Source organism: Salvelinus fontinalis, chromosome 31 (genome assembly GCF_029448725.1).
Source record: "Salvelinus fontinalis isolate EN_2023a chromosome 31, ASM2944872v1, whole genome shotgun sequence".
NCBI classification, from domain to species: domain Eukaryota; kingdom Metazoa; phylum Chordata; class Actinopteri; order Salmoniformes; family Salmonidae; genus Salvelinus; species Salvelinus fontinalis.
In genome coordinates this window covers 8,490,437-8,557,017 of record NC_074695.1, presented here as the reverse complement: position 1 = coordinate 8,557,017, position 66,581 = coordinate 8,490,437, and the positions used below count along the sequence as shown (strand labels likewise).

The 66,581-nt window shown below is 42.4% G+C and overlaps 6 protein-coding genes across 8 annotated transcripts; 1 reads left to right on the top strand and 5 right to left on the bottom strand.

Moving 5' to 3' along the window:
• Positions 1-10,412: 10,412 nt before the first annotated feature.
• Positions 10,413-19,294, bottom strand: fam50a (family with sequence similarity 50 member A). Its single transcript, XM_055891190.1, has 13 exons — positions 18,968-19,294; positions 18,717-18,801; positions 18,503-18,602; positions 18,216-18,355; positions 18,039-18,115; positions 12,758-12,824; positions 12,515-12,576; positions 12,297-12,373; positions 11,926-11,980; positions 11,785-11,833; positions 11,598-11,668; positions 11,356-11,466; positions 10,413-10,807 (listed from the first exon to the last, which is right to left on the bottom strand). The coding sequence occupies exons 1-13, from the start codon at positions 19,076-19,078 to the stop codon at positions 10,799-10,801; spliced, it is 1,014 nt and encodes a 337-aa protein (XP_055747165.1). The 5' UTR covers positions 19,079-19,294; the 3' UTR covers positions 10,413-10,798.
• A 62-nt stretch (positions 19,295-19,356) lies between these two features.
• LOC129829488 (transmembrane emp24 domain-containing protein 4-like) lies at positions 19,357-21,843 on the top strand. Its single transcript, XM_055891194.1, has 5 exons — positions 19,357-19,556; positions 19,882-19,982; positions 20,129-20,254; positions 20,371-20,517; positions 20,693-21,843. Exons 1-5 carry the CDS (start codon positions 19,418-19,420, stop codon positions 20,840-20,842), a joined length of 663 nt encoding a protein of 220 aa, XP_055747169.1. The 5' UTR covers positions 19,357-19,417; the 3' UTR covers positions 20,843-21,843.
• A 131-nt stretch (positions 21,844-21,974) lies between these two features.
• Positions 21,975-33,605, bottom strand: plpbp (pyridoxal phosphate binding protein). Its single transcript, XM_055891191.1, has 8 exons — positions 33,478-33,605; positions 30,497-30,604; positions 30,350-30,385; positions 30,175-30,250; positions 29,763-29,903; positions 23,336-23,478; positions 23,116-23,214; positions 21,975-22,955 (listed from the first exon to the last, which is right to left on the bottom strand). Exons 1-8 carry the CDS (start codon positions 33,565-33,567, stop codon positions 22,800-22,802), a joined length of 849 nt encoding a protein of 282 aa, XP_055747166.1. The 5' UTR covers positions 33,568-33,605; the 3' UTR covers positions 21,975-22,799.
• A 317-nt stretch (positions 33,606-33,922) lies between these two features.
• LOC129829489 (small nuclear ribonucleoprotein G-like) lies at positions 33,923-39,627 on the bottom strand. Of its 2 annotated transcripts, none has more exons than XM_055891195.1 (4): positions 39,518-39,627; positions 34,778-34,800; positions 34,290-34,414; positions 33,923-34,151 (listed from the first exon to the last, which is right to left on the bottom strand). In XM_055891195.1, the coding sequence occupies exons 1-4, from the start codon at positions 39,547-39,549 to the stop codon at positions 34,101-34,103; spliced, it is 231 nt and encodes a 76-aa protein (XP_055747170.1). In that variant the 5' UTR covers positions 39,550-39,627; the 3' UTR covers positions 33,923-34,100. The 2 variants fall into 2 exon arrangements, with proteins under 2 accessions (XP_055747170.1, XP_055747171.1); XM_055891196.1 differs by lacking the exon at positions 39,518-39,627 and adding an exon at positions 38,308-38,837.
• A 180-nt stretch (positions 39,628-39,807) lies between these two features.
• On the bottom strand, positions 39,808-43,121 carry LOC129829485 (zinc finger protein 768-like). Its single transcript, XM_055891189.1, has 2 exons — positions 42,951-43,121; positions 39,808-42,400 (listed from the first exon to the last, which is right to left on the bottom strand). Exon 2 carries the CDS (start codon positions 42,383-42,385, stop codon positions 40,883-40,885), a length of 1,503 nt encoding a protein of 500 aa, XP_055747164.1. The 5' UTR covers positions 42,386-42,400; positions 42,951-43,121; the 3' UTR covers positions 39,808-40,882.
• Positions 43,122-45,360: 2,239 nt separating this feature from the next.
• LOC129829483 (TBC1 domain family member 22B-like) lies at positions 45,361-63,550 on the bottom strand. 2 transcript variants are annotated; one of them, XM_055891187.1, is made up of 13 exons: positions 63,467-63,550; positions 61,242-61,298; positions 60,152-60,519; positions 59,818-59,985; positions 58,405-58,475; positions 57,800-57,928; positions 57,134-57,199; positions 51,653-51,767; positions 50,775-50,881; positions 50,536-50,611; positions 50,293-50,420; positions 50,049-50,144; positions 45,361-49,774 (listed from the first exon to the last, which is right to left on the bottom strand). In XM_055891187.1, the coding sequence occupies exons 1-13, from the start codon at positions 63,520-63,522 to the stop codon at positions 49,646-49,648; spliced, it is 1,566 nt and encodes a 521-aa protein (XP_055747162.1). In that variant the 5' UTR covers positions 63,523-63,550; the 3' UTR covers positions 45,361-49,645. The 2 variants fall into 2 exon arrangements, with proteins under 2 accessions (XP_055747162.1, XP_055747163.1); XM_055891188.1 differs by lacking the exon at positions 61,242-61,298 and having other exon boundaries at positions 63,467-63,547.
• Positions 63,551-66,581: the final 3,031 nt, after the last annotated feature.

Below are 66,581 nucleotides of genomic sequence, written 5' to 3'. Positions count from 1 at the left end.
TACGCATCCATCCAGAGCATCCCAAACATGCTCAATAAGGTGACATGTCTGGTGAGTACGCAGGCCATAGGAGAAGTGGGACATTTTCAGCTTCCAGGAATTGTGTACAGATCCTTGCGACATGGGGCTGTGCATTATCATGCTGAAACATGATGTGATGTCGGTGGATGAATGGTACGGTATGTGCATTCAAATTTACATAGATAAAATGCAATTGTGTTCGTTGTCCTTAGCTTATGCCTGTCCATACCATAACCCCACTGCCACCATAGGGCACTCTCTTCAGCAAACCACTCGCCCACACAACGCCATACACGTGGTCTGCGGTTGTGAGGCCGCTTAGTGTACTGCCAAATTCTATAAAACAATGTTGGAGGTGCCTTATGTTAGAGAAATTAACATTAAATTCTCTGGCAACAGCTCTGGTGGACATTCCTGCAATCATCATGTCAATTGCATGCTCCCTCAACTTGAGACATCTGTGGTATTGTGTTGTGACAAAATTGCAAATTTTAGTGGCCTTTTATTGTCCCCAGCACAAAGTGCACATATGTAATGACCATGCTGTTTAAACAGCTTCTTGATATGCCACACCTGGTGGATGGATTATCTTGGCAAAGGATAAATGCTCACTAACAGGAACGTAAACAAATTTGTACACAGATATAAGCTTTTTGTGCATATGGAAAATGTCTGAGATCTTTTATTTTAGCTCATGAAACATTGGACCAACACTTTACATATTGCGTTTATATTTTTGTTCAGTGTACATCATTGGTTTGAACATACAAGTATTTGTGTAAACTTTCTAAATAAATCCTGGTATATGTATTTTCCCTAGGTAGTTGCATTGCTGTGCAAAATGTTTCCAAAGTTTAGTTTATCTTTGCAGGTGGGACTCTTATTTTGAGAAATAAAATACACGTTTGTGCTGCCAGCATAATATCCTGCTGCTAGCAGAATGGAGATGTGAAAACCTATTCAGCTGGCAAACTCAATTGACTGGGAAAGCCAATCAAAATCCAGTTTCTGAATCCGCAGCATTCTTTATAAAATAAAATTAAGGAATAAAATCAAATGTAGCTTTTTGCGAAGAAAAGTTATATTCATTTGATTGCTACTTTTTTTCTGGATTGAAGGAATTGTCTGTCAAATTAGTTTATATTCTATCTTTAGTTTATAATCCTAACCGGAAGATAGACAGACCGTCAATAAACAGGTTAACAGCGACCACTAGCGGCTGTTCAGGCTAGCTAAATAAATAAATATTACCAATATCATTATATAGCACGTACAACACACAATACAATAAAATACATCTGGATTTTGTATTTATTAAATTAAATGTAAGATCACATATCATACACCAATTTGCTTCACAATCAGAATTTACTCATCCCATTATTTCTATCTCTACTTTGCACATTCTTCCACTGCAAATCTACCATTCCAGTGTTTTACTTGCTATATTGTATTTACTTTGCCACCATGGCCTTTTTTTTGCCTTTACCTCCCTTATCTCACCTCATTTGCTCACATTGTATATAGACTTATTTTTCTACTGTATTATTGACTGTATGTTTGTTTTACTCCATGTGTAACTCTGTGTTGTTGTATGTGTCAAACTGCTTTGCTTTATCTTGGCCAGGTTGCAATTGTAAATGAGAACTTGTTCTCAACTTGCCTACATGGTTAAATAAAGGTGAAATAAATAAAAATAAATAAATCCTATTATAGCCTGTTTCAACATCTCAAAAATAATGTTAAATCTGTTGGCCAGGGTGTGGAGATCAATCTGTGGGCCGGGATGTAGAGATCAATCTGTTGGCCGGGGTGTGGAGATCAATCTGTTGGCCGGGGTGTGGAGATCAATCTGTGGGCCGGGGTGTGGAGATCAATCTGTCGGCAGTGTAGCGATCTGAACATACTGTACAGCCTGAGGTATTTTCTTGAGAGATATGTTAATGTGGTAATTTATTTACAACAATATTTACATGCCAAAATCATCTCATAAAAATGTATAGAATTCAACATTTTTTTACTCCAGTTTTCTGGTATCCTCTGAGACTAGTGAATTTAAAATTATCCACCATAGCCCAATGGCCAACCCTTATCACAGCACATATAACACACCAAAAATATAGTCCATTTAACATATAAAAACAAGGCCATTTTTAAAGCTTATTTTGTCTCACCAGTCACAGAATAGTTCCCCTATCGAGGACCACTTTGGAAACAGTTGTTTTAATTCATACTTTTAAGTGCTATCCTCTGGGAATACATATATACATACATATTGTTGTATATGTTTTTTTTTTACACAAAATAAATTCAATTCAACAGTCCCGGTCGTAATAAATCAATGGCCACTGAGTTTGCAGAGCCCAACTGGGAGGATGACACTCATTACGCCTATGTCCCAGTTTGTCCCGTGTGGCTCTTAGCTGGTAGAGCAAGGCACTGGCAACACCAGGGTTGTGGGTTCAGTCCCCACAGTGGACCAGTACAAAAAATATATGCACTCACTACTGTAAATCACTCTGGATAAGAGTGTCAGCTAAATGACAAAACATGTAAATATTTTTCTTGCTCTTTTACTTCCCCCTTCATCAGATCAACACTCCTGCTGTACATTCGGTAGGCGTGGCATGATCAATATGGGTGTGATCATTTAAAATGACATGCAGCGTGGCATACGCAATCGCCGTTTGGGGACACAATGTTCTTCAACTAGTCGTACCGTTTCCATTGAATTTACTGGATAATGGTTCATTGTAAATAAACGGTCAAATCAAATAAAACGTTGTCATAGTGGAAGCAAACAGTGTTAGTGAACAATGTTCCTGTGTTGCATTTATGTCCAACAGCATGCGGTACTGTAGTATGAGGAAGATTTACTGTGTGTGGAGAACATTTTTGCTGCGGTAGAATTGATCCCACAAGTCAGGAACTGGCAAGGCCATCAAAGCGACAGCATACTGGGCCCTCAGGGCTAGCAGGGAGAAGGTGTCTGACTGGTACACCTACAGTACAACACCAGTAAACACTGTTAGACGACGTGGGAATCTTGAAAAGACAACACTTGTTTTTATTGGCCCAATAACTTCAAATCATTCTTACTCTAAATAGTATTCACTTTACAATAGTTGTCCTTTGTCACCTTTGAGTGAACATAGTGTATACCACTTATGTAAGAAACTGGTGAGGTTTACTTTTATAAAAATAGGGTCATGTAAGCATGGTGTCCAATCCTTTTGGGCATGTGAGGCAGAGAGAGATATTGCTGTGAAAGAGAAAGAGCTGACAGGCGATATGAGATCCACCCACGACCTGGAACCCTTTGAATCCTCTGAGGAAGGAGATCCCTGGAAGGACAAGGCCGGGACGGAGACCTGGAATCCTCTGAGGAAAGAGATCCCTGGAAGGACAAGGCCTGGACGGAGACCTGGAATCCTCTGAGGAAGGAGATCCCTGGAAGGACAAGGCCGGGACGGAGACCTGGAATCCTCTGAGGAAGGAGATCCCTGGAAGGACAAGGCCGGGACGGAGACCTGGAATCCTCTGAGGAAGGAGATCCCTGGAAGGACAAGGCCGGGACGGAGACCTGGAATCCTCTGAGGACGGAGATCCCTGGAAGGACAAGGCCGGGACAGAGACCTGGAATCCTCTGAGGAAGGAGATCCCTGGAAGGACAAGGTCTGAACGGAGACCTGGAATCCTCTGAGGAAGGAGATCCCTGGAAGGACAAGGTCTGAACGGAGACCTGGAATCCTCTGAGGAAGGAGATCCCTAGAAGGACAAGGCCTGGACAGAGACCTGGAATCCTCTGAGGAAGGAGATCCCTGGAAGGACAAGGCCTGGACAGAGACCTGGAATCCTCTGAGGAAGGAGATCCCTGGAAGGACAAGGCCGGGACGGAGACTTGGAATCCTCTGAGGAAGGAGATCCCTGGAAGGACAAGGCCGGGACGGAGACCTGGAATCCTCTGAATCCTCTGAGGAAGGAGATCCCTGGAAGGACAAGGCCTGGACGGAGACCTGGAATCCTCTGAGGAAGGAGATCCCTGGAAGGACAAGGCCGGGACAGAGACCTGGAATCCTCTGAGGAAGGAGATCCCTGGAAGGACAAGGCCTGGACAGAGACCTGGAATCCTCTGAGGAAGGAGATCCCTGGAAGGACAAGGCCGGAAAAGACTGAACATGTTAAAGGGGCAGTGCAGTTAAAAACGTGATAACACACTGAAATTTATGATAATAACCTTTTTGTGTAACAGCTGTTTGAAAAAAAAAACTGAAATTTTTGCCTGCTCGGGTGGGATGGAACTTTTGGCCCACATCATGATGTCAATGTGATCTGATTATAATAGACCAATGACTGTTCATCTGGACAAGGGGGTGGGGCTCTAGACCATCCTATCAGCCAATCAGGTCTGTGTATGTAAATATATTCAAATTTGTTTCCTAACGCCCACACGATCAGACTGAGCATTTCAAGGGCCAGGGGAGGCTCAGGGAAATAAATTATTTCAAATATATTTTTTAAGAAGTGAAGTGAAATAATGTGACAGTGAAATGAAGTGAAATGACAACATTGAACCATCATATTTGTGTATTGAAGATCTGATCATGAAGGTTTGCTGTTTTGAATTTGGTCAAGTTTGTGTGGAAGAGTTGAAAAAATGATTGTTATCCATCAATAATGACAAGCCACCAGGTATAGACAACCTAGATAGAAACTATTGAGAATGGTAGCAGACTGTACTGCCATCCCTGTCTGCTAGATCTTTAAGCAAAGCCTAAAGGAGTGTGTTTCCACTGGCGTGGAAGGTAAAGTCATTCCACTGCCTTAAAATTAGTAAAGTACCCTTTGCTGTCTGTAACAGCCACCCAATCAGTTTGCTGCCTGTTCTTAGTAAACTGATGGAGAAAATTGTGCTTGAACAAATACAGTGTTATTTTTCAAAGACGGACTTTCAGCATGCAAATAGGGACGGGAACTCAACTTGTACGGCACTGACTCAGATGACTGATGATTGGTTAAAATAAACGGATAATAAGACAATAGTTGGAACTACAGTATATTGTTAGATTTTAGTGCAGCCTTTCTTGTTATTGAAAAAAAAGCTCACTTGCCATCGCATGGTTGGAGAGTTACTTGTCCAATAGAACTCAGATCCATCTTCAAATGGAGGTTTCTCTAACGTCAGACATGTACAGTGCAGTTGCTTTGGGCCGTTACTCTTTATTTTTACAAATTACTTGGCACTTGTCTTACAAGAAGAGAAAAGGACTACGTATGCTGATGATTGCACGCTGCACATCAGCAACTACAGCCAGGGAGCTCACTTATTCTCTCAGGAAGGACTTACAGTCGGTATCAGAATGGGTCATGAACAGAAAAACTACGGGTCTTAATTACATTTAAAACCAAAAGCATTGTATTTGGTTCAAAGCATTCTCTTAGACCCAAACCTCAACTAGAGTGGTGTATAAAGGGTGTGACTATTGAATAAGTTGAAGAAGCTGAACTTCTAGTAGAACATTGGATGGTAAGTAATCATGGTCAATTCATATTGTCAAAGTTGTTGTGAAGATAGGGAGAGGTGTGTATATATATACACACACACACACACACACACACACACACACACACACACACACACACACACACACACACACACACACCACACACCCTCCCTATCCCTATCAAATCAAATTGTATTAGTCACATGTGCCGAATACAACAGATGTAGACCTTACAGTGAAATGCTTACTTACAAGCCCCTAACCAACAATGCAGTTAAAAAAATAAGAATAAGAAATAAAAATAACAAGTAGTTAAAGTGCAGCAGTAAAATAACAATAGCGAGACTACATAAAGGGGGTACCGGTACAGAGTCAATGTGCGGGGGCACCGGTTAGTCGAGGTAATTGAGGTAATATGTACATGTAGGTAGAGTTATTAAAGTTACTATGCATAGATAACACAGAGTAGCAGTGGCATAAGAGGGGAGGGGCAATGCAAATAGTCTGGGTATCCATTTGATTAGATGTTCAGGAGTCTTATGGCTTGGGGTTAGAAGCTGTTTAGAAGCCTCTTGGACCTTGACATGGCGCTCCGGTACCACTTGCCATGTGGTAGCAGAGAGAACAGTCTATGACTAGACAATTTGTAGGGCCTTCCTCTGACACCGCCTGGTATAGAGGTCCTGGATGGCAGGAAGCTTGGCCCCAGTGATGCACTGTGCCGTACCCACTACCTCTGTAGTGCCTTGCGGTCGGAGGCCGAGCAGTTGCCATACCAGGCAGTGATGCAACCAGTCAGGATGCTCTCAATGGTGCAGCTGTAGAACCTTTTGAGGATCTGAGGACCCATGCCAAATCTTCTAAGGGGGAATAGGTTTTGTCGTGCCCTCTTTGCGACTGCATCAGTGTGCTTGGACCATGTTAGTTTGTTGGTGATGTGGACACCAAGAAACTTGAAGCTCTTAACCTGCTCCACTACAGCCCGTCAATGACAATGGGGGTGTGCTTGGTCCTCCTTTTCTGTAGTTCACAATCATCTCCTTTGTCTTGATCACGTTGAGGGAGAGGTTGTTGTCCTGGCACCACACGTCCAGGTCTCTGACCTCCTCCCTATAGGCTATCTTGTTGTTGTCGGTGATCAGGCCTACCACGGTTGTGTCATTGGCAAACTTAATGATGGTGTTGGAGTCATGCCTGGCCGTGCAGTCATGAGTGAACAGGAAGTACAGGAGGGGACTGAGCACGCACTCCTGAGGGGCCAACACAACACGGATGTGTTGTTACCTACCCTTACCACCTGGGGGCGGCCCGTCAGGAAGTCCAGGATCCAGTTGCAGAGGGAGGTGTTTAGTCCCAGGGTCCTTAGCTGAGTGATGAGCTTTGAGGGCGCTATGGTGTTGAACACTGAGCTGTTGTCAATGAATAGCATTCTCACATCAGTGTTATTTTTGTCCAGGTGGGAAGGGCAGTGTAGAGTGCAATAGAAATGGCATCATCTGTGGATCTGTTAGGGCGGTATGCAAATTGGAGTGGGTCTAGGGTTTCTGGGATAATGGTGTTGATGTGAGCCATGACCAGCCTTTCAAAGGGCGTCATGGCTACAGACGTGACTGCTACGAGTCGGTAGTCATTTAGGCAGGTTACCTTAGTGTTCTTGGGCACAGGGACTATGGTGGTCTGCTTAAAACATGTTGGTATTACAGACTCGGACAGGGAGAGGTTGAAAAGGTCAGTGAAGACACTTGCCAGTTGGTCAGCGCATGCTCGCGGTACACGTCCTGGTAATCCGTCTGGCCCTGCGGCTTTGTGAATGTTGACCTATTTAAAGGTCTTACTCACATCGGCTGTGGAGAGCGTGATCACACAGTCTTTCGGAACAGTTGGTGCTCTCATGCATGTTTCAGGGTTATTTGTCTCGAAGCAAGCATAGAAGTAGTTTAGCTCGTCTGGTAGTACAGTACTTTGTTGAAGCACCTTTGTCACCGATTACAGCCTCGAGTCTTCTTGGGTATGACGCTACAAGCTTGGCACCTGTATTTAGGGAGGTTCTCCCATTCTTTGCAGATCATCTCAAGCTCTGTCAGGCTGGATGGGGAGCGTTGCAACACAGCAATTTTTTTTAAAGGAAAGAGAAAAGGGGAGACCTAGTCAGTTGTACAACTGAATGCCTTCAACTGAAATGTGTATTCCACATATTTTCAGGTCTGTTTGATCGGGTTCAAGTCCGGACTCTGGTAGGGTCACTCAAGGACATTCAGAGACCCGAAGCTACTCCTGCATCGTCTTGGCTGTGTGCTTAGGGTTGTTGGCCTGTTGGAAGGTAAACCTTCGCTCCAGTCTGAGGTCCTGAGCGCTCTGGAGCAGGATCTCTCTGTACTTTGCGCCATTCATATTTCACTCGATCCTGATTTGTCTCCAAGCCTCTGCCACTGAAAAACATCCCCACAGCATGATGCTGCCACCACTATGCTTCACCGTAGGGATGGTGCCAGGTTTCCTCCAGACGTGATGCTTGGCATTCAGGCCAAAGAGTTCAATCTCGGTTTCATCAGACCAGAGAATCTTGCTTCTCATGGTCTGAGAGTCCTTTAGGTGCCTTTTGGCAAACTCCAACCGGGCTGTCATGTGCCTCTTACTGAGGAGTGGATTACATCTGGCCACTACCATAAAGGCCTGATTGGTTGAGTGCTGCAGAGATGGTTGTCCTTCTAGGAAGGTTCTCCTATCTCCACAGAGGAGCTCTGTCAATACTATCTGTCAACATCAATGCATGTATTGAACAAAATCGGATTTATGGCAATACAGTACCTTCCATCCCTCTACACCTTTTCATTCTATGAATTCATATTCTATTTTCAGTGAAATCACATTATCTAAAAGTTTTAGTGGGTTTTGTGAACTTTAAACAACCAATTTGGTTGTAATGACCACTACATTGGTTCTACAGTATATGATTGATAATTCAAAGAAACGGTTTGTATCTTGTTTGCCCTTACCAAACTGGCTGGGTTGCCAGGAGACAATGATAGTGTCATATGTAGGATTCTGATCAGCTACGAACTCAACAGTCACATCTTGTGGAGCGCGGACATAATGCTGGCACACATCTGTCCACCCAGAAAGAAAAAAACATGGCCACTGAACACAACCTGGGGGAAATTATGCTAAGAATAGGATTATTGTAATGATTCAAATGAACACACAGCTTTAAAACACAGCGCTAAAATGGCCATGGTAGACATGCAAGGATATTGTATAGTAAATTTAAAAATAATTGGTGACAGGCACTTCAGTCTATGACACCTTGACCTATTCAGAGGTAAATTCTTAACATTCTTCAAAATCTTAAAACAAACATCACAAGTGAAAAGACAGAACGTAACACTTAAGTTGTTTTTGGTTCGATCTTCAGACATAACAGACAACGGCTCATTCTTGTCTCACTTATGTGCAACACACTGCCTTATGCAGTGACACATACTTGTTTGTGAAACCATACCATTGTAGAATATACCTTCAAGGTCTGTAGGGTGAAACTGTTTATTCTGACACGCACTTACTGTACCTCCAAAGAGGAAATGGGTTCCTCCAACATCTCGGTTGATTCTGCAGTATTCACAGCCTGGACCCCCCATAAGATGGTGCATGAGAGGACAGGATATACATAAATGACTTGATTTGGGCAGAGAAAGGAGCAGAGTAAAATAATGTACGGCCAGTAATGCAGTACATTTTCATTTAGCGCCACAATAAATCAACTCCAAGGAGAGATTAGATATTTTTCCTAAAACAACTTCTATCACAAGAGAGTATGTATAGGTATATAGGCGTAATGGAACTAACGATGTATGTGACAGTGAATATGTAAACAGAGGTGGAGGGGCCCAACGGTCTAAATCTTTCCTTTACGTTCGGTTATCTGGAAGTCACTGATAACCATAGGGCGGCGCACAATTGGCCCAGCATCATCCGGGGTAGGCCGTCATAGAAAATAAGAATTTGTTCTTAACTGACTTGCCTAGTTAAATAAAAGGTTAAATTCATAAATACAAATAAATACTCTAAGAGGGAACAAAACACAGCTGGAGTAAATGACAAAACATTAACAGCCCGAGGCAAAGGCCTTCAACTGTCAGCTAGGTAGTATAGTAGGTAGATTAATGGCCCCCATCATGCCCACTATCATTGCACGCTTTGGATAAAATGTCTGCTAAATGGCATAGTGTTACTTCCTAAGAGGGGAGAAATGACCACATGAGGGTAAAAACGGCCCACTTCCAATCACTGTCATACTCTAAATCAACTCTACAATGAATCACTGTACTACTCTAAATCAACTCTACAATGAATCACTGTCCTACTCTAAATCAACTCTACAATGAATCACTGTACTACTCTAAATCAACTCTACAATGAATCACTGTACTACTCTAAATCAACACTACAATGAATCATTCAAAAAAATCCTTCACTTATCCAGGTTTTTTAATCCTGCATGTCCATCCTTCGCCGGTCGCAATTGCCTTGGTAATATTTCAACATTTTCCAAAACCTGAAAATGTCTATTGAAATGCTTATGATAAAAAACCTGCCATATAAGTGTATAGCGCCAGAAATAGAAGCATTTCTTTAGCATTTCACCTGACAAGTATACTTTTCCAGAGGACCTGGAAACAGTGAAGCTTCCAAAATATTGGCCAAAGTTACAATCAAGTCAACAAGCCCGATTCTTATTCTATGTGCAGGGATGGGCAACTGGCGGCCAGCAGGCCCCTCTTTTGTAGCTCAAACGGCAAGTTGACAACATTGTTCCATTTCTTCAATTATCTCCAACAGCCGAGTTTTACAATAGTAATGGAGGTGCCAAACAAACCACATTCAGGACACTTATTACAATAAAAATGTTGTTTTTAATAATATAAATTAGTAAAGTTGATCGAATTTAATTAACACAGTGAACAGCGTCCAAGTGTAGGTTTGTTTTGTAATTTTTTTTAAAGAAGAAATATTTGGGATCACACATTTTCATAGAAATTAAAGCAGTAATATTTCTTAAACAGAATTGTTATGGTAAAGAAATCACTACGGTTAAGTTAGGCAACAACACTTTGGGGAAAAAATAAAAAAAAGTTTGAGGAATAACAATGAAGAGAAACCTAATGATTTAAAGTGAATATAGTTTATCAATCTGAAAGTAAAATGCTTCTGACAATACATTAATAATAAAACATGGGAAAAAATGTGTGTCCAGAAAGATCCTGAAGACAATATTTTCACCGGATCTGAAAAACAAGAAATAAAAAATACAATTTAATTTACGTTGCAACATCTGCATGTTATGATAAACCTCTCAACTTCATATCCATTCTTTACCTAATAATACAAGTTTTGGGCTATAATGAATAAATTGTTGATAATAGGCCTATATTTGCTATTTCCTACATGTTTTATGAACTAACTAACAGCTGAAAGTGAACAGGCCCATGCATGCCGCTCTGTAAGCACCGACACTCACACAGCGTCATGTGGAGCATACTTAAGAAACAATCCTGTTCGTTTCGGCCCAAAAGATGGAAAAGGGTATAAATCATAAGCCATTATATGCACGATGATCTATCCAGCCAATGATGCTACATTCTTTTGCTGTTTCATTTGTACACCGTGACGTGTGATTGGCCACAGCAGGGAATAATGTGGAGGAACACATTACATCACACTCTACATAAACCTAGAATACCAATCAGATCGTTTGATAAAACTATAAGGAAAGCAATTATAATATTCCTACGTAGATATTGGTAGTGTGATAAGGTTATAGATAACCACTCACGGTGTATTTGTCCCATTTCTTCTCCGGGTCGTAGGGCTCCCAGCGGCTAGCAGGGAAGATGTGCTTGTTCTTCTCATACCAGCACCTCAGCACCACTTTACCTGCGTGAGACTACGACACACCAAGGACACTCGTTGTTGTAAACGCTGCTGCACTGGCAAATAACTTGGATTCAAAAAATAAATCAAAGTATCAAAACACACTTGGAAATTGAATATTAAAAACAATACGGATCTCCTCACCTCGTCTTTTTCAACAGTGGCGTCGTTCACCAGCCGAATGTCATCGTGGACATCAAAGCTGAAGAGTGGACCTGTAGTGGAATAAAGTATTAAAAAATATATATATAATGCCATCAGTGAAGTTATATAAATGTTTAAATATAACGTCAATTTTTTTAGATGAACTTTGAAGTTACCACTGGCTCACCAGATTTGCCTCGAGCTTTTGTCACAATGAAGTCATAGAAACTGTGATGCTAGAACAGAAAACAGAGATAATTGTTCAGTTTAATATGAAGAGGAGATGTAAAATTTAGAATAGTTCAGATTGATGTACAGCAGCACTCACATGTGGGATGATCAGATCCTCTTTGATGTACATCAGCTGCTCGACACCAGCAGCCCTACAAAGACCCCCCAACCTTTTACAACCTTCCTTCATAAAGAATAACATTAAAGGGAAATCCTATAATGTCAGTGCCAATGGGCACCTAGGGTGTATTCATTAGACGAAGAACGTAGCAAACAGTTGCAAAACGTTTTTACAATGGAAACCGTTTACTCCAAAACAGAAAAAGCTTTGAGATGAAAACGCAAGTTTTTAATTGGACAAATTCAGGTAGGGTCCCGCCCCGTTTCATTTCGTTTGCTTCTGTTTTCTAGTAAATACACCCGCCTAGATAAAACCAAAGCCACCACTTCAGTCACATCTACTCTTACCTCAGCTCACTGAAATCTTTCCTCAAGACCTCCAGTGCTTTCTGAAGGAACTGCTGCATGGTATTTCCCTTCTTCATCTGTAGTAAACACACAACAATGCACCCTGATACATGCTATAGTATACAGGTATATCTAATGCGACCAAAGTTAAATGTATGGCTCCATTTGCTTTCCGGCAGCACATCCATTGCTAAGCAACCGGTTCTCTCTTACTGTACCTTGACAGTCTTACGATGCCCCGATCCATCCCAGTAGGAGAACGTGATCTCAATTTCTTCACCTGCACGGAAGATGTGTCATTATCATGGTATTATCAATAAGTATCATTATCATGGCATGATTGTAACTAGCAGGGTAGTGAACTATTCATTTAAGCTCATCATTACCGTAGGGACCAATATAAAATGAGCGCTGGATGTAATCGTCATGTGTGATTGTCGTGTGAAATCAATCTCGCTTACTCTTGATCTTTTCCTGTTTTCCCTCCCACTCCTGGCGCAGCTCCTCTCGAAGCCGATTCTCCTCCTCCTGAACTCTCAATAATAAACACATTTTAAGCTTGGGTTCTGTGTGTGTGTACACACACACACATATATATACATATATATATAAGACATTTATATAGTGTATACCCTGGGCTCTGTGTGTGTGTGTGTATATAACCGTCCAAAAATTTGGGGTCGCTTAGAAATGTCCTTGTTTTTGAAAGAATATCAATTTTTTTGTCCATTAAAATAACATCTGATTGATCAGAAATACAGTGTAGACATTGTTAATGTTGCAAATAGGCAGAGTTGCAAAGAAAAATCTATATCTCAGACTGGCCAATAAAAATAAAAGATTAAGATGGGCAAAAGAACACAGACACTGGACAGAGGAACTCTGCCTAGAAGGCCAGCATCCCGGAGTCGCCTCTTCACTGTTGACGTTGAGACTGGTGTTTTGCGGGTACTATTTAATGAAGCTGCCAGTCGAGGACTTGTGAGGCGTCTGTTTCTCAAACTAGACACTCTTATGTACTTGTCCTCTTGCTCAGTTGTGCACTGGGGCCTCCCACACTTCTTTCTATTCTGGTTAGAGCCAGTTTGTGCTGTTCTGTGAATATTACACAGCGTTGTACGAGATCTTCAGTTTCTAGGCAATTTTTCGCATGGAATAGCCTTCATTTCTCAGAACAAGAATAGACTGATGAATTTCAGAAGAAAGTTATTTGTTTCTGGCCATTTTGAGCATGTAAATGAATCCACAAATGCTGATGCTCCAGATACTCAACTAGTCTAAAGAAGGACCGTTTTATAGCTTCTTTAAAATCAGAACAACAGTTTTCAGCTGTCCATTAAAAAAAAATCTGCGGTTTCCAGCTACAATAGTCATTTACAACATTAACAATGTCTACACTGTATTTCTGATAAATTTGATGTTATTTTGACGGACACATTTTTTGTGTGCTTTTCTTTCAAAAACAAGGACATTTCTAAGTGACCCCAAACTTTTGAACGGTTGTGTGTGTATATATATATATATGCATGTATATATGCCCACACACACACAACATTTATATAGTGTAGGCCCTGGGCTCTGTGTGTGTATAAAGGCACATTTATATAGTGTATGCCCTGGGCTCTGTGTGTGTATGAAGGCACATTTATATAGTGTAGGCCCTGGGCTCTGTGTGTGTATAAAGGCACATTTATATAGTGTATGCCCTGGGCTCTGTGTGTGTGTATAAAGGCACATTTATATAGTGTATGCCCTGGGCTCTGTGTGTGTATAAAGGCACATTTATATAGTGTATGCCCTGGGCTCTGTGTGTGTATAAAGGCACATTTATATAGTGTATGCCCTGGGCTCTGTGTGTGTATGAAGGCACATTTATATAGTGTAGGCCCTGGGCTCTGTGTGTGTGTATAAAGGCACATTTATATAGTGTATGCCCTGGGCTCTGTGTGTGTATAAAGGCACATTTATATAGTGTACACCCTGTGCATAATACTGGACAGGAGTCAAAGGGGTAGGAATGGGCAGATTTCTCCACCCCCTTCTCCGGCCGTTGTATTGGGCAGATCAATGGTGAGAAATTACTCAGTCCTTGGAGCAAAAAGGAAATTGAGGCTATCATAGCTGAAGATTGGATTTTAAAGAACTGATTGGGTCTCTGCTTGACACCAACAAACGCCCCCATAATATCTGGCCATCTGACCAAATCGTGGCACTGAACTTTTCAACCCATCATAACTGGCTACGAGACTATTGCAGCTCTGTGGGTGTAACATTTATTGACAATGATAATACCTTCTGGAAACAAAGCTTGTTTTATAAAGGAGGATGGGATCCCCCCCCAAATCATTTGGGTTCCTGGATCCTTTCACAGCATCATAAGGCTGCGTTGAGACAATGATTTATCAATGACCCAGGTCCAGCTCAATTAATCCCTACCGTTGTGTCTCTGAGTTGTCATAACGCCTTAGCATATGTACATTATCCCAGGGGCGTTGGAAGACACAATGTAAGTTACCTCATTTATGTCCCTCTAACTGCCATGAATGCATCTGCTGATCCTACAGCTATTGTATGCAGTAATCATCTGCCTATGAACCAGAGTTATACTGTTAGCACTGAGGCGGTGTGCCCTAGGAGGAAGTCCACTGTGTGCAGCTCACCCTGCAATGACAGAAATAACATGAGCTAATCTACTTGGGCTAAGCTTCCCAGTAAAGCAATGAAAACAAGCAAGCATCCCAGAAAAGTGCTCAAAATATGTAGCTTAAGAAACAAGGTTCATGAAATTATTAATTTGCTAGTAACAAAATACATTCATATTCTGACAATCTCTGAAACTCACTTAGATTATACCTTTGATGATACAGTGGTAGCAATACAAGGTTATAACAGAAATGCCGGTGGTGGAGGTGTTGACCCTTTATATCCATAACCTCATTCCTGTAAAGCTTAGAGAGGATCTCACGTTAAATACTGTTGAAGTAATACAACTACAGGTTCATCTGCCTCACCTAAAGACCATTCTGGTGGGAAGCTGCTATAGACCAAGTGCTAACAGTCAGTATCTGGACAACATGTTTGAAATGCATGTGATATCAACAGAGAGGTATATTTTCTGGGATAAATTTTTTTTTATCCATTATTTTACCAGGTAAGTTGACTGAGAACACATTCTCATTCGCAGCAACGACCTGGGGAATAGTTACAGGGGAGAGGAGGGGGATGAATGAGCCAATTGTAAACTGGGGATTATTAGGTGACCATGGTGGTTGAGGGCCAGATTGGGAATTTAGCCAGGACACCGGGGTTAACACCCCTACTCTTACGATAAGTGCCATGGGATCTTTAATGACCTCAGAGAGTCAGGACACCCGTTTAACGTCCCATCCGAAAGACCGCACCTTACACAGAGCATTGTCCCCAATCACTGCCCTGGGGCATTGGGATCTTTGTTTAGACCAGAGGAAAGAGTGCCTCCTACTGGCCCTCCAACACCACTTCCAGCAGCATCTGTTCTCCCATCCAGGGACTGACCAGGACCAACCCTGCTTAGCTTCAGAAGCAAGCCAGCAGTGGTATGCAGGGTGGTATGCTGCTGGCAAAATACATGCCAGCAACAAACACTGACACTACACATCCACGTATAACTGATCAAATTATTAAAAGACAAGCATTGTCATTTTTTTTATTCTGTAAAGCAAGTGTGGAAGAGGTGAAAAAAGCATCGTTGTCTATCAACAATGACAAGCCACCGGGGTCTGACAACTTGGATGGAAAATTACTGAGGATAATAGTGAACGATATTGTCACTCCTATTTGCCATATCTTCAATTTAAGCCTACCAGAGAGCGTGTGCCCTCAGGGCTGGAGGAAAGCTAAAGTAATTCCACTACCCAAGAATTGTAAAGCCCCCTCTACTGGCTCAAATAGCTGACTAATCAGCCTGCTACCAGCCCTAAGTAAACTTTTGGGGAAAAAATGGTGTTTGACCAGATACAATGCTATTTTACAGTAAAAAAAATGACAGCGTTTTAGCACGCTTATAGGAAAGGACATTCAACAAGCACTTACACAAATGACTGATGATTGGCTGAGAGAAAATGTGGCGTTTGACAATCAATAGTCTGCTGATGGAAAAACATATGCGTTATAGCTTTAGACACCTTGCTATACTGTGGATGTGTTTTTAATGGAAGCCTCTCCAACATTGTCCAGGTAGAATCAGGAATTCCCCAGGGCAGCTGTTTAGGCACCTTACTTTTCCAATATTACCAATGACACGCCACTGGCCTTGAGTAAAGCCAGTGTGTCTATGTATATTTCCACATTTTGTTAGGTTACAGCCTTATTATAAAATGAATTAAATTGTTTCCCCCCCTAATCAATCTACACACAATACCCCATAATTATCAAGCAAAAACAGGCTAATAAATATTTTTTTAACTGTATTTAAAAATAAACGGACATATCACATTTCCATAAGTATTCAGACCCTTTACTCGGTGCTTTGTTGAAGAACCTTTGGCAGCGATTACAGCCTCAAGTCTTCTTGAGCATGACGCTACAAGCTTGACACATGTATTTGAAGAGTTTCTCCCATTCTTATACTGCAGATCATCTCCTGCTCTGTCAGGTTGGATGGGGAGCATCGCTGCAAAGCTATTTTCAAGTCTCCCCAGAGATGTTTGATCGGGTTCAAGTCCGGGCTCTGGCTGGGCCACACAAGGACATACAGAGACTTCTCCCAAAGCCACTCCTGTGTTGTCATGGCTGTGTGCTTAGGGTCGTTGGCCTGTTGAAACTGAACCTTCGCCACAGTCTGAGCGCTCTGGAGCAGGTTTTCATCAATGATCCCTCTGTACTTTGCTCTGTTCATCTTTCCCTTAATCCTGACTAGTCTCCCAGTCCCTGCCACTGAATAACATCCCCACAACACAATGCTGCCAAACCCATGCTTCACCGTAGGGATGGTGCCAGGTTTCCTCCAGACGTGACACTTGGTATTCAGACCAGAGTTCAATCTTGGTTTCATCAGAGCAGAGAATCTTGTTTCGCATGGTCTGAGAGTCCTTTTACTGAGGAGTGGCTTCCGTCTGGCCACTCTAACATAAAGGCCTGATTGGTGGAGTGCTGCAGAGATGGTTGTCCTTCTGGAAGGTTCCCCCATCTCCACAGAGGATCTCTGGAGCTCTGTCAGGGTGACCATCGGGTTCTTGGTCATCTCCCTTGAGTGCTCAGTTTGGCCAGGCAGCCAGCTCTAGTCTTGGTGGTTCCAAACTTATTTTATTTAAGAATGATGGAGGCCACTGTGTTCTTGGGGACCTTCAATGATGCAGTAATTTTTTGTTACCTTTCCCCAGATCTGTGCCTCGACACGATCCTGACTCGGACCTCCATGGACAATTCCTTTGACCTCGTTGCTTGGTTTTTGCTCTGACATGAACTCTCTACCGTGGAACTTTATATAGACCGGTGTGTGCCTTTCCAAATCATGTCCAATCAATTGAATTTACCACAGGTGGACTCCAATCAAGTTGGAAAAAATGTATTTAATAAATTGTAGAATAAGGCTGTGACTAAACTGCTTGGAGTACCCTGGATTTTAAACTGCCTTGGCAGCAGCAAATAGGGATCATTAATAAATACAAATACTCTTGCTTTATATGCAGGCGAGATTTCAATGTAAGAGAGGTTTGATATGGAGAAAATAAGTGTGACTGGTTGTATATGCATAAGGCTCACCTCTCTGTCCCGGTCCGGCAGGAAACTGGTGTCCACATCTGGGTTCTTCCCTAGCTTCTTCTTCTTAGCGGGGAAATCTTTGGAAGATAAAAGTCAGTATTCACTGATTGTTCTTAGACAATAATATACATAAGTATTGTGGCCATAATAAATCTGTTGTTTATAAACACCACTCACAGTCCTCTTCCTCCTCCTCTTCCTCCTCCTCCTCAGTCTCCTCTTTCTCCTCCTCTTCATCTTCAGGATTGAAGGATAAACTGGCAATCTTTCTCTTCTGCTCTTCCTTTCTTTTCTTTTCCTTCTGCTTCTCCAGCTTTCTGAGGGTAGACAGAAAGAGAGCAAAGATGAGACACTGACAATAGCTTTGAGAGATCATAACAAACAAAAAAGTGGCGGGGAATCAAGTAACTCTGGGAATACAGTAACTCTGGGAATACAGTAACTCTGGGAATACAGTAACTCACAGCATCAACTCCTTTGATTGCTCCTTCTTGGCCAGTTGCTTTTCTCGTTCTTTCACAAGAGCCTCCTGCCTGGCCTTCATATCATTGAGTGTCACCAGACCTGACAAGGGAAGACAGTATTGCAGTAAGATTGTGTTCTTCACAATTATGTATTCAAACATTCATCATTAAAAAAGGCAAGTCTGACATGGAAAAAGCCCCATAATATACTTACCAACAGTGCTGGATTTGAGCTCTGCTTCCACCGCATCATAATGAGCTGAGAACTTCTTGTCTATGTTGGACTTGACCATGTTGTCCTGTAAGAGATATTCAGATAGTAAGAGGGGAACACATGGCTAGGAACGTTAAGGCTACTCCTGTAAACAGTCTAGCGCAAAGGCTATAGATTGCTCGTTTGATATATTTTAGTAACTACATGGAAGTGAATAAGCAATACTATTACTTAGCTAACAAGTGACTGACCTGAGCAATTTTCTCCTTTAGCTGTGAAAGTTGTTCTCTTTCCTTTTCACGCTTTTTTATCAGCTGCATGGCTCTTCCAGCCTCGCTTGCTGCACCTTTGTACTGCGCCATGCCTATATCTTTCGAGAATCAAACAGCAATAAGAATCTGGAAAAAGTAGCTAAACGCTACAGCCACAGACAACTTGTCTAAACAACAACTACTCACTGTTTTTATAACAGTGTATAGCGAAACGTTATTGTAGCTAGATGCTGAAATGTCCTCGCATCATAACAAACAAGACGGAAAATGGTCTCGGTGAAGTGCATTCTGGGTAGTTTGCGAATCAGTAAAAAAGCCCGTGCAACCACTTCCGGCGGGGTTTCAATCGTTTCAAAATAAAAGTAAAGTAGCAGTTGGTTGCATTTACTACACTGACCCTGCTGCAGGGGACGACAAAGCTGATTTGACATGATGCTCACTGCACCTGGCGCTGGAATTATCATATTATTTGCTTGGCTCTCTCCAAGTAACGCTCTCTATTTTCACATTGGAGAGACGGAGAAAAAATGCTTTATAGAGGAAATTCCAGATGAGACTATGGTTATTGGTAAATTATTATTTTAACGTTAGATAACGTTAAAGCTGGTTAACTCGTCAGCTGCGTCTGGCTCATAGGCTATTTTGATTAATCCAGTCAGTTAGTGTATGCATGTCTTTCATTTCCTGACAGATGTAGATAGATTTGATGGATAAAAAAATATATAATGGGTCTTAATTAATAAATAAATATTTTTTTTTGCTGGCTAACTACAAAAGATGAGAAGATTATACAGTATGTGACTGGGATTAGCTAACGTGTTATTTGATATGGAATATGCCCTTTATCGAGGATGGGAGGAATAGCCTTTCATCTGGCATCTCTCTATTATCAGGGAAATACAGGACCCAGCTGTGGGACAAGCAGATGGGATCCTTCCTCCAAGCCACCCCTGGCCTTGGAATGCATGTGGAAATCAAAGATCCGGATACTAAGGTCAGTCAAACAATGAGAAGTTTAGATACAAGGTTACCACACTCAAAGTGTACAGTCATTACAGTTTGTGTATGTATCTCCATACACACAATGCCTCCACGTATGTTTCATCGGTATGTCTCTCTCTCTCCAACCCTCTATTCTAGATCATTCTGTCTCGTCAGTATGGGTCAGATGGACGGTTCACCTTTACTTCCCATACACCAGGCGAGCACCAGATCTGCCTGCACTCCAACTCCACCAAGATGGCCCTTTTCGCTGGCGGCAAACTGGTATGAATGGGATGATGTTGTTCTGGACATTTTCTTCTCACAAAAAAATAAAATAACTTTCGTATAGCAGTAAATCTGCAGATGGTCTGGCATTCTAACCTTGTCTTCCGTCTTAGAGAGTCCACCTGGATATTCAGGTTGGTGAACATACCAACAACTACCCCGAAATCGCAGCAAAAGACAAGCTCACAGAGCTGCAATTAAGAGCTCGACAATTACTGGACCAAGTAGAACAAATCCAGAAAGAGCAGAACTATCAGCAGGTGGGTTGAAAGAGAACATCTACATTTTGAGTTGAGTAAGCCACAACCATAGGGGATAATAAATATTGACATTTATTTTATCCTGTATAATGTCACATACAAAGCTGTTGTGGAATCCACGTCTTACCCTTGTCTTTTAACGATCTAGTGACTGTCTGTGTATCTCTTTTAACAGTATCGTGAGGAGCGGTTCCGCATGACGAGTGAGAGCACCAATCAGCATGTGCTTTGGTGGTCTATAGCTCAGACACTTATCCTCATCGTCACTGGCATCTGGCAGCTCAAGCACCTCAAGAGCTTCTTCGAGGCCAAGAAGTTGGTGTAATGCTCACAGGACATCACTGATTGAGTTCAAGACAGGAGTGACAACCATACAGACAACCATACAGAGTTGACTGGCAGAAAGAGACGCTTAAACCTGGGAAGAAAATTGAGAATATCCAGTGTGTTATGTATTGTCCATTATTAATTATTCTGTGACTTTAATTATTGTGATCAGTAAGCAAGCATCTGTGTCCATTTCCTTGTATTTTGTCCCCACTTTTGTATTGTTTTATATCAACTTTGTTGGACTGCACATAAGGAGTGGCAAATGTACCTTCCAATTTTGTTTCACTTTGTTTTGTAGATTTATCTTTCTGCATACTTTTGGTTTAAACAGGTAGCCAGCCTAGTGGTTAGAGCGTTGGGCCAGTAACCGAAAGGTTGCTGGATCGAATCCCCGAGCTGACAATCTGCCCCCGAGCAAGGCAGTTAACCCACTGTTCCCCGTGAGCCAAAGACGTGATGTAGATTATGGCAGCCCCCCCACACCTCTCTGACTCAGAGGGGTTGGGTTAAATGTGGAAGACCCATTCCAGTTGACCAGCTGACTAGTTATCCCCCTTTCCTTTCGATTATTGTGATTTAGTCTGATAACATAATTACAGCAGAGAGCTAATAATAGTTTTATCTCAATGACTAACCTGTTCACAAACCACACACATCCTTAACTTCTTTTGAAGAGCAGTATCATTCCAGGAAACGGGGTATTATTAATTTTTAGAGGATGGTCCAAGCAGCACCATTTTTTCCTTTTTCTTCCAAAGACCAACATATCTTTGAATCAGGTGCAGATTACATTTGAATGTTATGAAATGAAGGCCTATGATAAAATACCCTCAAGTTATTCCAAACTGATCTAGATATCAGTAAGATGTGCATAATATTTTGATAAACACAGTAGTATGATGAGATATAAATTCAACGACTTCATAATTACAAATTAAGGTTTTTACTTTTGGTTGGCTGTCATTTCTATGTATGCAATAAAACATGTAAAAGTAATTGGTTATCATGAGATTCTTTGTTTATGTAAAATTACTGTACATTTCCTGCATAGGAAAAACACAAAACCATGTTATTTTCTACAATTCTTTTGCTTGTCACCTTCTGCAGTATCAATTTAATCCTGTATCTCATTTTAAGTGAATGTTTTCCAATGTTTATTTGCAGTTCCCTTAGTTATGGATTTAGTTTTTACATTGATAACTAAAGCATTATTGAACCATAACTATAAGAAAATCATAGCAGAACGAAACTATTTCTTCTTTGCATAGGTTAAATCTTTCAGTGCACCAACACATAACTCAGACCAAAATAATCACTGATATCACAAATAATACTAGTGTAAACATATTGAATGAGTGAATCTACCTGCAGTTTTGTAATTGTGTTTATCAAGAATTAAAAAAAAAAAGTTAAGTATTTGACAACACCATACAGAATTGAATTAACTCACAATACCATCCATCATAAAGGGGGGGGGGGGGGTTATGTTTATTAAATCACAAGTATTTTGCCAGAAAAATAGGACATTTTACTATGTAAGATACCCAATCACTGGGATATTCAAAACGGTCAAAAGTTCAGCATAGTAATTATCAAAACATTAGATATAAACTCCATCTCTGCTTGACTCTCTGAATGATCGATATTTATGTTATCGTGTTAAACGGTATCTATTGAATCTAGGGTTGGCACAAGATCGAGATGTGAGCTATAGCTTCTTATATCCAACATCATCAACTGAGTAATGAGAATCTATGCCTTATGTGAGTAGTTTAAAAATCTCCGTTTGTAATGTCAACTTGAAGATTGAATTCCGTCCAAAAATGCTCAAATGAATGGGCTCCGTAGAAATGAATTGAAAATCTAGATCAACCAAAGACATTTTCCCCCAGTTAATTCTCCTAAAATACTGAATTCCTTTACAGCCTGTGTGAGTGTAGGAAGGAGACACATCACTGTTCTGTCACAGTGAGACGATCCATTTTCTTAGCTGCTTCTTCTGTCGGAACCTTTGACTTTTTCTCTGGACTGGGAGTGGGAGTGTTGGGATAATCCCTATTACCGAAAATAGTACTACCAACTCGCACGTTGGTTGAACCCACCTCAATCTAAAGGAGGAAATGGAAAAGAATACCTCAGAAGGGTATAATTTATACAAACAGCATGCGCATTCGAGTCGTAATGGGTAGCTAAATCAATATCTGATAATTCAATATGTTAAGAAACTATTGTATTAGAAATTAAGAAGGCTGAGACAGTGGAACTTACCGCGTGTTCAAAGTCAGTGGACATGCCCATACTAAGCTCTACATCCTCAAGGGGCAGCTGTAGACTGGCACACACTTCCTGTCGCCGACTCAGCAAAGCCTGATTGGTGATGCAGAACAGAATTAACACACACCTATAGATCTTTACCAAAAGCCTTAACATAAAACGTTATTTTTTTTATTTAACCAAGCAAGTCAGGGTAATCATAACAACCAAATACCTGAAAATCTGGGTTAGGGCCATCAGCTAGGTCGTAGCCATAGCGACCAATGGTCATGAGTCCAGAGAAGTGTAGGGCAGAGCATTTGGATAAAATGTGTTTCACTGTGTTCACTGTCTCACCAGGAGGCAGTCCATGTTTACCTAGTGGCAACATAGAACTTTAGTTAGTGTATCTGTCTGTCAGGGAGGTTGACGTTTATTGTCATGAGTCTTGCCCAGGAGGAAAAACTGAGCAGGTTCCTCTAGATGGGCCAGTTTCAATTAGCTATATGGTAAAAATACATGCGAAAACAAACATTTGCTTTTTGGTCTTAAGGTCTTAATTTAAAAAGGGGAATGGAAACACTTTAGGAAGTAAATCTAAGCAAAGATATGTATTCAATCCACTAATACTAAACATGTTCATTTAACATAAAAACATCTCTAGTATTTTGATCGTCGACAAGGTTATTCGAGCTATGGTCAGCGCCATTTTAAATTGCCATAGTAACGACTGGCGCCAGTGCGTCACAGGCAGGAATTAGGTAAAGTGTCTGCGGTATTGAGTTTTCGCGCGGAGAATGAATCGAAGAGAGAGAGGTTAGGTGCGGACAACGATGATGGCAACAGCAAGTAGTAATTCAAACATGAACCGTATAGCGCCAGCCTGTATGAATTGGCTCAACAACAACAAAAATCCCTCGGTAAACTACCATCGGCTGCCCAAGGACCCACAACTTTTGAAGAAGTGGCTCCATGTCCTGAAGAGGAAGGACGCGCTAGATCGAGCTAGCAGGATCTGCAGACAGCACTTTGTGGAGGCAGACTTCGCGATGAAGGGCACTTTCGATGCGGCAACCAGGAGTTTCCGAATAGAAAGGAGTCATATGCCTACGTTGAAGCCCTCTGCTTGCGCCTCCATTTGAAATGAAGGGTTATGGTGTAGGGGTTACCAACCGACCATCAACATCGCAGACTTTGGTCCAAAGTTTGGAGTCAAGCAAAAGCTACTGAACAGAGGAGAGTCAATGCAATGGAGCGTGAGGTACCGTTAACCGGTCAGGACTGTCGTGGACTAGGCTAGCGTTAGATGTTTGCTGAAAAATAAATGTCCCTGTATTTGCTGTGTGTGTGTGTGTGTGTGTGTGTGTGTGTGTGTGTGTGTGTGTTGACAAAGCATACAACAGGTAGCTTGTTAATGCCAACTGATATATTTGGGTTTACTTGTCTTAACAAAACGTTTGTTTGTTTTCAGGATGACATCTTCATCCCTGAACATGTTTTCATCCTGGAGGAGACTGTGCAGGAGGCAGAGGTGGTACATGCAGTCATCCCTGAACATGTTTTCATCCTGGAGGAGACTGTGCAGGAGGCAGAGGTGGTTCATGCAAATCTATGTTATTTCTAAGGCTATTGTTTATTTCAAGTATATGCAGTGATTCTTCAATATAACTAGAGCCTAATAGACGCCTTCATTTCGTTCTACCAACAGGAAAGAACGGTTAGTACAGCATGCCGAACTGACCCCTTGGTGCCAGAGTGTTCCTGTGCTGTGGTGGAGAAGAGGTCCACCGGGACCATCACTAAAGAGCTCGGGGTCCAGCTAGATTGCGCTCACAACCATCAGTATAGAGCCGAATCCTGCCCCGATACGCCACAGACAGAGAGTGAGATCCGTGAAGATCATAACTCGCTGTATGAACCTGAGAGATCACAATCATCACAGTGTTCGGAAAATGGAGAAGGCCGTTCAACAGCGAATTCAAAAGATACACCCATCCATAAAGGGAATCGGAGTGGATGTGCTACCATGTCCCGCTTCTGCTGTTTCCACTCTCTCTCAACCTATGAATACTCAGCTATGAAAAGCCAACTGACATTTGCTCCTGAGGTGTTGAACTCTTGCACCCGCTATAACCACTGTGGTTAGTATTTTTTTGTTGTTGTATTTTTCACCCCCCACCCCAAATTCGGGGTATCCAATTGGTAGTAGTTACAGTCTTGTCTCATAGCTGCAACTCCCATACGGACTCGGGAGAGGCGAAGGTCGAGAGCCATGCGTCCTCCGAAACACAACCAAGCCGCACTGCTTCTTGACACAATTCCCATCCAACCCGGAAGCCAGACGCACCAATGTGTCGGAGGAAACACCATACACCTGGTGACCGTGTCAGCGCGCACTGCGCCCGGCCCGCCACAGGAGTCGCTAGTGCGCGATGAGACGAGGATATCCCTGCCGGCCAAACCCTCCCTGACCCGGATGACGCTGGGCCAATTGTGCTCCCGGTCGCGACAGGGCCTGGGCTCGATGCAGTGCCTTAGACCACTGTGCCACTCGGGAGGCCTTGTGGTTAGTATTTTAATGTCAAAAGGGCTTTTGTAAAATACATTTGATTGATTGTTTGCTGTGCTGGATGCTGTGTATTCACTGTCTGAGTGATGGGACATGTTTATAGTATCTGTAACATACGTTGGTGTGTATTTAATCTGCATCTTAACTTCTTAAAAGTGGTAATCAGCAGTAGAAACAATAACAAAGTGTCTCCCTGCTCCTCTTGACAAATAGCTGAGGGATGGGGCTGGAGAAATGTAACCACTCTCAAATGCATAGACAGAGCTATATAGATGCAAGGACTGACCATCCATGATATCAACATTGTAGTCCTGTTTCTATGATCTGTTTCCACTACCATGTACCCAGTTCGCTTTTGTTAAAGACGTCTGCTAAATGGTATATACTATTAAAGTCTCTTTTGACTCTGCCAACTAGTTGCCCAGTGTAGTTACCATTCCTTTCCAATAGATGACGGCCAAAGCTAGTTGAAGTCACTAATCTAGCGACAGGGACACAGGATTAGTGCGCACTGAAAGTAGTTTTATCTTCAAAGAAAGTTTATCTGGTTACGTTTGAACCTGTTGTTATAGTGGACAAGCTAACTAATACTATTTTTACATAAGGTGCAGGCATTAGGTCTATGTCTCAGGTTAGGCTAGATTTACTAAATTAACTGGTTTTATTCAAGGCCTTGCTTCTGGCTATGTGTGCCTTTTGGAAGAAACGACACACAGGGATGAGACGCCGTACACCCCGTCTAATTCTCCCTTGTGCCCATAGGGTGAACTGGCGATAAACTGCCAGCCTGTATGCTCTGCAAACAAAATCCTAAGAAAAGTTAGTTTGATAGCGAAATGAAATCACTATGTGTTTATAATGAGCACGTCCCATTATTGGTTAGAATGAGATTTCATGAATCTGTCTGCGATTCCAACTCCGGTCGTCTAATTTCAAAGGTAAACATGTTACCATAGCTCCAAACAGCGCTGATGATAAACATAGTTATAGGATACTGATTATATTTATTGAGCACCTAGCTACTACTGATAGTAACCTTACATTTATAATCAAGCAATATTTTCACCAATTATTTAACTGCTGACTGGTCGAGTGACCTCTTCTGCCAGGAAGTCCTTCATAAGGATTAGTGACACGTCCAATAAATACATCGCCAGACAGACTGACTGGAACCTCTGACCTGGATGTAATACATCACCATCCAGACAGACTGACAGGAACCTCTGGATGTAATACATCACCATCCAGACAGACTGACAGGAACCTCTGGATGTAATACATCACCATCCAGACAGACTGACAGGAACCTCTGACCTGGATGTAATACATCACCATCCAGACAGACTGACAGGAACCTCTGGATGTAATACATCACCATCCAGACAGACTGACAGGAACCTCTGACCTGGATGTAATACATCACCATCCAGACAGACTGACAGGAACCTCTGGATGTAATACATCACCATCCAGACAGACTGACAGGAACCTCTGGATGTAATACATCACCATCCAGACAGACTGACAGGAACCTCTGGATGTAATACATCACCATCCAGACAGACTGACAGGAACCTCTGGATGTAATACATCACCATCCAGACAGACTGACAGGAACCTCTGACCTGGATGTAATACATCACCATCCGCTGGAATTTTGTGCTGTATCGCCACCATCTCTCTACAACACACATATACACTCATACTCTAGCCATTATCTGGCAGCATCCCCACTCACACTAGTTTGTGTTTGCCTACGCAGACCCTCTAGCTGAGGTGTTTCAGGCGGCATGTCTGTGTTGTTACTGCTACGAGAACAAACTCTTTGATCTGGGGCAACGTTTGGCTCTAACATGAACGGCTTCAGTAGGTTAATTGGCTCCCTAACTAAAGTTATTTCATTCTCTGTTATAAACTCATTCTCAGTCTCGGAGCTACTCGGTAAATCAGACATTTTGGGGGGTTCCAAAATGTTCTCTCCTGTCAGTGATGCAACAATGCCAATATGGAGATTTACAGTTACAGTTAGCTGACGTTCTAAATCCTGGTGTTTCCATTCCCCTTTAAGGTTAGGCATTGGGGTTAGCGGTGTGATCGCGGTTAGGCACTGGGGCTAGCAGTGTGGTGGCGGGTAGGCACTGGGGTTAGCAGTGTGGTGGCGGTTAGGCACTGGGGTTAGCAGTGTGGTGGCGGTTAGGCACTGGGGTTAGCGGTGTGATCGCGGTTAGGCACTGGGGTTAGCGGTGTGATCGCGGTTAGGCCTTGGGGTTATCAGTGTGGTGGCGGGTAGGCACTGGGGTTAGCAGTGTGGTGGCGGGTAGGCACTGGGGTTAGCGGTGTGATCGCGGTTAGGCACTGGGGTTAGCAGTGTGGTGGCGGTTAGGCACTGGGGTTAGCAGTGTGGTGATGGGTAGGCATTGGGGTTAGCAGTGTGGTGGCGGGTAGGCACTGGGGTTAGCAGTGTGGTGGCGGGTAGGCATTGGGTTTAGCAGTGTGGTGGCGGGTAGGCACTGGGGTTAGCAGTGTGGTGGCGGTTAGGCACTGGGGTTAGCAGTGTGGTGGCGGGTAGGCACTGGGGTTAGCAGTGTGGTGGCGGGTAGGCATTGGGGTTAGCAGTGTGGTGGCGGGTAGGCATTGGGGTTAGCAGTGTGGTGGCGGGTAGGCACTGGGGTTAGCAGTGTGGTGGCGGGTAGGCACTGGGGTTAGCGGTGTGGTGGCGGGTAGGCACTGGGGTTAGCAGTGTGGTGGCGGGTAGGCAATGGGGTTAGCAGTGTGGTGGCGGTTAGGCACTGGGGTTAGCAGTGTGGTGGCGGTTAGGCACTGGGGTTGGCAGTGTGGTGGCGGTTAGGCACTGGGGTTAGCGGTGTGATCGCGGTTAGGCACTGGGGTTAGCAGTGTGGTGGCGGGTAGGCACTGGGGATAGCAGTGTGATCGCGGTTAGGCACTGGGGTTAGCAGTGTGATCGCGGTTAGGCACTGGGGTTAGCAGTGTGGTGGCGGGTAGGCACTGGGGATAGCAGTGTGGTGGCGGGTAGGCACTGGGGTTAGCAGTGTGGTGGCGGGTAGGCACTGGGGTTAGCAGTGTGGTGGCGGGTAGGCACTGGGGTTAGCAGTGTGGTGGCGGGTAGGCACTGGGGTTAGCAGTGTGGTGGCGGGTAGGCACTGGGGTTAGCAGTGTGGTGGCGGGTAGGCATTGGGGTTAGCAGTGTGGTGGCGGTTAGGCACTGGGGATAGCAGTGTGGTGGCGGGTAGGCACTGGGGTTAGCAGTGTGGTGGCGGTTAGGCACTGGGGTTAGCAGTGTGGTGGCGGTTAGGCACTGGGGATAGCAGTGTGGTGGCGGGTAGGCACTGGGGTTAGCGGTGTGGTGGCGGGTAGGCACTGGGGTTAGCGGTGTGGTGGCGGTTAGGCACTGGGGTTAGCAGTGTGGTGGCGGGTAGGCACTGGGGTTAGCAGTGTGGTGGCGGGTAGGCACTGGGGTTAGCAGTGTGGTGGCGGGTAGGCACTGGGGTTAGCAGTGTGGTGGCGGGTAGGCACTGGGGATAGCAGTGTGGTGGCGGGTAGGCACTGGGGTTAGCAGTGTGGTGGCGGGTAGGCACTGGGGATAGCAGTGTGGTGGCGGGTAGGCACTGGGGTTAGCAGTGTGGTGGCGGTTAGGTTTTTAAAAATCTGATTTTATGACATTGTGGCTATGCTAGCTAGTGACCTCTCTGCAGAGCTGCCTCCACAGTACATGAGCCATCTCAATAAATGCCTCCAGTACATGAGCCATCTCAATAAATGCCTCCAGTACATGAGCCATCTCAATAAATGCCTCCAGTACATGAGCCATCTCAATAAATGCCTCCAGTACATGAGCCATCTCAATAAATGCCTCCAGTACATGAGCCATCTCAATAAATGCCTCCAGTACATGAGCCATCTCAATAAATGCCTCCAGTACATGAGCCATCTCAATAAATGCCTCCAATACATTAACCATCTCAATAAATGCCTCCAGTACATGAGCCATCTCAATAAATGCCTCCAGTACATGAGCCATCTCAATAAAAGTCAACATATGTGTGTGTGTGTGTGTGTGTGTGTGAACACTTACTTTCCTCCCCACTGGTGTTGATCTGAACCATGATCTTTAACGTCTGCGTACTAGCTGTTCTTAACCTCTGCCAGGAGCTGTTCACCTTGTCGGCCAACTTGGCTGAGTCCACCGTCTCCACCATGAACAGGTTTGGTACACCTATGGGAAGTGTGTGAGTAGAATTAAGATCTGTCGGCTCTACTAAAGGTTTCTATGGAACTGTGTTCAAAACTTGACAAAGAACGATTTTTAGGTCGAAACATGTCAGCTTTTTATATATATATATATTTGAAGTGTGTGAGTAGATTGATGAGTATAGGGAGACATGCAAGTTGATGTTGAAATCTTTAAATATGGAGACCTATGATGCACCCGAGCAGAACACTACACTATTAAAAATATGAAACACAAAACATAACATGTTACTTACCCAAAAGTTTGTTGACATTATTCTTCTGTAAATGGCCAATAAAATGCCACTCGATTTCTGGGCATGATTCTAAAATCTAGATTAGGACATAAATAAAATATATATTTTTTTACAGATGTCGGATAGACATGTCATGAGATGAAGAATGATGTAACTTCAAACCTTTAGAACCGACCTGAGGATTTGATGCTTTATCAACAAGTTCATTCACCTAAAAGTCAAATTAAAAAGTCAAACCACCAATGTCAAAACACTAGCAATAAAAGGTGTTATGAGTAACCTGTATAACATGTTCCCATCATGTACAATACAAAATACTCACATAGTTTTCACCAAAATTGCGATGCCCTTTTCGGTACGCCTCGATCACCATGTCAGGTGGTTTCGTCTTACTTACAGCTACCAGGCGGGGCGGCACCACGGGCAACGTCTTGGGTGGGAGAGCAGAGGAAAAAGAAGAGCAATAAAATATATGGTGAATAAATGAATGGATGTATGCATGACATCATCATGGCCAAAGGGATAGTCACATCTTGATAAACCTGAACTACTTCAGGACAGTCCAGTACATATCTGGTGCTCATTAAGGAGGGCATATTGGGGGCACAATATGGAACGAAGAGAAATAGATGGTGTAGACAATGAAGAATTGTGCTAGCTGGCATTAGGGTTAGCAGTGAGGTCAAGGTTAGGCATTAGGGTTAGCAGTGTGGTTGTGGTTAAGGTTAGGCATTGGGGTTAGCAGTGAGGTCAAGGTTAGGCATTAGGGTTGGCAGTGAGGTCAAGGTTAGGCATTGGGGTTAGCAGTGTGGTCAAGGTTAGGCATTAGGGTTAGCAGTGTGGTTAAGGTTAGGCATTAGTGTTAGCAGTGTGTTTAGGGTTAATTATTAGTGAGATACCCGATGGGTTGGACGATTCTCTTCTCATCACTCATCTTTAACACAATGGAAAAAATATGATTTATCATTTAAATATTGAAAGTGCGTGGGCTACGGCGAGATACCAAATGGTGCAGTTTCAGGCCATGTGGAGGAAAATGACGGGGGCCCTGGAGATGGGGGTGGAGGCTAGTGGGTCTGGACAGGTGTGATGTAGCTGTCGTTTGTATGTGTATGTTTTGTATTGTTTATCAAATATAAAATTAAATAAATATTTAATAATGCTGCGTTCATGTCATGTCGGAAACTCGGTACCTCCGAGTTCAAATGAATGAGATTATGTGCTCACAGTATTCCCAGATAGTAGCTAATATCCCGCTTAAAATCTTATCCCAAATAAGACGTATAGATGCACTTTCATATCCCGCTCACAAGTATCCCTTTATCCATGACTAAACAGAATATTCCTAATTTAAGTTTATATGGGCTAAATTTAAGTTACTAATTCATATGGTCACTGACTGTAGATCTATGACCTTTCACATGTATCCTAACTCCTGCAGAATAATGCATTTCTTGCAGTAAAATTATACAACAAATGTTAATTTTGTCTCAGGAAGAGAGTGGAGAATTATGATTTATTACTTTCAGCATCTCTTGAGAAAATGCGAATTCGTTGTAGTGTTATCTTTGACTCTGTTATGCAAGCAGACAGTATTTCAACCACATAAAATATGCACCCAAGACAAACTGAATTCTTATCAGAAACGTGTTATCATTTTCTCAACTTTTAATTTCCTTAAAACCGGTCAAACTGATGACATTTGGACATTTTCCACAGGACCAATCTTTCCAGTGTTTTTGCGTTCTCCCCGGTTACTAGTGCATTAATTATATCAATGCAAGATATTATTATGGTGAGCACTACTTTATTTCGTCTTCTGGGGCAACAAGTTATGACAAGACAAGCTGCATGTAAAAATGGCTTGCAATGTCGGAAATTCTAAAGAGAAAGTGACCTAAATTAGGGGTGAATGTAGCCATACGGTGATGTACAGAGTATCAACAAAATACATTATGGAATTATGGTGCGCACGTAGACTACAAAGTGATTTGTTTGACTATCAGATTAAGAAAAAAAAAATCGAAAACACCCATGTTAAACAGAGCCTGCGAAAAACCGCAGTAAATGAGGTAAGATGTTTGCATGCCACAGTATCCCATCTAAAATCAGCATATCCCAGGCATCTTATCCGAGTTTCTCATAACCGGGATACAAGCTTTTTGGGGTTATTGTAAACGTGATATGTTCATGTGTCAAGTCAAAAACAGAATACTTGAGTATCCCGAATAACAACGGGATATCGGTGGTCATTGACCTCTATTCAAAAAGTCCTTGTTTGGTGGGCTAAACAACGAAAAAACGCCACCTGCTGGATGGAGATAGATTTTCCGTCGAGTTGGGCATCTCTTCCTCTCTGGTATTACTTTACCGGCTGGGAAAATCAAGCCTACACGATAGTGCAGTTTCTAAACCCAGAGGCGTAACACCGCAACACTTCCGGGAACTCTTGCGAAACAGAACAAATTTACCTTGGCCGGGGTTTGATAAATCAATGAGAAGTGAACAATTATTCCTTAGTTAATTTTCTCGAAATCTAAAAGACAACATAGATTCGAGCCAATATCTTAAATAATGTAGTTGAACATGTTATTAACTCCAACCTCGTGAAAGTGAAACATTTTTTTTTTCTTCGTCAAAAACAACTTCAAATCAAAATCAACTTTACATATATATCGAAATGGGTGCCTTTGAGTTGACGGCCTACACATGCGCAGTTCGGCGCGATAAAACCGTTAGATCCATTTACGTGTATCTACGCATTATATTAGATAGCCAACGTCACCACGACATCATCTACAAGTGTCATCGGGGATTTCTATTTGGAGAAGCAATTTTAGGATCTCTACATTACTGTCTTTGGTGCAGATCTAGCGCACACTATCGGCTGCCTAGGCTAGTTCAATTGTAGTGGGATGGTGTCGATTGAACCAATACAAACGTTAATTCAATTACTAAACAGGTGTGAACGGAAGTTGATCGGATAAATGTTTCGCAATACTTACGAAACATTGTTGACGTTAACGTGATAGTGGAATAATCACTGCAGCAGCAGATCGCCTAGAACCCTCCGCGTGGTACAGAGGTGGTTGAAAAGAGTTGGCTTCACGGGCCATGCAATAGGAAAGAGCTAAGTTTGTTAGCTAATTAGTATATTTCAAAATGTAATGTGCATTTTATGGTGTAACGTCTCAAAGGTTGTGGTGTTTTGCCTGACATACAACGGGTCCACCCCCGTTTTTAAATAAGACAATTTTGCACGACTATCTAAAGTAGATACGGGTTCTTCCCAACTTGACTTACCTTGGGGCGACGTGCCGCCGCTTGATTTACCCTGTCTACCACCGCGTGTAACGCTTTTCCAACCTCCTCCGACATTCCTACTTTCCACATACCCTCAATACACTGTGCAACCAATGGTAGAGACCGGCTCTGCGTAATCAACACAAACATGATCAACATGTCAAAATAAAAGTCCTTTCTCTACCATAGAAAGCCTGTGTAAAGTGAGACGGCGACCCCTTGTGTCGACTGTTGAGAAATCAACCCGTGTCCATTAATTGTAGTCATGTGTGTAAAAGTGAGAAATTAGGGCAATCAGTAACACAAAATTTATTAGAGATAATAGCCCTCAATGTTTGAATAGATTTATATCTCCATTGTATTTTATCACCTAACTATAATTTGACCTTAAATGTAATCAAGTGGTTGAAACATGTAGGGGTATAAAAAAACAATTGTGCAAAAATAAAGAAAACAAAATACCCAGTTTATTCACAAGATTTCACAATTCAAAACATTTCCAAATGAAACATCTGTCTAAACGTATCAAATACATACTCTATCAACAGGAAAAACAAGGAAATGACATAATAAAAAAAGTGTATAATGTCCATTATTCAACTTCTTTCAAGCCATCCCCACCCTCATACTCTCTCAAGTGCCTCCAACATGATGATGCTGTTTCCTCTGATTACCTACAGGAAGTAAACCAAAACAACAACAACTGATTTACATGCATAAAAAGGTGTGGTGACATTGATGAATCAAATTAAAATGTGTCTGTCCTCAAGAGGTAGTGTGTAAATGTAATTGACAACGCTGTTGGTACTGACCACCATGCCTATGGTGTTCTGTATTCCCCCAGGGGCCATCTCCAAGCAGTCATCCATCACCAAGTTCATGAAGGGGTCAAATCCTCGCAGGACTCCTTGGACCTGCCTGCCACCGTTCAGCTTCACTGAGGAACAAGATGTTGAACTTTGAAGACCTGGGGCGCATTAATTACGCCCATTCTGTTGCAAAACGTTTCTTAAAAATGCAAGCAAAGTGAACAGGGAAGGACCTACCAGAATTTGTCTGTTAGAAACTCTGTTTGGACTAATGATTACACCCGTGAACTACATTTCAACAACAGTAATAATGAGGGCAAGCCAAATTGGAGACAACTTCAAGTACTGAAATAGAAAGCATGGCTAAGAAATTGTACATCGGGTTTGTCAATTCATGCAATCAAAGCCTCGGTTGGCTCTGGATGCAAATAGATAATTCATAGTTTGTCAATTCAACTCAGCAGAACTCGATATTCAGAATCAGTACTCACGAGAAAGCTTCTTGTCCATGAACCTGAAATTAGCAGAAAATACGTTATTATTATTTGCTAATAAAGATAGCTACACCACAAACTGTATGGCTTTACCAGAGAGGGTTTGGCTATGTGTGAGTGTACCAGAGAGTCTGATTTGCACAACGAGCTGCATGGTCATTTTTTCAATTTAACTAGGCAAGTCAGTTAAGATCAAATTCTTATGACGGCCTACCCCCAGCCAAACCCTCCCCATAACATGGACAACGCTGGGCCAATTGCGCACCGCCCCATGGGACTCCCGATCATGGCCGGTTGTGATACAGCCCGGGATCGAACCAGGGTCTGTAGTGACGCCTCTAGCACTGAGATGCAGTGCCTTAGACCGCTGTTGCCACTCAGGAGCCCCTCAACATGTTGAAATAGGGGTGTAAAAAGGGGTTCCAGACGTGGATTCTCAATCCTCGAAACCCGTGGTGATATCAAATATTAGCAATGTTACTGTGCAACGTAGGACTTTCTATTTTCTACAGATGCAAAACAATTCGTATGGTTGATGTAGTGCCCATCGACTATGAATGTTTCAACCTCTGTGCTGATTTTTTTTTGTTTACCGTCTCAAAGAGCACCAAAACGTACACTAACCATGTGAAAAACGTACACTAGCCTTGTGGTCTGTATCGTCCAATCACATGACTTGTATCTGCTCTGTGATTGGACGATACAGACAGCAATGCTGTATGGGATGATTAGTTTGTTTGCCAACTAACTCTGGTAGGTACACAGGCTTGACTTTTCTTTCATATAACTTTTTAAAAATGTGATTTCTTATCTTTTTAAATAATGCCCCAGAGATTCACCCCAGAGATTGTTGTACCTATTCAATGTTTGGAACCACGTGACCAACAATTTTTTTCATACAAAAACGAGTGCGTTTCTCAGTCCCGGAACCATAACTGCGGAAAGAGGAGTCCAGCCCGGTCGGCACTTTATGACCAGTCGGATATTCTTACACAGGGACACCCGAAGTCAATCTTAAATGAGTAATTGTTTATTTGTCAGCGCGCTGAAGGTTCCAACTAAGTCAATGCACCATATTACACATGTTAATCAGGAGCTCTGCCTGGGCAGACCCAGAGGCTGTCTTAAATACAGCTTTACACAGACAGGTTATATTAGCATGATTTAGCATAATTAATCATTACCGTTTTTTCATTCATGTGACCGACCAATACTGTTTCATAACATGTGACAGACCAACACCTCACAAATCTAATCAAATTTTATTTGTCACACACACACATGGTTAGCAGATGTTAATGCGAGTGTAGCGAAATGCTTGTGCTTCTAGTTCCGACAATGCAGTAATAACCAACAAGTAATCTAACCTAACAATTCCACAACTACTACCTTATACACACAAGTGTAAAGGGATAAAGAATAGCTTTCTCTCAGTTTCAAGGTCAGCTTCTCCTCTCTAAGCTGACCTTGAAACTGAGATCTTTTGTTCGTTCTCAAAACAAGGTCTGGGCGTACTGCCAAATTGCAGCTATTGATAGTGATGATTTGTACAGTCAGCCACTTGCATGAACACAGAAATTAGTATAGAGAACAGCACATGAATAGAACACAGAAATTAGTTATAAGAAAAGCACAAACATTAAAATGCCATTACTTACGTACACAAAGATAAGGGGTGTAATCATGCCGATTCTATAGCAAAATGTTTTCGTCTGTTGCAAAACGAACCGTTTACTCCAAACTGAAAAGTTTTTGGACAAATGCAGGTAGGTCCCTCCCCGTTTGCTTCCGTTTTGTTCTTAAACAGTAATCAGTTTCCATAAGGAATACACCCAAGTTCTAAAGCATTATAGCAACATTTTACATTGGTGAGTTACGAAAGTATATCGAGTGGTGAGGAAGAGCTCCATGGACCCTTTGCGCCCGGAAGCCATTCATTATAGTCATCGCGCTCTGTAGAGTTGCTATTTTCTCGAGTTTTCTCGTGTCAAGTAACTCGTGGCCTTCCTGGATTACTCACTATATTAATAGTCTGATTTGATCGCCAAATATGATAGTCAGTAAAAAAAGGTTAAGGGTACAAGACTGTGTACATATCTGGCTGTGTTGGCAAACATAGGTCACAGGTCTTCCCACTTAGCTAATATGCTTGTGGATAGAAACTTTAGGAAGAAATTGAAACTTCTGCCTAAATTGTGACTTGGGAGTGTTCGGAATCATTCAGTTTATCTGAGTAATTATTATTATTTTAATTTTAATTACAAACATGTAACGTTACACGTTAATGTCGTAGTTGTACATTTTCAGTGAAAATTACTACAATAAATGTAATGTTGGTAGAAACCATCTGTCACTGTGATACAGTCTACACTTCTCAAATGGGGAGAGTTTGCGCTTCAAGACGGTAACACGAGAACACATGGACACAGTGTCCTTCGGCCCGTTTGACGACTGCTGTCTGGCTGTTAAAGAGAGGGAAGCAGCTAGATAGTGTAGCCAATAGCAGGCCAGAGTGACAGCTAAAGCACAAGTTATTTATCGCTATCCTACTAGAAATCAAATTAAGTGGAAGGAAACAAAATTGGAGATTGGGACCAATACTACATGTTGTTTCCCTCCCTTGCCCATCAAAATGAAACACTTTATTTTACTAGTGCTATGCTGCTGTTGTTGCCAGCATAAACTAGCTAGCTGGGAAGGGCTCATCAGGACCACTGACTGAACTGAATCCATTCGTCTCCACACTTGACTCCCAGCGGCGTGACATATGTCATCCATTTGGGCACCAGGCTTGTACATATAGCCTCTCCCAAAATAAATGAATGGTTAAGTCGCTGCCGAACCTGAGGTATAATAAGAACTGGAGACTGCCTCCAAGATGTCCGCCCATTGTTTTCAAGGTAAGTCACGTTCGCATACGCCGCTTCATGAACCGTCTATATCTGGGATGCATTAGGGTTATACGGACCAAAATCACATGCGCACAGGAAGTAGCGTCATAACGTCATCCAAAAACATACATTTGATTCAGGCTGGACGATATGGCCAAAATCTCATATCCCGATAACGATACATATCACGATAGCACATTTTCTGTAAATTCAATGAATAAATAGTTTATATAAAATGACCACATGTAAAGGCCTACTTCTTACATTTTGAATTATACTCAACAATAAAAAGGTAATTATTTCTCCTTTTATTTAGAACCATTGTGCAAATTTTCAATTAAGCACGTAACAAAATAAAATATGAATGTATTAAACCGAGAAAGGAAAATACTTCAACTATAGTTGCAAACAAAATAAATATAACCCTAAAATATTATACATTTAACGACCCTGGATTTATGAGCCCGGATATCGACTCTGCCGCTTGAGCATGCTTTTGGGGAACAGTCGATAGCGCGCTGGACTTCGGGCTAGAAGGTCGAAGGTTCGAGGCCTGCTCGTTTCATTACAATATATATATATTTGGGGGCTTGCCTGTTATTTCGACATTAATACGTGTACATATCAATTTGGTACCTTGAGTCGAGTGTTAGCACCAACTCACGAAACCCCCGTTTCTTTGCAGATGTACGTTGTAACTGCAGCTGTTATCTCCTTCCATCTTCGTGATTCTTTGCCATATGGTGTGCCGCAGGCAAAAGCCTCTTGCAACGTCTGAGTCGGGGGTTTGTTTTGAGCACTCGGCTGTACTTTTTGGGGTCTCATCCGTAGACTCTTTCCGTTCTGTTTCACATGATTCTTGTGTAGGTGGTAAGAGGTTAGTGGTGTTTGAGCCTGTTGTCGGGACCGGTCTGCGGCATATTTTGCAGAGGACGGTTTTCTGGTCCGTGTCAGACTTTTCATACCCAAACCACGTCCATGCGACCGAAGTAGCCCCTCTTTGGGGTAAGGTCTCCGTGTCACGTTCACTCTCCTCCGTGTTTGTTTGTGTTGTGTTCCACGCAGCACGTGTGGAAGAACGCAAAGCGTTATCCAATTGACGAAACATATTGCCGTAAAGAGTGATTTGCGACGCGAAATAAACGATACAGCATAATATGAAACGATAGAAAAACGTCTAACGTCATATCGACCAGCCCTACATTGGATGAATATAACATGTAAATATATTTGGCCCCAGCTACATTTGAATAATTCAATGGATGTCTTGTGCACAAGGTGATGATTAAAGTCAGAACCCTGGCCCCTTGGGTAGACTCCTCACCAACACCAGAGGAAGAGCGCCCAATTCGGTGGAAATCTGTCTCCCTCCAGAAGGTGGCGTTTTTTCGGAGAGACATGTATCTTGTCAGTATATCCATAATATTTCCAACCACTATTGAACATGAAGCCGGAATCTAACCCAAATGGGGGGACTCCTTTTAATGCGACTGAGCGCAGAGGCAACTCGTTGTCGTCGCGCGATGGACCAGAGCTAGCCGGCCACAAGATTGATAAACCAAAAACAGAGAACCCATCCATTAAAAACACTTTCGTTTGTAAAACATGACATTTTTTATGATATTCAATGTAAATGTTTGTATGGTTTAACTAGATAACATTTTCATTCACTAAGTTAGCTAGCAATTTTACTAGCCGCACAACAGTAGCTAGCTAACGTTACAGACTTGTCCGTAGCTTTGTTGGCTAGCGCGTAGCTAACCATGTTAGCTTGCTAGGCACATTATCTACAATTGGCCGTGAAATATGATCGTAGACAAAATATGTATTAAAAAAAGGAACTCACTTCTTCAACTCTGGTGGGTGTGCTTTACTCATGTTTCTTTTTGTAGTGGGCCTTCAGTTCGTGAGACTTGCGTTCGTGAAAAAACGGAAAGCATGCGCAACAAGCAGAGCCGGAAAACGTCATGCAAACTTCCTCTAACATAAGTGGGCACATCGCCGCCTACTGACTAGTATTGCAGCTTGCTTTTTCTCTTCTTATACTCGGTGTACAAAACATAAAGAACATATTCCTTACATTGACTTGCAATATTGAATTCTGTAACTACACGAATGGAGTAAACACAAAACATCTTCATGGGAGAATACTTTTAATGAGGTATGTTCTAAGAAAAGGTTGCTAACTCGGATACAAAGGCACTTTCCTAAGTTGAAACCTAAAATCCTTTTTAAAAATAACATTTGACTTCTTTTTAAGATTTAATTATATTTAATTTTTTACAAAACAGCAGAAAATTGATAACCTGGTACACCAATTGCTAACAAACAATTTCAGGAAGGTTGCCATCAATGCTTGTTTTGCATAATAATATCCAAGACAAAGCTTCTTCCAGAGAAAATGAACCTGTTATGTCACATTGTTAGACGGCCTTTAGTGGCTCCATGAGTATGCATATCTCTCTCACACACACACACACACACACACACACACACACACACACGGTAAATAATCATGAAATTGATGCTAAACCAGTGTCACACTTACAAGTACAATGCCATCAAGAGTTGGAAAAAAATCACATTAAATGGAAATATGGTCTGCATTTGAGTCTTCAAATCAAAACCTGTCAATAAACCTGTTAATATTATAGTAAACTATATCACTGTCCATTCCAACTGCTATGTTACATAAAAAATACTTTAAAAGCTATTTGAAACCACATCTTAGGCCATGTTATTTCTAACAGTGCAGTTAATATTGCAACCCAGATTTGTTGAAGTTGAATTGGGTTGTTTATAAAAAAAATAAAAGTAATATTTTAATGCTCCAGCAACATGCTAAATTAGGTCTTGCGTATATTAATTTCATTTAAACCAAATCGACAAATGGATGGTTGGATCTGATTTGTGATGGGATATAAAATGTAGAAATCAAGAATTAACACGACGAGGATATAAGCCTAGGAAGATTGTGTCTTCAACGCTTCCACAGTGTACCACTGTGGGTCAGTCACGAAAGGTATCAGACAGCACACACATTTTTTTCTCAATGTATTGTTGCAACTTGAATGGCATGTTGACATGAGTTACATCCAAACAGCTATTCTGGCGAGTGGTCTAAATATTTCACACTTTAAAATGTACGTGTACACATAATATTCTCTTGGGAACTCAGTACAGCTTGTTCAAAAATGAAGAGTACATCATCTCAGATTTTGCCATCAGTGTCTGAATAGCTCCTCTCCTCATCGCCACTGACAACGAGGTGATTTTGGCAGTGTTGTAAGAAAGTGTCCAGTGTTACAAAAGCCTTCAGGCAGGGCACACAATGGTAGGCCCTCCGAAGCTTGGCCTTAGGCTTCTTAGAGATACTCATGCCCTGATTGCACACGCTGCAGTGTCTCATACTCCCTGTAGGCTGATGCAACTCCTCATGCTCCTTCAGGGCAGACTGCAAAGAAAACACCTCAGCACAAGATGGGCAAGGAAACTCTCCCTCTTCCTCTTTCATGGGAATTTTCTTTGGTCTCCCTCTGCCAGCCTTGACCAATGTTCCTCTCATCTTCCGTGATTGGTTGCGTTTAGTCTTTTTTGGCATCTTCTCAGCTAACTTGGTCTCCTTGGCTGCTTTCCCAACCTGCTGAACATGGCTTGGTGGTTCTTGACTATGGTTCTTGACATGTGCTTTAAGTGACAAGTGGTGCAAGAACACTTTACCACAAACTTCACATGGGTAAGTCTCTCTTTTCCTCCGCTTGCTAATCAGCGGCCTTGGATCTCTTCTGATATCCTTCTCTCTGCTGTGGGACTCTTGTCTGTGCAAGTACAGCTTGGCAGTGCTTGGGAAGACCCTGTCACAGGAACGACAGGAGAGGAGTTGACTCTTCTGCTTGGACTTTCTATTTACCCCATTTGTGCCTCCTTTTGGCGGGAGATACCTAGAGATACTCCACTCCTTCTGATGCGTGGATCGCTGATGGCAGGCAAGGCCAGCCCCTGAGCGAAAGCTCTTGGAGCAAAGTGGGCATTGGTTTGGCCTGTCAGGAACTGGGGCACTAGTGGCATCAGGGGAAGGAGAGTCCGAGTGGGGAGAGTCAGGGGGTGAAGAGTCAGACAGGGCAGATTCAGGCGAGGGAGAGTCAGCGGGAGGGCTGACAACTTTTGCAGTTCGCGAGGCAGATTTACTACAGCCAGCCTGCTGATGGTGAAGCAGTGCTTGCTTTTGGCTAAAGCCTTTACCACACGGAGCACAGGCATATGATCTGCTATCATGATGGTGGGACTGGTGATGAAGGGACTTATCCTGGACACTCTGAGAGTCTGAGGTTGAAGCCTTGCATGCATTGCATGGAGCATCTAGCTGAGGTTTACCACAACAGAGCTGACAAGGGGCTGCATCATGAATGCACTTGTGCAACTGCAAAGAGGATAGGAGAGAAAACTCCTTGCCACAGGAAAGGCATCGGTGACGCTTAGGTAAGGCATGTTCTCCCTGTTGGTGGTGCAATAATTCAGCCATGTCAGAGAATCCCTGGCTGCACTCTGCGCACACACACGGGCACACATCAGGCAGTAGTTGGTTTTGGCTTTTACTCTCTTGCTTTTGTGCCACAAGTTTTGCCAGATTTGTTAGCGCGTCTGATGCAGGCTTAGTCCGAGCAAATGACTCCTGAACTCTTGTAGTGTTCCAACTGCAAGGAACTGCATCCATCTTCAACCAAGGCACCTAGTTGGAGGTACAGAGGATAGTCTATTAGACACGTTCATGAATAAAGTAAATATAGGAAATTCATCATCCTGATGCAAGGGAAAACTTAGATATAACCTACAAAACATTTCATTGTTCTCTCTTTTTATAGTACAATGGTTGGCTGCAGAGACTGTATATTTGTCACCCTCTGTAGCTCAGTTGGTAGAGCATGGCGCATGCAACGTTATAATGGTGGGTTCGATTCCCGGGACCACCCATGCGTGCACGCATGACTGTAATTCGCTTTGGATAAAAGTGTCGGCTACATTTCATATATAATCCCTTAACTACCTACTGCGTCTCACAACTCAAATTATAGCAGGCACTGCAAATGTGGTAGTTGAGTATTTAACTGTGTGTAAACGCCGTAAAAGCTTTACCACCTGTATAGCAAAAAAGTATACACTGAGTGGTAATAAAGCAAATAGCAGGAAATCGCTATAACGTTAGCTAGTTGCGTTAGCTAGCTAGCTAAACAAGACCGAATGTTAAAAGTGCCCCCACTCCTACAACGAAATGAGCTTACCTTTTTTTGTCAATCAAACTTGAATACTGGCAACATATCCGTTTCCAACGAGTGTAGAAGTAATTTTTCAAGATAAGTACTTGGCTAACGTTACCAAAACTTTGTTTTCATTTCCCTGTAGCACCGTAGCCATGTGTTCCAAAGTGAAGCCAAGTTGTTTGTGTACTTTGAGTTTTGATAGGACTACAAAACCTAGCATTCTGGTACTTCCGTTTACACCAATGAGTCATTCAAGAACACTAACGTGGTCAGGAAAGTTGGTGATGTTAGAGAAGAACCCGATGATGTAATGTACATATAGGTAGGGGTATATTGACTATGCATAGATAATAAACAGCGAGTAGCAGCAGGGTATAAATGGGGGGGGGGGGGGGGGGGGGGGGGGTGGTCAATGCAAATACTTCGGCTAGCCATTTAATTAGCTGTTCAGCAGTCTTATGGCTTGAGGTTAGAAACTGTTTATGAGCCTTTTGGACCGAGGCTTGGGGCTCCGGCACCTCTTGTCGTGCAGTAGCAGAGAGAACAGTCTATGACTTGGGTGGCTGGAGTCTTTGGCATCTTTTAGGGCCTTCCTCTGACATTGCTCAGTATATAGCGGCAGGTATAGTGGTTAGAGCGTTGGACTAGTAACCAAAAGGTTGCAAGATTGAATCCCTGAGCTGACAAGGTAAAAATCTGTTGTTCTGCCCCTGAACAAGGCAGTTAACCCACTGTTCCTAGGCCGTCATTGACAATAAGAATTTGTTCTTATCTGACTTGCCTAGTTAAATAAAGGTAAAAAAATAAATAGGTCCTGGATGGCAAGAGCTTGGCCCCAGTGATGTACTAGACTGTACGCACTACCCTCTGTAGTGCTTTGTGGTTGGAGGCTGGGCAGTTTCCATACTAGGCGGTGATGCAACCAGTCACGATGGTGTAGCTGTAGAACTTTCTGAGGACCCATGCAAAATCTTGTGTTTTGAGGGGGAATAGGTGTTGTCGTGCCCTCTTCACGACTGTCTTGGTGTGTTTGGACCATGATAGTTTGTTGGTGATGTGGACACCAAGGAACTTGAAGCTCTCAACCTGCTCCACTACAGCCCCGTCGATGACAATGGGGGCGTGCTCGGCCCGTCTTTTCCCATAGTCCACGATCATCTCCTTTGTCTTGGATCACGTTGAGGGAGAGGTTGTTGTCTTGTCCTGGGACCACACTGCCAGGTCTCTGACTTCTGGCAGAAGTCCGCAAGTTGTTGTGATTCTAGATGGCCAGATAGCTATCAACAATGACAAGAAACTGCCTTGTGGGAAATCATAAGTGACTTGTTTCAGCTAGTTTTATCTTGTTCTTGATACCATGTCCTGTTTTGAGGTGTTTTGACTGATGTCACGTCAATGCTAATATGGCCCAAAAAATCCCTAGCTAACCAACAACTGTAACAATGTATTTGAGAGACAACAAGTGCTCAGTGTGCCAATTTATTTATGTTTTCAATAAACATGGAGACGAAATATAGTTTACATGTTGTCAAAAATCAAAGCCAAACCAGTCTGTTTTGCCCCATGGTTGCGCGTGCATCGGTTTGGTTGCTAAACAACCAACCAATCTATACCTTGCAAAATATTTGTTACACCAGTGGAGGAGTACTAAAATGGAGGCGTGTTGGCTTCAAAACAGCAACCCCTATCAGTTATCTAGTATATCATTGGATGAACCCCAAAGTTTATAATTAGAGAATTAAGTGGAATGTAAAATATATGTAACGGATGTGAAATGGCTAGCTAGTTAGCGGGTACGCGCTAGTAGCATTTCAATCAGTTACGTCACTTGCTCTGAGACTTAAGTAGGGTTGCCCCTTGCTCTGCAAGAGCCGCGGCTTTTGTGGAGCGATGGGTAACGATGCTTCGTGGGCGACCGTTGTTGATGTGTGCAGAGGGTCCCTGGTTCGCGCCCGTGTCGGGGCGAGGGGACGACGTAAAGTTACATCTGTTACATTGGTGCCGTGACCCGGATCACTGGTTGCTGCGGAAAAGGAGGAGGTTGAAAGGGGGGTGAGTGTAACGGATGTGAAATGGCTAGCTAGTTAGCGGGTACGCGCTAGTAGCATTTCAATCAGTTACGTCACTTGCTCTGAGACTTAAGTAGGGTTGCCCCTTGCTCTGCAAGAGCCGCGGCTTTTGTGGAGCGATGGGTAACGATGCTTCGTGGGCGACCGTTGTTGATGTGTGCAGAGGGTCCCTGGTTCGCGCCCGTGTCGGGGCGAGGGGACGACGTAAAGTTACATCTGTTACATATACAAATATTCGATTTAGCCAGAGAGGAGTATAAATCTGAGCTTTTTGGGTGTATGTCAGTGAGGTGATGTGTGCATCGATCACTCCCACTAACCCCCCCTAATGCACAACACATAACAACATGGCTCAGTCAAAACAAAGGGTAACAATCGTTTAATATAAACAAAAAGTTCATATACAGCAGAATACTGTAATATTTCCTCCATTTAAGGCTAAAACCAGTAATGACTACAGAAGCATGGAACTGAATGAAAACATTATTGGCCGAATAGTTTGGCACTGAAGATTAGAAAAAGACAAATGAATGATTGGAAATTTGAATTTAGACAATGACTTCAGGTTTCATTGTCCTATATCTCCTGTTTTTAAAACCAAAATGCAGTGAACCTTTGCATGACCATAAAACAACGCGACAATACAATCGTAGAATGAATTAAATTAAAATGACAGTCAGATTTTTTTTTTTTTTAGCAAATAAACAAATGATGACAGAGCACAGTTTAAGGCTGAACGGCAACTATTTAAATACACCAACAAATCATTATAAAATGTGAAAATGCCAACTAAGAACATAAGTCTGCATTTTTCCCACAAAAACACCGACTTGAGAAGACATGGTCAAATGTGTACCTGGAACAAGCAAAAATCTAAAGTAGAATGACAATTAGATGATTTAATTGCAGAAAAAATCCTAATTGAACTACTTGGTGATCTTAAAAACCAATATGAGAATAATACTGGTACAAAAGTTATGGCACTTCAGTTTTCTCATTATCATGATTACACATCCAATACCACCAAGCTCACTGTTCTAGCACTGATTATTGAAAAACTAACCAGGATCTTCAGATTGTGCCAGAAAAACTGATGCACGAAAAAATGTACTTCAGTTTTATTATGTTAGATTGTCATAGGGTCACAAAAAACCTGACAAAACTAATTTGAGCCATATTGTTGAAACTGAGTCTAAATGCCAATCAATTCATAGGTTGCACCTCCGTCACTCAGTCGCGTCATACCATTCTTATGAACGTTCTCCATCTGCCCTAATGCATTGAGCAGAATGCTTAGTCGGGCATCAGTTCAAAACAAACGTTCAAAACCATATTGTGACGAAACATGCAACCATGAATACAAGAATGATAAAGAATGACTGTCACATTTTTCCTACCATAGCAGAGAAATGGTTATGAAGGTTGGAAATGTAATTACTATTCCTGCTTTACATCAGCTAAGTGAGGTCACAGCAGGTAGGCTACTACATAACCCCAATATCAACTGGAAGGCTACTACATAACCCCAATATCAACTGGTAGGCTACTACATAACCCCACTATCAACTGGTAGGCTACTACATAACCCCACTATCAACTGGTAGGCTACTACATAACCCCAATATCAACTGGTAGGCTACTACATAACCCCAATATCAACTGGTAGGCTACTACATAACCCCACTATCAACTGGTAGGCTACTACATAACCCCAATATCAACTGGTAGGCTACTACATAACCCCACTATCAACTGGTAGGCTACTACATAACCCCACTATCAACTGGTAGGCTACTACATAGCCCCAATATCAACAGGTAGGCTACTACATAACCCCACTATCAACTGGTAGGCTACTATATAACCCCAATATCAACTGGTAGGCTACTACATAACCCCACTATCAACTGGTAGGCTACTACATAACCCCAATATCAACTGGTAGGCTACTACATAACCCCACTATCAACTGGTAGGCTACTACATAACCCCAATATCAACTGGTAGGCTACTACATAACCCCACTATCAACTGGTAGGCTACTACATAACCCCAATATCAACTGGTAGGCTACTACATAACCCCAATATCAACTGGTAGGCTACTACATAACCCCAATATCAACTGGTAGGCTACTACATAACCCCACTATCAACTGACACAAAACAAAAGGTCAAATGACAACATTTGTTTTCCATGTTAGACAGTAAAAGAAAAGAGTGCATTACACATTCTTATAACAAAGGCTTGAAATACAGCTGTGTTGATATCACAGGACACCGTTTTCAATAGATCAAGAAACTGTGTAGGGAGGCTTACTAAAAGTTGCCTCTGAAAATCCCCATCAGCATTAGCAACCCTCAGAGACAAGGCAAAACACAGTCATTTACTATATAACAATTCTGAACATTTGAATTCTTAATATACACAATTTTCACTTCTATAATTATTAAAGTTTACAGACAACTGTTTTAAGTTAACCATAGTACATAAGAGTAGATGCTGTGGCAAACAACAGGAAGTAGAACAGTCATTTTCTCTACTGTCTGAAGAACTTCCTGGATGGTCGTGACATTGTGTTGCAGATTGTTGATTTAGATTGCACTGGTTTGTATATGTCTTCAGAAAGAGGAAATAGACAAAGCAACATTTGCATTGCATTGTTATGAACACCACAAACATACATAATATACATTTGGTAAAGTGTCAGATCCCCCTCAGGTTTACACTATTTGAAGGGTAGACAAGTCTCATTCAGTTGCAAATGACAAATTCATTTTGATCCAATTGATCAACTTTCATACGTGCCACAGTTTCATATAATCTAGAAAGAAAATTGAAGTCTGACGATTACTAAACAAAATAGCAAATAATCAAGATGATAAAATCCAGCTATATCTAGTTCAACTAATACTTTATATCTAGTCCAAACTTCACAACAATACATCAACAATTGAAGGTCCCCATTCGCGTCCTATTCACATTAGAGGCCTTGGGATTCAATATGGCATCCCGATTATATAAGCCCTGAAATAAAGTACCCTTTCCTGGTCTACAGAGCGGCTACTAGTAGCAGCTGTGACACCTCCTGTATCTTGTTGTACTACATTGGACCATTTCTTCATTCGATATTCAGACTGGCCTTTTACTGGACTCAATATATCCATGACGGGAACAAGTGGGGACAAAGTGGTAAAAATATGAGGACTAGTTTTTACCACAGAACTCTGTTATAAACAAACGATAAACAAAATAACTCAAGTATATTCTCTCTGAAACTTGAAGGTTGATCAAACAGTCATCATCATCCATTCAAGAGTTCAGTTAAAACCTTTGAGACAAACAATACTGATTTAATGCCAGTATAAATTCATTTGAACTGGCTCATTAACCGATTAGCCAAGTACTTATCCCTTCCAGATTAAAATACCAGTCATTTATACAGTACAGTATAGAGTTCCAACAGCAGTACAATAGTGAGTCCCAATAGCAGAACTCACCGCTGTATGTCAGGACCCTACTCGATGCCTACGGCGTGAATTGTAACAGCCTACTACTGAGACGTTCGAGTCAGTGGCTCTAAGATAATACACTACAGAGTCAGTGGAATGAAACTTGCCAATGCAATTATTAACAGAGAAAGACAGCAAGAAAAATATTGTACAAATGGTAGTTCAGGGCAGGGTTTTTGAGTGAATAATCTATACGTGTGTGCAAGGTATTTTTACAGTCTGTCCGTCAGTCATGTCAGAGGAATAAAAACCTACATATCAAACTGTTTTACAATCTGTTCACCAGTGCATATAGCAGTGGTTTTCAACCGGTGTTACGCAGCACACTGTTGTTCCTTGAGGAACTTTCAGCTGTGCACTAAAACTTTTCCTAATCAAATTTTTTTTTGTGGGGGGGAAACACTAACGAATGTGAACTCTGGAATTTGGACTTGGGAGTACCAGCAGCGCTCAGATAATACATTGAATGACACACGGTTCCATCTGTGTGGCTGTTTCAAGTCCAGTGCGCTCAGGCTGTTGTTATATTTGTATAATTTGAGGGACGCGCATTACGAGCAAAGCCATTTGTATCCCTTTACTTCGCCTGTGAGAACAGTTAGCATAACCAAGTCTGATTAGGTTTAGCTGTACCACAGCCGTTGCCGTAGAAACAAACGGAGCGTGGCTTTGTGTCCGTGGTTGCACCTTTAACAATGCAGAAAACTGTTAATATGTAGCCCAAACCGTAAAAAAAAAAATATATATATATATATATATATATATATATATATATATATATATATATATATTTTATTTTTTATTTTTTTATTTTTTTTACGGTTTGGGCTACATATTAACAGTTTTCTGCATTTCTGCATATATATATATATAATACCGGAGCTCTAACTCTGATTCACAGGACACTCTTTAAGGGGTACACACACATTCAGATTAAGGAACGATCAAATGAACTCCATTTAACCTATAAAAAACATGTCACAGAAAATAGATGATTTGCAGTATGGATCATATGAGATGCATGCCATTACCACTACATGAATAGGGAAATTGCAGGTGTGCAGCAGAATGTTTTATCCTATCAAGGTGTGTGCCACGGTTTTAAAAAAAGGTTAAGAACCAGTGGCATAGAGACCTATCTCTTGTAGTGATTGGGCGCGTCAGCGAACATATACTTGAGTCTGTATGCTTCAGCCAGGAGAAGGCCTACTTCCTCGTTCCCCCAGTGGATTGTGGGAAGGTTCTGGAGTAACATGAGAAGACCCTGGAAAGGCAGAGACACATTTTATGCCATAAGCACCATTTTGGAACTGGATGGGATGTGTGTGAATAATCCCTGATGCGCCCTCAGTCACAGTCACCATCTGAAAAGTGTCATGAACACTGAAATATGCAGAGAATTTTTTTAATGAGAGCTTTTCACTGGAGGGTCTGTCAGACCATAGAGAAAAAAGGTAATATGTTTTCAAATACCTTGAACAACAGAACCTGCTCGAGCACTGTACAAACAGTTCAACAGTCGACAGAATTAATGGTACCTGAAAATCGACCATGGAGAGGATCTCTTTGCGCCACTCGATCAGGAAAGCAGCACAGACGTACAGGTGGAAGTGGGAGAAGCCCTCTTGTTCAGCCTGCAGGGAGGGATACACGACAGGTCAGCATGTGATGAACACGTATGTACACATCATCTCTGTAAATCCCACAAACATTCAGATCTAAATACAAACGTTGAATGCAAATATCTATGTGTTTGTCTGTGTGTGTGTGTGTGTGTGTCACCTGATAGGTGTCCCAGAGGCGGATGGTGCAGCGTAGAGGCAGCTCTCTCATCAGCAGGTTGTTCATCCAGCGGAAAGCAAACTGCAGGTACTCCACCTCATACCTCTTAAAGTAGTTGTGTATGTCCTCTGTGGGAGAAAGAGACGCAGCCCCACAGAGAGATGAAAACTGACCCTGAGGTCATTGGAAATAATACACACCGGCCTCAGATACTGTAAACAACACGAGGAGACCATATCTCACCATCGATTCTGCTGACCAATTCTTCCAAAGCTTTAACTTTGTTCTGAATCCCTGGCTGAGCAAAAGTGTAGTTGTCCTGTACAGATACAACAACAATAATATCAACAACGCATCACGAGGAGGATTTCATGTGTGGTTGTGATTGTGGGGGGGGGGGGGGGCTGCTGGAGACAGAGGTTCAGAATAAATACCATAAGCACAGATTGAGAAAATAACTGAACTTCATTCTAGATACTAACCTGTATTCCATCCAGCAGCTTGGTCATGCACCAGAAACTGTCTGCCTCAATGTTCCTCTGGGTGTCAAGAGGCAGGGACGCTACGTCAAAATTCTCCACATCCTCCTCTGTAGAGACAAACCCCAAATATCACAGTCATTCACCCCTACATCCAACACACTCAGGGAAGCAGAGGTGCCGGTTTGCAATGCTGTAAAATAACCACGCGGGGGGGGGGGGGGGGGGGGGGGGGGGGGAATGAATGCATGTAACTGCCAAAATAAAGGAAACACCAACAAAGTGTTTTAATAGGGTGTTGGGCAACCACGAGCCACCAGAACAGCTTCAATGCAACTTGGCATAGATTCTACAAGTGTCTGGAACTCTATTGGAGGGATACAATACCATTCTCTGTGAGAAATTCCATTATTTAGAGTTTTGTTGATGGTGGTGGAAAACACTGTCTCTGGCACCGCTCCAGAATCTCCCATAAGTGTTCAATTGGGTTGAGATCTGGTGACTGAGAGATATACATACCCTTTAAACCCCCTAGGTTCCTTTGAAGCCTCTCTTTCAAAGTCACTGAGATGTCTTCTTCTAGCCATGGTAGCCAAAATAAAGGGCATCTGGGCATTTTTATACATGACCCCTAAATACTTAATTAACTCAGGAACCACACCTGTGTGGAAGCACTTACTTTCAATATACTTTGTATCCCTCATTTACTCAAGTGTTTCCTTTATTTTGTCAGTTAGCTGTATATTAATCCTTCGGAAATGTAATATAAGACAAGATTATTGGACACCCTGTCAGAAGATTCAGTGGCCATTTTCATTTCATATGGAAAAGCCTCATCTGGTTCAGCAGATCTACGACACATCATCCACCAGCCAACCTACCAACAAATTCGGAAAGGAATACCACAAAGAATGGAGTGACCAAGTCATTGATTCCCTGGACGTAGCCGCTGGCTGGATGGCGGATAGCCCAGATGAAGAGGATCCTCTCAAACACCTGATGAACACAAGGCACAGACAGGCATGGATACAATCCGACGAGATATTACACGTCTACACTCTTAGAAATAAAGGTGTTATCTAGAACCTAAAAGGGTTCTTCAGCTGTCCCCATAGGAGAACCCTTTGAAGAAGGGGTTCCATGTAGAACCTATTCCACAGAGGGTTCTACATGGAACCCAAAATAGTTCTACCTATTTCGGGTGATATCCATCAATGCCCTGAACCTCACTTTATCACGAACGCCATCAAACGGCCTATGCACCGATACTCCTCTTGCGAACGTTGGATAAAGAGTAACAGCAAAGCATTGGTATGTTTGGAATGCGCGCAGTGGATTCATCTAAAATGCAGTGAATTCTAGCTTTAGACATGGGGTCAGTGAAGCTTACTGTTGCTGTCGGTGTGCTGTACCCACAGGGTGTGTGAGCACTGAAGTTGGAGTGGGACCAGAGGACTTACTGAGGGTGGAGAGTGCATCGGAGGAGGGGGGGGGGGGGTCCACAGCGGAGCGGAGACCACCAGAGGTGAGTGACGGGGGACATGGTGGTGAGGACGATGGAGTAGCACCTGGGGAGGGGCGCTCCATGGCGACAGAGAAGCCACCGGAGGCAGGGCAGTGGGAAGATGGCAGCGCAGTGGGAGGTGAGTTACAAGTGGATCGGGAATTCAATGAGGCCTTTGGGAAGAAGGGCTTACATTTTGTGCACTTAAACGTCAGAAGCCTCCTACCGAAGATCAATGAGATACGCCTGTTGGTTTGCAAATCAGAGGTGTCTTATGTTTTACTGAGACATGGTTGGATTCATCTGTTTGTGACTCAGACATTGAGATAAGTAATTACTCTGTTGTCAGGAAGGGTCGGAATCGGAACGGTGGGGGGATATGTGCGTTTGTAAGATCAGACATTGCTTTTAACGTCAGATCAGATTTAAAAGCTGATCTGGGGATTGTCTGGCTGGATATCTGCCTTCCCAAAACCAAGCCGATTTTGTTGGGGGGGTATTACAGGCCGCCCAAGCAGAATGCATCCTATGAAGGTCTTGAAATTGTGTTGTCAAACAGTAATGATTCCCTGGTGAAGGAAATCATTTTGTTAGGGGATTTCAATACTGATGTCTGCAGAAAGAATAGCCCAACCCACAATGTATTTATGCACTTTTGTAGATCACTTGCTCTGACCCAAATTATAAAAGATCCAACCAGGATATGTGAAACAGTGCAAAGTACGATTGACTTAATATTGGTGTCTGATAAATCTAAAATATCGCAGAGTGGAGTAATAGTATATGGAATCAGTGATCATTTTATTACATTTTGCACAAGGATGATTTTTAAAGATATATTTAATTGTCACAAAACCGTTAGAATCAGAGGACTCAAAAAATACTGTGTTGAAATGTTTAGGGAGGAAGTGGGTAAAATTGACTGGTCACCTGTGCTAGATAGTGTAGGGGTAGACAGTGCCTGGGAAGTCTTTAAATGTAGATTCCTTGATGTGGTGAATGTGATGGCTCCCATTAGACGGGTCAGGGTAAAGCAGAGATCTAGCCCTTGGTTTAATCATGAGATTCTAGAATCTATCCAAGCAAGGAAGAAGGCCTTTAAGATATTTAAGAACTCTCAAGAGCAGCATGATTTTGTGCTATATAAATGTCACAGAAATGAAGCACAGAGCAGGATGGATGAAGCTAAGAGGGGTTACTTTGCTGAGAAAATAATTGAGAACAAAAATGACCCTAAAAAGCTTTGGAAATCATTTAAGGAACTAGGCTGTTGTAGTACTACCAAAAACAAACTAAACAGTATTGGGCTGAACATCAAGGGGGAGATGGTATATGAAAAAGCAGAGGTTGCCAATGAATTCAACTATATTTTTTACTTCTGTTGCCAGCAAGCTGGTTAGCAAGCTGCCCACCAGTTCTGGTTTGTATGGAAGCAACCAGGTCAAGAAGTATTATGTAGAGTTAGAGGTTCAGCCAAACTCTTTTTCTTTTGCAAAGGTAGCAACAGCCAAAATAGTCAGTATGCTGCCAGAGCTTAAATGCTCCAAAGCCACAGGCCTGGATAATATTCCTGCAAGGTTTCTAATAGATTCTGCTGAGCAAATTGGCCCTTGTATTACACATATCGTTAATCTCTCTCTTGAACAAGGCACCTTTCCCAGGGACATGAAACAAGCTAAAGTTATACCTCTGTATAAGAAGGGGATAAAGTCTGACCCTGGGAATTATAGGTCTGTATCTATCCTCTGTGTAACATCAAAGTTCCTGGAGAGAATTGTACATGAGCAAATGCATGAATATGTTAACAAACAGGGTCCAACGTATGATTTTCAGTCGGGTTTTAGAAAAACATACTCCACTGATTCATGTCTACTTTACTTGACAATGCTCTGTGACTTCATCAGGAAAGAGATTGATGATGGAAATATGTGTGGAATGGTACTGCTTAACCTACAGAAAGCCTTTGATACAGTTAACCACTGTCTCCTAATCTCCAAACTGGAGGCACTGGGGTTAAGCAGTATCCCTCTAGGCTGGGTGAAGTCCTATTTATCAGGAAGGGAGCAAGTAGTAGAGGTTAATGGTTCACTGTCTCAGGCAAAACCAATGAGTTGTGGCGTTCCGCAGGGGAGCGTGCTTGGGCCTCTGCTGTTTATGTTGTATATTAACGATATGAAAGATGCTTGTTCTTGCCGTCTTTTTCTTTATGCGGATGACTCTACACTTCTGGTATCTCACAAAAGTAAAACTATGTTGGAGAGCATACTTGGCACAGAGCTTACTATAACATAAGCAAATGGCTTGGAGATAATAAGCTATCTCTGCACTTAGGGAAAACTGAAGCAATTATTTTTGGATCCAGACCTAAATTGTGTAGGTTGTCTGAAATCAGAGTGGAGTTAGGGCGTGAGGTGCTGACTACTAAAACCTCTGTTAGCTACCTGGGATGGATGGAGTTAGGGCGCGAGGTGCTGACTACTAAAACCTCTGTTAGCTACCTGGGATGGATGGAGTTAGGGCGTGAGGTGCTGACTACTAAAACCTCTGTTAGCTACCTGGGATGGATGGAGTTAGGGCGTGAGGTGCTGACTACTAAAACCTCTGTTAGCTACCTGGGATGGATGGAGTTAGGGGGGGGGGGGAGTGCTGACTACTAAAACCTCTGTTAGCTACCTGGGATGGATGGAGTTAGGGGGGGGGGGGGGGGGTGAGGTGCTGACTACTAAAACCTCTGTTAGATACCTGGGATGGATGGAGTTAGGGGGGGGGGGTGCTGACTACTAAAACCTCTGTTAGCTACCTGGGATGGATGGAGTTGGGGGGGGGGGGGGAGTGCTGACTACTAAAACCTCTGTTAGATACCTGGGATGGATGGAGTTAGGGGGGGGGGGTGCTGACTACTAAAACCTCTGTTAGCTACCTGGGATGGATGGAGTTAGGGGGGGGGGGGGTGCTGACTACTAAAACCTCTGTTAGATACCTGGGATGGATGGAGTTAGGGGGGGGGGGGGGTGCTGACTACTAAAACCTCTGCTAGCTACCTGGGATGGATGGAGTTAGGGGGGGGGGGGGGTGCTGACTACTAAAACCTCTGTTAGCTACCTGGGATGGATGGAGTTAGGGGGGGGGTGAGGTGCTGACTACTAAAACCTCTGTTAGCTACCTGGGATGGATGGAGTTAGGGGGGGGGGGGTGAGGTGCTGACTACTAAAACCTCTGTTAGCTACCTGGGATGGATGGAGTTAGGGGGGGGGGGTGCTGACTACTAAAACCTCTGTTAGCTACCTGGGATGGATGGAGTTAGGGGGGGGGGTGAGGTGCCAACTACTAAAACCTCTGTTAGCTACCTGGGATGGATGGAGTTAGGGGGGTGGGGGGAGGGGTGCTGACTACTAAAACCTCTGTTAGCTACCTGGGATGGATGGAGTTAGGGGGGGGGTGAGGTGCTGACTACTAAAACCTCTGTTAGCTACCTGGGATGGATGGAGTTAGGGGGGGGGGGGGTGCTGACTACTAAAACCTCTGTTAGCTACCTGGGATGGATGGAGTTAGGGGGGGGTGAGGTGCTGACTACTAAAACCTCTGTTAGCTACCTGGGATGGATGGAGTTAGGGGGGGGGGGGGGGGGGTGCTGACTACAAAAACCTCTGTTAGATACCTGGGATGGATGGAGTTAGGGGGGGGGGGGGGGTGCTGACTACTAAAACCTCTGTTAGATACCTGGGATGGATGGAGTTAGGGGGGGGGGGGTGCTGACTACTAAAACCTCTGTTAGATACCTGGGATGGATGGAGTTAGGGGGGGGGGGGGGGGCTGACTACTAAAACCTCTGTTAGCTACTTGGGATGTATCCTTGATGGAAGCTTGGGAGGTGTGAGCATGGCCAATAAGGTGCTAGGGAAGGCTAGAAAGTCCAAGCTGCTTGATAAGGACTCCATGAAAGTGCTAGCTACTGCCCTCATTCAATGCCATTTTGACTACGCTAGTACTTCCTGGTTTGGGGGCTTATCTAAACTTATGAAGGGGAAGCTCCAGATAGCCCAGAATAAGTTGATCAGGGTAGTACTAAAGGTGAGTCCACGTACTCACATAGGCAGGAGCTGCTTTCAGGAACTAAACTGGCTGCCTGTTGAGGCTAGGGTGTCCCAGATTAGACTAGGTTTGGTTTACAGGAGTATTTATGGTCCTGCGCCAAGATATCTAAGTGATTACTTTCCTCGTGTTAGGGATGCACTCAATCACAGCACCAGATCAGGTGTTGCTGATGTGTGCTTATACAGGTTCAGGAGTAATGCTGGGAAAGGTACTTTCTTGTATACTGGAGCCTCAGAATGGAATGAGTTACCTCTGCCTATAAAAACAACGTCCTCTCTGGACAGCTTTAAAAATAAAGTAAAAATATGTTTGATGTCTTCTGTGCCCATATGAATAACCCCTATGATGTAACTGGAATGAATAGATAGATGTTCTTCTTCTCTGTTTTTGTTGTATTATTTCACTGCCATACTGTGTTCGATCTTGTCCAGCCAGCTTGTCTCAAGAGGACCACAATGGAAATAAGTCCCAGACTTTATTGTGTGTTATCCTCGATGATTTTATTCATGTGCATGTATGGCTTTTTCAAGTTTTATGTGTGCTTGTTTTTTTTTTAAATGGTTGTATTAATAAACTAAACTACCTGAAACCAAAAAAAGGTTCTACCTGGAACCAAAAGGGTTTTCCTATGGGGACAGCTGAAGAACCCTTTTGGAACCCTTTTAGGAGTGTATTAAAAAAAAACATCTATATAAAAATAATAATTATTGTTGCCTATCCAAGCCAGGCAAATAGTATGAAGATCTGAGAGAGAGAAGCTCACCTCTTGTACCGCAGGCTGCTGGAAAAGTGGAATTAGTGGGTTTGTCCTCGGAATATCAATGTGGATCTGTGGAAACAAAGCATGTTCTACTTAAACACTGACTCACTACAGTAGGTATGATCTACTTAAACACTGACTCACTACAGTAGGTATGATCTACTTAAACACTGACTCACTACAGTAGGTATGATCTACTTAAACACTGACTCACTACAGTAGGTATGATCTACTTAAACACTGACTCACTACAGTAGGTATGATCTACTTAAACACTGACTCACTACAGTAGGTATGATCTACTTAAACACTGACTCACTACAGTAGGTATGATCTACTTAAACACTGACTCACTACAGTAGGTATGATCTACTTAAACACTGACTCACTACAGTAGGTATGATCTACTTAAACACTGACTCACTACAGTAGGTATGATCTACTTAAACACTGACTCACTACAGTAGGTATGATCTACTTAAACACTGACTCACTACAGTAGGTATGATCTACTTAAACACTGACTCACTACAGTAGGTATGATCTACTTAAACACTGACTCACTACAGTAAGTATGATCTACTTAAACACTGACTCACTACAGTAGGTATGATCTACTTAAACATTGGTAAACATTGGTATTTTAGGATTTGGTGATTCATGTATTACCTGTCTATATGTGTCTTTGTAAGTCTCGTCTGTCCTGGAGTGGTAATACTGTTCAATGAAACCAAAGTACTCATCTCTCTTCCTCTTCAGCACCAGGTCTCTGCGCTCCATGTTGACTGGGAGGTAACCCTACCATGATAGAAAGGACGAGAAGAAAACATGTTGTTTATTAAACAAGAGGAAATACTCTTGAAGATATGAACAGTACCGAAACAGGAAGTGTGATAAGAGAATTTTGAACATATCACAACAAATACCAAGAGCAATGTGTGTGCAGTTGTCACATACATGCAATGACAATTTGGGAAGGGATATTATTTTACACTGCTACAATTGCTCAGAGAAAGACATTTTGTTGAACAAGTAATAATAAAATAAAAACATTTTAAAAAGATAGGATGTGAAACCCAACCCAACATATCGTCATACTGCTTGTGATCTCCAGCTTAGCCAAAGGTCATTATGGTACTTACAGAGAGTAGGTAAAAGGTCATCATTGTACTTACAGAGAGTAGGTCAAAGGTCATCATGGTACTTACAGAGAGTAGGTCAAAGGTCATCATGGTACTTACAGAGAGTAGGTCAAAGGTCATCATGGTACTTACAGAGAGGAGCCTCCATGTGATGGGCCTCACTTCTCGTGGAATGCCTGACCAGCTGTGCTTCCGGAGCTCCTCTGTGGATCACAAGGCCCAGGAGATAGAATGAGAATACATACTGTACGTTGTAAATAATAGAATGAGAATACATACATTGAAAATAGAACATTGGCCTTCTATTAGCTACCTCAATCTACACTGAACAAAAATATAAACGCAACATGCAACAAATTTCAAAGATTTTACAGAGTTACAGTTCATATAAGGAAATATGTGAATTGAAATAAATTCATTAGGCCCTAATCTACGAATTTCACATGACTGGGAATACAGATCTGCATCTGTTGGTTACAGATACCTTTAAAAAAAGGTAGTGGTGTGGATCAGAAAACCAGCCAGTATCTACCAGCCAGTATCTGGTGTGACCACTATCTGCCTCATGCAGCCCAACACATCTCCTTTGCATAGAGTTGATCCAGCTGTTGGTTGTGGGCTGTGGAATGTTGTTCCACTCCTCTTCAATGGCTGTGTGAAGTTGCTGGATATTGTCGGGAACTGGAACATGCTGTCGTACATGTTGATCCAGAGCATCCCAAACATGCTCAATGGTTGACATGTCTGGTGATTGTGCAGGCCATGGAAGAACTGAGACATTTTCAGCTTCCAGGTATTGTGTACAGATCCTTGCGACATGGGGCTGTGCATTATCATGCTGAAGCATGAGGTGATGGTGGCGGATGAATGGCACGACAACGGACCTCAGCATCTCGTCACGGTGTCTCTATGCATTCAAATTGCCAACGATAAAATGCAATTGTGTTCGTTGTCTGTAGCTTATTCCTGCCCATACCATAACCCCACCACCACCATGGGGCACTCTGTTCACAACGTTGACATCAGCAAACCGCTCGCCCAGACAACGCCATACACGTGGTCTGCGGTTGTGAGGCAGGCTGAATGTACTACCAAATCTTTTAAAATTATGTTGGAGGCGGTTTATAGTAGAGAAATTAACATTACATTATTTGGTAACAGGTGGACATTCCTGCAGTCAGTATGCCAGTTGCACACTCCCTCAAAGCTTGAAACATCTTTGGCATTGTGTTGTGTGACAAAACTGCACATTTTAGAGTGGCATTTTATTGTCCCCCAGCACAAGGTGCACCTGTGTAATGATCATGCTCTTTAATCAGTTTTCTTGATATGCCACACCTTTCAGGTGGATGGATTATCTTGACAAAGGAGAAATGCTCACTAACAGGGATGTAAATACATTTGTGCAAAACATTTGAGACAAATAAGCTTTTTGTGCGTATGGAACATTTCTAGGATCTATTATTTCAGTTTATGAAACATGGGACCAACACTTTCCATGTTGTGTTTATATTTTTGTTCAATGTATAGGGTGTTGAGTCTCACCGAGGTCGGTGTTAGGACAGGATAGAAGGTATTTGAATTTGTCCAATCGACTCTTGTCTCGCACTGTCATGATTGGGGCCCCCGATGAATTTTGGTCAGAGATTCTGGCGACCAACGGGATGATGGGGCGGACTGGGAGAGACTGTTGCTTCTGCAGAGTGGAACGCACTGTGGAGGAAGAGAGTGGAGGATCATGGGACTGCAGAGTGACAAGTCACAAAGAGCAGATTACTGACAATATCAAGGCAGTATTGAGTTGATAATGAGCAATATCTTCAATGGGATAATACGTGTTCCCTAAAATCCACCGCTGACCCCCTGTCTAGTCCATTACCTGTATTGGTGTTGAGCAGGGCCTCACTGCTGGACTTCACCACCACTCTGCCATTGATCTGTCCACAGTCTGTGGCCTCCTCATGCTGAAGACGGACCTCTGCTGTCGGGGGAGCCAGTCGGTCTGCAGGCCCTGGCCCTGTGTCTGGCTCAATGGTGGTGTTAATGGGTGGTTGTGGAGGAAGAGGATGTACCTGGTGTGTAGAGTGCAGGGTGGGCGGGAGAGATGAGGGATGGATGGGAGCTAAGAAGTCCTCATCCTCCTCATCATCAATGTCCCAGGCATCGTTTGTGCTGCGGGCAAACTCGTGGAAACTAGACGCCTTTTTGGACTTGAGATTATTTGCCTTTGGAGTGTCTTTAGGAAACCTGCAGAGAGAAAATTAAAAAGTTTAATCTACGTGCCACTGATATAAAGAAGAAACCATTGAGCAGCTACAGCTGTCTCATGGTAAACACACGATGATACATTGACAATATACACTGAGTGTACAAAACATTAAGAACACCTTCCTAATATCGAGTTGCACCCCCTTTTGCCCCCAGAACAGCCTCAATTAGTCGGGGCATGGACTCTACAAGGTGTCGAAAGCGTTCCACAGGGGTGGCACACATACACAATCCATCTCACGGCTTAAAAAATCCTTCTTTAACCTGTCTCCTCCCCTTCATCTACACTTAAGTGGATTTAACAAGTGACGTCAATAAGGGATCATATCTTTCATCTGGATTCCCCTGGTCAGTTTACGTCACGGAAAGAGCAGGTGTTCCTAATGTTTTGTATTCTCACTATATATAATATAAAAAGAAACCGCTGAACAAAAAGGTATAAAAAGGCCAATAAAAGAATAGCGTAAAAAATATGATCAATATGATAACGTGGAACAATCAAACTAAACAATACCATCCACACATATTCAAAGGCTTGGCAATACAGACAAGACACGAACATCAACAATCTAAACTAAGCATGCGAAAATCTATGTTGAATCGATTAAAAATAAAAGGGTTAAATAAAAAAACATTTGCCGAATGACATATATTCTAAATCCCTGTGGGTTCCATGCAGATCAGCTATGCAGAGCACTTACGTGCGGTGTATTCTGGGGTCAAGGGGAGGATGCTGTGCTCCATAAACTGGTTGTATACTGTAGAGGAGAAAGAGCAGTAGCCTAGCTGTACTTCACTGGGAGAATCGTGGGCCCACAGAGTCCTCTTTTCATGATTCATTGACAATGTTGGTCATAAGGCCGTCATTGTAAAATAAGAATTTGTTTTTAACTGACTTGCCCAGTTAAATAAAGGTTAAATAAAATGTTAAAAAAATAACAATAATACAAAAAATAACAGTGAACTCATTATGAATTGTACAGGTTGAAAAGCATAGACCCCCCCCAGAGCAACCATAATGGGCATACTGAGGACTTCTTAGCTCGCTCCTAAAATATTCATCTAAATTCTGTTTTGGTATTGGATAATGGTTGTTACAGTAGTACTGTGGGTATATACTGTAGCTTTAAGAGATTCTGTGAACAGCTTGCCAGGGCGAGTGACAGACTTACTGCCACCCCATGGAGAGAGTATCCTGTTCAGCGGATGCTCGCATGTTGAGCACTCATCTGATGATGCTACAAGAGCTGTGACCTGCAACACAGTCCAACGGCGCCTGTGTGCCTGTCTCCCTTTGTGTTCTGACGTGAACCAAGCTCGGTCGAGGGTGCAACAGCCAAATGTTATCTGGGCTACGTTGTGCCGATAACTGAATTAGTCAAGTCACTGGGTCTTTGACACAATAATAGCTCATGTTGTAGTAAAATGGCTCATCAGCTGTGTCTTTCGGGGATATTTGTAGAATCTTAACTTTACCTAAATCAAATCAAATCAAATTTTAGTAACCTAGTAACCTTTTAATAGTATGTATTTATTTACAGACTGTATATTTGTGTAAAATGCACAATGGTAATGCCCTATCATGTCTGGATGGTATCTCATAATGGCTTTATTACGTAACTTGTTCTGTCAGGATTGGGAACAGTGTTGTTTTCTCACCAAAGGCAACACCCCCTCCTTAGAGACTACTCACATTACCTTGGTACCCACCACACCCTACCCTGCCCTGGAGCCTCAACAGACCCAGGCAGCCTGGCAGCAAAACAGCCATTCAACTGCCTGGGCTGATTTGGGCCTGTAATTCACAAAGCATTTTTAGAGTAGGTGTGCTGATTTAAGGATCAGATCACCCCTGTCCATATACTTTTATTCATTGTGATCTAAAAGGCTAAACTGATCCTGGATCAGCACTTTATGAATATGTGCCTTGGTCATGCATTTCCAATGTGACTGACATCTGTGTTCTCCCATCCCCCATGTGACTGACTCAATTAGTGACTTAGAAGGGTGACTGACTCAATTAGTGACTTAGAAGGGCTAGAGAGTATTAAAGGAACGCACCAACACGGAGGATAAACCTGTAACGAGAATGATTTGTACTTTCCATTCAACATTATGTATCTAAAATAACGGATAATATTAATTCATAAAACTGTGCATAACAACTAAAATGTAGCCTATTGGGATAGAATAACGTTATCCGCTAATTGTTCACAGGAACAAGATGAAAAACGTTAGATTAAAAAAAAAAACATTCTGCTGAAATATTTAAACTGGGTTCAAGAGTTTAAAATGAATAAATCAAGATGCTCACTCTTGACCAGAAATGACTGTCACCTCTAATAGCTACAATGTTGTAATCAACTTCCCCTTATGATCGTTTCTGAAGAGATACACTGTGATACCACCTCATCGTGGGCCATAATTAGATAGACACATTGTGTTGATTTTCCCACCGGTAAAGGGGTTCCACAAGAAAAGCTATATGCCAATATATTAGTTAAAACTCTATTGGGGACGTTTCTGAAATTCTTTTTCTCAGTCTGCTGCATATGTTACATGTCAACATTCACCCGTTACAGACCACCTGACATGTTGTATGAACCATAGGTTGTATATGTAACGTTAGGTAACAACATATGGTAGCCAAGACAAAGGCATGATTATGACCTCATATGAGCTATAATAAGTGCTATAGTGCAACAAAGACCACCACTTATTTATTGTCTAAAGAAGTGCTTTATAAACTATCCATCAAACAAGGTTAAGCATAAGTTTTATTCACCTTTAATGGCACTGTAATGACGCAAAGTCAACGACGTTATGCCCACTAAAATACAGAGTTAACTCATTATCACAATACACAATTCTAATCTTAATCATCACGATATTGTTTTCATAGACGAGAGGGAGAACTGAAACCTACCTCCCTGGAACCTTTGCGTTTTTCCGCCAGAAATGAATTCTGTTGTCGGTGGCCATGCTTGGAAATCCCCTCAGACTAACACCGCGCGCAGTTCTACAAATGTACAAATCATTGGAGACGATTTTAACGTTTCCGATTCAATATACTAAACCGTGTTGTATTTTCTGCGACCAACAACAACGTTTTGACATGTGACAATAATGTTATTTTGTTGCAATTGGCGAGAACGTATAAAATGAAACGATGGAGGTCGCCATCTTGGACACATTTACATGGACGTGTGATTGGCGGACGGGTTTAACAGGTGCATAGACACTTACCAATAGAAATACTATAGCGAAAGAGTCAACCTTCTCTGAACACGCATCCTTCATCTTGTGGTGTTACAAGTAACATTCAACGGTTTAGATGAAGGCGGGAAAATAAACATTCGTTATTATCATGTTATTATGACTAAATTGTAATAAATAGTAAACTAGCTAGCCTGAGGCCTTCTCTTTGCCAATGCTCCTACACCCCAGGTATCACCTTTACATTTTTTACAAAAAATCTATAGTCTATTAATAGTCTATTGTCTATTGTACATTCATACTGTACACTGTTTGGGATTATAACCTGTAAAGAGTTGGGTTTTATTATAAACTAGCCAATGCGATCTGCTAGGCCTTACAGTGTCGATGAAATTCCGCTATAGACCACTCTGAGGTTATTACATCAGGCCTTGCCTCGTTCTGCTAAAGTCTATAGGTTTATCTGATTTTGTTGGTCAGATTGGGAAATTAGATTGTGAAATTGCGATAGGAGATATAGAAGGTTATGTATTAGTTCTAGTTCCACCACTATTGTATTTTATGTTACATAGTTAGTACTTCGTAAGGGACAGGGTTATTTTTCCAAACAGAAACAAATCAGCATGAGAAGAAATACATGGACTTTCATATATTTCAAAGCAGAAGCAATCATTTTGTAGACTTTGTTCCTAGGGCTGGGAATTGCCAGAGACAACACGATACGATATTATCCACTTCACGATACTCAGGTGCCGATACGATATGTATTGCGATTCTCACGATTCAATGTGTATTGCGATTTGATGTTCCAAACATATTGCTCACTAAATGTCTGCTGCAGAGCAACAAGAGAAAGAGTTTTCATCAGTCAGGGAAATAAAAGTGCTGAAAACATATTGGCTCACTATTTTAAAAGAAGATGGAGAACAAGTCGGTACTAGGAGTCAAATAATATAATGTCATACAAATAATATTACAATATGTAACTGTAACGATTTGTTCCCCCATTTCTACTTGTTTCTAATTTCAAGGCTCTGCATTGTGTTCTTATTCCCACAAGAGGGCAGGCATTTTCTGATGTAGATTAATGCTACGCAGAATTGTGGGCTATTGTTATTCTACTGCTATCAATACAGCATATTGTTATTCTGTGGCCTTCAATACCACATATTGTACCTTAAGCAACCCTGTCTGGTTGCTTAGGTAAATGTCAGGTATACACCCTCTGTCTGGTTGCTTTGGGAAATGTCAGGTTGACCTCTGTCTGGTTTCTTAGGGAAATGTCAGGTAGACTTCTCTGTCTGGTTGCTTAGGGAAATGTCAGGTAGACTCCTCTGGTTGGTTGCTTAGGGAAATGTCAGGTAGACTCCCTCTGTCTGGTTGCTTAGGGAAATGTCAGGTAGACTCCCTCTGTCTGGTTGCTTAGGGAAATGTCAGGTAGACTCCTCTGGTTGGTTTCTTAGGGAAATGTCAGGTTGACCTCTCTGGTTGGTTGCTTAGGGAAATGTCAGGTAGACACCCTCTGTCTGGTTGCTTAGGGAAATGTCAGGTTGACCTCTCTGGTTGGTTGCTTAGGGAAATGTCAGGTTGACCTCTCTGTCTGGTTGCTTAGGGAAATGTCAGGTAGACTCCTCTGTCTGGTTGCTTAGGGAAATGTCAGGTTGACCTCTCTGTCTGGTTGCTTAGGGAAATGTCAGGTAGACTCCTCTGGTTGGTTGCTTAGGGAAATGTCAGGTAGACTCCTCTGTCTGGTTTCTTAGGGAAATGTCAGGTAGACTTCTCTGTCTGGTTGCTTAGGGAAATGTCAGGTAGACTTCTCTGTCTGGTTGCTTAGGGAAATGTCAGGTAGACTTCTCTGTCTGGTTGCTTAGGGAAATGTCAGGTTGACCTCTCTGTCTGGTTGCTTAGGGAAATGTCAGGTAGACTCCTCTGGTTGGTTGCTTAGGGAAATGTCAGGTAGACTCCTCTGTCTGGTTTCTTAGGGAAATGTCAGGTAGACTTTTCTGTCTGGTTGCTTAGGGAAATGTCCTGTAGACTCCTCCGGTTGGTTTCTTAGGGAAATGTCAGGTTGACCTCTCTGGTTGGTTGCTTAGGGAAATGTCAGGTAGAATTTTCTGTCTGGTTGCTTAGGGAAATGTCAGGTTGACCTCTCTGGTTGGTTGCTTAGGGAAATGTCAGGTAGACTTCTCTGTCTGGTTTCTTAGGGAAATGTCAGGTAGACTTCTCTGTCTGGTTGCTTAGGGAAATGTCAGGTTGACCTCTCTGTCTGGTTGCTTAGGGAAATGTCAGGTAGACTTCTCTGTCTGTTTGCTTAGGGAAATGTCAGGTTGACCTCTGTCTGGTTGCTTAGGGAAATGTCAGGTAGACTTCTCTGTCTGTTTGCTTAGGGAAATTACTCCAACCTTACACTTCTTCCCTTTCTTCTTTTGACGGCCTTCAACTGGCAAAATGCAGGTGAGCCTGTTTTTACTACCTACTGTATAGTGTTTTCTGTAATAACCTTTTATTTCTCGTACACATTGAGAAGAGTAGCTAATGTAGCCTCCAAACAAAAATACTAATGTGTTTGTTATGTGTGTTTTAGGGTAATTGATGTATCCTTCTCAGACTAAGTTCCTTCTTGATTGTGCCTCTGCCTGACTCAGTATCCTACTCTCTATGTAAATTAACTGGGTTAACTTTTTGAAAATGTATTTTTCTCAAACAGGTCTTGTGATCTCTTTCCCTCTTTCCTTTTGATATGGGTTAACTTAACAAAAACGTGCTTGGGATGAATGTCACAAGACATGAAAATAACTAACTCATTTTCTGAAATGAGGGACTGT

Excerpts from the sequence above, each read along its gene's own strand:
- LOC129829483 (XM_055891187.1), bottom strand. The coding sequence starts at position 63,522 with ATGGCCACCGACAACAGAATTCATTTCTGGCGGAAAAACGCAAAGGTT. Across the intron at positions 60,520-61,241 it reads GACCCCAGAATACACCGCAC|GTTTCCTAAAGACACTCCAA; the intron begins GTAAGTGCTCTG and ends TTCTCTCTGCAG. Across the intron at positions 58,476-59,817 it reads CTGTCCTAACACCGACCTCG|AGGAGCTCCGGAAGCACAGC; the intron begins GTGAGACTCAAC and ends TGTGATCCACAG.
- LOC129829488 (XM_055891194.1), top strand. The coding sequence starts at position 19,418 with ATGATGCTCACTGCACCTGGCGCTGGAATTATCATATTATTTGCTTGG. Across the intron at positions 20,255-20,370 it reads TTTTCGCTGGCGGCAAACTG|AGAGTCCACCTGGATATTCA; the intron begins GTATGAATGGGA and ends CTTCCGTCTTAG. Across the intron at positions 20,518-20,692 it reads AAGAGCAGAACTATCAGCAG|TATCGTGAGGAGCGGTTCCG; the intron begins GTGGGTTGAAAG and ends CTCTTTTAACAG.
- plpbp (XM_055891191.1), bottom strand. The coding sequence starts at position 33,567 with ATGTGGAAAGTAGGAATGTCGGAGGAGGTTGGAAAAGCGTTACACGCG. Across the intron at positions 23,215-23,335 it reads GCCCTAACCCAGATTTTCAG|GCTTTGCTGAGTCGGCGACA; the intron begins GTATTTGGTTGT and ends ATCACCAATCAG. Across the intron at positions 22,956-23,115 it reads CCACTGACTTTGAACACGCG|ATTGAGGTGGGTTCAACCAA; the intron begins GTAAGTTCCACT and ends TTCCTCCTTTAG.
- LOC129829485 (XM_055891189.1), bottom strand. The coding sequence starts at position 42,385 with ATGGATGCAGTTCCTTGCAGTTGGAACACTACAAGAGTTCAGGAGTCA.
- fam50a (XM_055891190.1), bottom strand. The coding sequence starts at position 19,078 with ATGGCGCAGTACAAAGGTGCAGCAAGCGAGGCTGGAAGAGCCATGCAG. Across the intron at positions 18,603-18,716 it reads GCTCAAATCCAGCACTGTTG|GTCTGGTGACACTCAATGAT; the intron begins GTAAGTATATTA and ends TTCCCTTGTCAG. Across the intron at positions 18,116-18,215 it reads AGAGGAGGAGGAAGAGGACT|ATTTCCCCGCTAAGAAGAAG; the intron begins GTGAGTGGTGTT and ends TATCTTCCAAAG.
- LOC129829489 (XM_055891195.1), bottom strand. The coding sequence starts at position 39,549 with ATGAGTAAAGCACACCCACCAGAGTTGAAGAA. Across the intron at positions 34,801-39,517 it reads CACCCACCAGAGTTGAAGAA|GTTCATGGACAAGAAGCTTT; the intron begins GTGAGTTCCTTT and ends TGCTAATTTCAG. Across the intron at positions 34,415-34,777 it reads CATGGACAAGAAGCTTTCTC|TGAAGCTGAACGGTGGCAGG; the intron begins GTGAGTACTGAT and ends CTTGTTCCTCAG.